We start from the raw sequence: 72,089 nt of genomic DNA, 5'->3' as shown, positions 1-72,089 counted from the left end.
TGGTCATGTGTTGTTCTGCCACAGCGATAACACTTCCCTGCTCCATATGACATTTCATTGGTGCCATATTCTTGCGGTCTCCGTTGTATCTCTGCAGCGCCCCGTGCAGCTGCTTCGTGTGATACTGCTATGTTGAAAGCCTTGTCCAGCGTAAGATCCTTTTCTGATAGAAGCCGTTTCTGGGTTCCTTCACTTTGAAGCCCACACACAAACTTGTCCCTTAATGTATCTGCTAGTCCCAATCCAAATTGGCAGTGTTTCGATAGCTTGCGCAGTTCCGTTAAGTACTCAGCATTACTTTCGTCTTTATGCTGGTTCCTTTTGTGGAACTTAAATCTTTCTGCTATCAGCAGCGGTGTGGGGTTTAAGTGGTCCTGTAGGATTTCCACTATGCTTTCGAAATCCTTATCCACTGGCTTCTCTGGGGTTACTAAGTTTCGCAGTAAGCCATACGTTTTTGCACCCATGGAATTCAACAAAACCAGTGCTTTCCTAGCATCTGGCACTTCATTCGCCTTGCAGTACACCTCAATGCGTTCCACATATGTCGCCCAATCTTCGACTTCATTGTCGAACGCAGTGATACTGCCACTCTTCGGCATCCCTGGGTGTGATTAAACTGTCTAAAATGGCGTCTCCCGCGCTCTCCCTTCTTCTTCGCTGGCACAAAATGGCGTCTCCCGCGCTTTCCTTTCTTCCCGCGCTCGCCCTTCTCTGCTGCGGCTTCTAAAATGGCGTCTCCCGCGCTCTCCCTTCTTCTCCGTGGCTCAATGGCGTCTCCCGCACTTCCTTTCTTTCCCCCGCGGACGCTGTTCAGCCCTTGAGCCCTGGCTGTGCTCTGCGCGTTCTCCTGTGCGCCTCTCTCGTTGCCGCCGCTCAGTCCTGAACCCGGCTGCTGCTTTACCCTCTCTTTTTGTTTTCCGTCGACGCCGCTCGGTTTTCAACCCCCGGCTGCGCCCTGTGCGCTTCACCCTCTCTCTTACCCCGTCGATGCTGCTCGGCCTTTTCTGTGCCGTCGGTCGCTCCAGCCACCGCTGTCCGGGAAGGGTCTGTGCTGTACCTGTTGCCAGTCTGTTGCTGGATCATCGTGGCTGGAGAACCAAGCCCAGCTCTCAACAGCCTCCCCTGCGATGTTCACTCTCTGCCGGATGACTGGGCGGTTGCTCGTGGTCGACGCCCGTGCTTCTGGCCTCGACTTTCTTCCACCGTCCTCCCAGAGCGAATCCTTGAAAGGAAATGCAGAGTTGCAGGCAGATTCGAATCGACCTCGTCGCCACTGTTGAATCCGTGATTCTTAGAGTATGATGTTTTCCAATAACTAGACGGAGGCTGTAAATTAACAATCAACAGGTGTTTACTGGAGGAGGGTAGTCTAAAGACTAACAGTACAGAGGCATGCTCAAGGCTTATATACAGGTGTGGTCACTGCCGGTACTACAGTATACAGGAGCTGTAAAAATAGTTCTCTCTTAAAGGTACATACACTACAACGTTAAATTGAAAAGTGTGTTGAAATATTGCTCTAATTGAGTGATTAACATATGGTAATTGACAACCCGCCTCTCCCGAGGGGGTTGCGCACATGCAGACTAATGCATTCGAGTGAAATGCAGAAGTTGAAGGGTTGGAGCCAGCCTCCCGCGCACTGTCAATTTTGTTGGTTTTAACCCCCCACCCGCACCCAAACCCATGCGATGTTCAAGATTATAATTCAGCCCAGTGTATCTCCTGATGACTTGTGGTGCATTATATACATTTTCATCGACCAAGGTTTTTCCACGATTCTTAATCCAAGATGGTTCCAAATTAATCTAAAGCTCTTGAAGATTTCAGGTTTGCGTTGTGTCCATCATACAACAGTTGCTCAGTTATTAACGATGTGCTTCCTGAGTTCCGTGCTTGGGTCTCGTTCAGACTATATACAGGAAGGAGTTGATTTGCCTTACACTAGACTATACTTTTCATGTTAACAAAATTATCTAAAATATATTAATTTATTTGATTGAATGAATTATCCGTAAGTACATTCAATTTTTTTTGTAAGAACCGTGGACAGCTGAGCTTACACTTGTTACCCTCGCACTGTGACACGGCTGAGATTGGAAACTCATCATGGATAGACGGTCATAGATAGGTGCCAGCATCCCATCATGCCATGGTGCTATGTGCTGGTGCTAGGCTGGCAGGAGAAGAGATCTTACTGTAAAATTAAAATAAAAAATTCTGGGCTGTAGCACTATGTAGATACTAAAATAAACAAATTAATTTTTTCTTCCATATCTTTTACTAATAAATTCATCATTTGCTGTTACGCATCAGAGAGCCATGTAAATTCAGACTCTTAGGCTGCAATTTTATCAATGGAGACGGGTTGGGTGCGGGTCAGGTGGTTTCCGGCTTCCAGTCCCACCCCCAGGTGCATCCGGCCCACAGATGTGATTTTGCCTTGATTGGCCTTGTTAAACCCGCCCTGTGGGCTTGCCGGCCAATTAAGAGGAAGCGGGTCAGATGACATCATTTGATGATGCGTCGTCTACCGGTTTCCTTAAAGGGACCACGCACAATTTTATTTTGACAGTTGATTTCTCAGTGTTTGACAGCATTGTGGTGCTGAAAACACTGACAATCACTGCACAAGGTGACCTCTTGCACCCAGGCTCTCCAATGGCTCCCTCCATAGACCGGAATAGATGGCAGCTGCAGGTGAGGTGGCAGAAGCGATCTGTCACTGGTGAGAGAGGTTCTCCCAGTGAGGTGGCACTGGACATGGATTTAAAAACTTGTAACCTAAAGAAAAGTGTAAATGTATTAATAATGCAGTTCCCAACATTTTCTTTCCTCTGAGACTCACTATGTGCACCATTGGCACCTTCACACCACTTCTGCAGCTGTCATCAATCCAGAAACATTACAGCAGACTCACAACACGCCACACTTAACTGGCGTGGTGTCCGGACATTGGGAAACCCGAGCCAGAAGCGGCAAAATTCAAAAATAGCCTGTCAACTACTGGCAACTACCTGTTAATAGGAAGGTAATTGTCTTTAATCCTTTTCCCGCCGCTATGTGTCGGGTCCATTCACAAATCGGGGACCGACACTTGCGAAAATTGTTTGGAGGTGGGTTGATGGCGGAATTGCAAACCGCCGTCAATCAAAACGATTTTAACCTACGACCCGCCTCCAAACCCGCCCTCTGAGCACCGGCAAAATCCAGTCCTTACTTTTTACTCTTTGGCTCTTTACGTCAATGAATTTGATTGTAACTAGACCCGTCAGTTTAAAATGCAGCAGCAGGGCAAGTGTCTCATTTTAAACCACTATGTACAATCTGCAATTTCCATCTTTTCGTAAAGTCAGCAGCACACTCTTAACTCCACAGTCCTTTAACCTTTCAAACAGTTAATCACTCCAAGCAATCACTATCAATCAACCTAGTGGCGAATATCAAAGATGAATAAGTCACAAATTTTCTAATATTGAATGTAGATTATTATGACATAGAACATATTAAACTTCAGGGCCATTACTTGCAAGAAGTCATGCAAACCATACACAAATCCTGTAAAGCTTGATGTTTAGTTGCCATTAATTTTACAAAGTCTTGATAAATTATGTAATGACTTCCATGTTTATTGTTCTGTTTATGTAAGCAAAATAAATTTACTTATGGAAAAAAACAAGCCCCAGCTTTAATAAGGAAATATTTCAAATTATTTAATAGGTTATTGTGAACCAGGGTTATTTAAGGATTGATGTAAGCTGTGCATAATTTTTGAACCGTATTTCTAATGAACTATAATCAATCTTGGAAGGAATTGTTTACTTTAGTAATAAGCTTTGTGCGATTTGGACTGAAGCTGTCTTAAAATATTTAACTATAATACAGATTTTGTATTTTTACTGTTTGTGTTACGACACAACTGGATGGTATTAATTCCCACCCCATTATGTTTTCTCCTTCATCCTTTTAGGTTTTTCTTATGATGGGCATTAGTTATGGTGTAATGTGTTAGAATGCAGTTCCCCTTTAAATTTACACTCCCCTGATGAAAACATTTCTGGCAAAATGCAACTTTGTTTGAGGATGAAGAGATGTGCATCATTTTAGTCACAATAATATCACAAGTATATCACACAGTTATCCTTTATATTAGTGAAAGAAGGTTTAAGATAAAGATTGAGAAGGATATAAGTAATACAAAGACCAAAGTAATAAATTGGAAAAAAGCTGATTTTAAGGGGATGAGAATGGAACTAGGGAAAATAAACTGGAAAAATTTACAATTAAACAAAGAAATAGAACAGCAACACATTTAAAATGGTGATCAATAGAGCCCAGGAGAAATCTATCCCACTAAAAAGCAAGAACAAACTAGCCAGTAATTGTTGAGGCAAATAGCATAGAAAGGAATAGAAAGATATGTTGACAGAGTTAGATGAAGTAGGGTGGGAGGAGGCTCATATGGAGCATAAACACCGGCAGGGATTTGCTGGGCTGAAATGGCCTTTTCCTGTGCTGTAAATACTATGTAAGAATGATTTATATTGCCAAATTGTGTGTTTGTAAACAAAACAAAACAAAACAATTTTCACGTGAAGACAGTGGCCCTTTAAGATAACTGCCATGCAAAATGGTATTGACATGAGGGGAAATTATTAACCCTGCCCACCTGGTGGAAACTGGGCAGACAGTTAAAATTATCCAGAAGATTTAACCGTTGGCGTCCTGCTCCCTTCCTGCAGTCTTCAATTTCAACTTGCTCTTCTGAGCAGGTGGGAAGCACACCAGTCGAAAGCTGCTAGGGTCCTACTTTAATTATGCAGATCTGGCTCCAATGATGTCATCAGGGCCCAACTGCTATTTTAACCAGCCGTTGTGGCTGTCCTGCCAGGTGATGCTCGCGAGAAGAAAATAAGGGCCAGAAGAGGCCCAAAGAGATAGGTTTATACCAAAAAATGTTTCTTACTTTCCTTGTGGGGCAAAGAGGAACGGAGCCTGCAATTGTTCCAAAATTCTACTCAATGGCCGCTAAATTTGGAGTTCTAGCGTCAGACATTAAGGCCGGTTTTGCTGAAAAAATGGCAGCCGCCTCGCTTCCGCCCACTTCCGGTGCGGAACATGGCGGCTGCCATTTTGGGGAGGTCATTAATGCTGCCGTTGCTTGTGCTTACCGCCGACGTGTAAATATCCAGATCGTGACGTCAATTGGTGTGCATTGATGCACGACTGTGATTTTGGACGTCACCACTCTGGATACCACCCTCTCCAAACCAGCAGCAGTACTACAGAGATGCTGCCAGCGCTTCTTAAAGGGACACACACAGCTTTCAGGTAAGTTTTGATTTTAGCATTTGGACTGTTATTTTTTTACATTTTATTGGAGTAGTGGCTTGGTGCAATACATTAAAAAAGTTGTTAAAGTGTGCAGGGAGTGCAAGGAGTGCTGCTGGATGCTTGCAAGACTTTGAATGTTAAAGGAAGGCCGCTGAGAACATCACTTGCTCACAGTCCTTGGGGTTCTAGTTGCAGTCCCCCTTGGGCTGCAACATCACATGGAGCTGAAGCAGAGGCAGCAAAGGGGACAAGCTGCTCACAGAGGGAAGAGGAAGAAGCAGAAGAGGAGGAAGCGGAAGGAAGGAGGCAACCCAGACAGCCCCTTTCTGGCCGGGATATCTGGGATTGAATCATTCACCTGTGGTACCAATTCCCCTTTCAACATTTGTCCCACACCTTACCTTCCCTCTGTTACTGACCATCACAGTGTCCTCTTGGCCACAATGCTGAAATAAAAGCCACCATAAAGCAAACTTTCCAATCCAACTTTATCCATATATGATTCTAATATTACATCAAAAGATCAACTTATCACCCTTGGGCATTCCCTTAGTGACTGTCTTGCATCTGCCTTTGCCTATCCTAGTGATGTTATGCAGTCTTCTTCTTCTTAGGCAGTCCCTCGGAACCGAGGATGACTTGCTTCCGCATTAAAAATGAGTTTGCAGGTGACTGATGAGTCCAATGTGGGACCTACAGTCTCTGTCACAGGTGGGGCAGATGGTGGTTGAAGGGGCGAGTGGGTGGGGTGCTTGGGTTGACGTGCGCTCCTTGCGCTGCCTGTGCTTGGCTTCCTCTTGCTCCCGGCGAAAAGACTCGAGGTGTTCGGCGCCTTCCCGGATGCTTCTCCTCCACTTTGTGCGGTTTTGGGCCAGGGATTCCCAGGTGTCGGTGGGGATGTTGCACTTTTTCAAGGAGGCTTTGAGGGTGTCCTTGAAGCGTTTCCTCAGCCCACCTGGGGCTCTCTTGCCATGCCGGAGCTCCGAGCAGAGCGCTTGTTTTGGGAGTCTCGTATCGGGCATGCGGACGATGTGACCCGTCCATTGGAGCTGATCGAGCAGGGTTAAAGCTTCAATGCTGGGGATGCTGGCCTGAGCGAGAACACTGACGTTGGTGCACCTATCCTGCCAATGGATTTGCAGGATCTTGCGGAGGCAGCGTTGGTGGTACCTCTCCAGTGCTTTGAGGTGTCTGCTGTACATGGTCCATGTCTCTGAGGCATACAGCAGGGCGGGTATTGTTAAGTCTGTGTGTTCCAGTTGTATTAAGATTAATTACTGACACAGACTACAAGAATAAAGTTCAACAGGCCTTTACTAGTTGGAGGTCAGGACTATACTAAATACAATATCACTACACAGTACTTATATACCGGTGGTCACCACCGGTATTACGTATACAGCAGCCAGAGAAAGTAGTACATCTCTTAAGGTGGAACAGGCTTAAGTTCTCTTAAGGTGGAACAGGTTGCATACACCACAATCCTCCCTTTTTAGCTTAACAGTCATATCCCCATTTAACATAACATCATAACATATATACATATATAACTTCAGGTATAAACAGTTCAAAGGTTCAGTCTCTCAGGAGGCCTTCTGATTCGGTTTGGATAACGCCTTTCAGTGGTCTCTGATTCTTGTTGCTGAGGTGACTCTTCTTGTTGGTTTCCTATGTATTGGACGTCATCATCAGGTACAGTCCCTGCCGAGGTAGATGCTTCAGGTTCATTAACGTCTTCCACAGTTGTCTCTGTCGCAACCATGGGTTCGACCCTTGCTCTTGATTCTACCAGTTGATCCGCATGACGCCTTATCACATTGTTACCAATATCTACTGTGTACATCAGAGGTCCTTGTCTGGCCCGAGTTGTTCCGGACTGCCATTTTTCGTTTCCATAGCCCCTTGCCAACACTGGTTGTCCTACGTCGAAACTTCGAGTGGACTTGTTATTAATATGCCGGAACTGTTTGTTTTCCACTTCCCTCCGCACATTTGGTTTTAACAAGTCCAACCTGGACCGCAACCTCCTGTTATAAAACATCATGGCAGGACTTTGGTTAGTCACTGCATGAGTGGCGTTTCGATATGCCATTAGGAAATTGTCCACCTTGTGTTGTAATGGAATCTGATCATCGTTCATGGCCTTTATTGCCTTTTTGAATGTTTGGACAAATCTCTCGGCCAACCCGTTTGTCGCCGGATGATATGGTGCAGAGGTATAATGTTTCACCCCATTCTTCTTTAAGAATTTTTGGAATTCTTCCGACACGAACTGTGGTCCGTTGTCCGAACATATCTGTTCTGGCAATCCGTTCCTTGCGAATATTGTTCTTAACACCGCAATTGTCTTTTCTGAAGTAGTGGTATTCATCTTGATCACTTCTGGCCATTTGGAATGTGCGTCCACCGCAATTAGGAACATGGAGTCCATGAATGGACCAGCAAAGTCAATATGTACGCGTTGCCATGGGGCTGAAGGCCATTCCCATGGGTGTAGCGGTGCGATCGGAGGTGCATTTTGCACTTTTTGGCACCCAGCGCAGCTTTTTGTCAACTCCTCTATCTGTTGGTCAATGCCCGGCCACCATACATAAGCCCTAGCAAGACTTTTCATCTTAACTCCCCCCAGATGACCTTCATGCAGTTCCTTTAGAACTCTTTCCCGTAACTTGGGAGGAATAATCACTCTTGTCCCGTACATCAAAGTACCATGGCAGACGGACAGCTGGTCTCGCCTTGCCGAGAATGCCAGTAACAGAGGATCACCATGTGTTGGCCATCCCTTCACTGTCACCTCGTAAACTCGGGACAGTGTCGGGTCCTTCCTGGTTTCTCTTTCAATACTTGCATTGGTGACTGGTAAACACTCGATGATGGTCGAATGAAATAACTCAACAGGGTCAACTTTCATCGTCTCTTCTGCTTCAGGTAGTGGCAGGCACGACAGCCCATCAGCATTGCCATGCTGCTTTGTACCTTTGAATTCTATTTGATATTGATGTGCCCCTAGGAAAAGGGACCATCTCTGGAGTCGCTGTGCTGTCATCACCGAAACACCCTTCTTAGGGTTAAAAATGGATACCAACGGCTGATGGTCTGTCAGAAGTGTGAATTTTTGGCCCTGCAGGTAATGATTAAACTTCTTCACTCCCCATACAAGGCTGAGAGCCTCCCTATCGATCTGCGCATAGTTGCGCTCAGCGGAGGTCAATGATCTGGATGCAAACGCGACTGGCCTTTCCGTGCCATTTGGCAACTTGTGTGAGAGTACTGCCCCAATACCATATGGAGAAGCATCACAAGCCAACCGAATAGGCAGTGTCGGGTTGAAGTGAGCCAACACTTCCTCTGAGGTGATCAATTCTTTGCTTTTGCGAAATGCCTTCTTACAGTTTTCGCTCCATTCCCATGGTACCCCCTTCTGTAAAAGAGCGTTCAGCGGGTGCAGTACTGTGGATAGATTCGGTAGAAACTTATGGTAATAGTTAATCAATCCCAGAAACGACCTCAACTGAGAGACATTATCCGGAGCGGGAGCCTTTACAACTGCCTCTATCTTGTCAGGAGACTTATGAAGCCCCTCCCGGTCAATGGCATGACCACAGTACGAGATCCGCTTCTGAAAGAACTCACATTTCTGCCGATTAACTCTAATCCATACTCTTTCAGTCTGTTGAACACCAGTTCCAAGTTTGCGAGGTGTTCTTCATCACCATCACCTGTAATCAGAATATCGTCCAGGTAACATTGTGTGCCTGGAACTCCCTGTAATACCTGCGCCATGGCCCTCTGCCAAATTGCCGGAGCCGATGCCACTCCAAAAACCAGCCTATTATACTGGTACAAACCTCTATGCGTGTTGATCGTGAGGTACTGGCGTGACTCTTCTTCAACCTCCATCTGCAAGTACGCCTGCGCCAGGTTTATTTTGGTGAAGTGTTTCCCGCCAGACAACGAAGCAAAAATATCCTCAATCCGCGGAAGCGGATACTGCACCGTGTGAAGCACCGGATTAACGGTGATCTTAAAATCTCCACAGATGCGAACCTTCCCTGGTTCTCCTGGCTTGTTGCTCAAAGGACGTTTCATAACGGGAACAATGGGCGTAGCCCACTCACTCCAATCTACCTTAGACAGTACACCTGAACGTTCTAGCGCTTCCAGTTCCGCTTCTACAGTAGGTCGTATTGCATAGGGTACCGGTCTGGCTTTGAAAAATTTTGGTTGTGCATGTTCATCAATCTTGATGTTTGCCGTAATTCCTTTCAATGTTCCCAGTCCTTGCTGGAACACCTCTTTAGCATCATCCAATATTTTGGACAATCGTTTAGGTTTGACATCTGTTTCCCCGGAATCTACCGTTAGTGCTTTTAAGGAGTGCCAGTCCATATTCATTTTCCTAATCCACTCCCGTCCCAGTAGTGGTGGACCTCCTTCAGGTAGCACATATAAGTCCATTACTTGGCTTTCTTCGCCCTTGTGGACCACTTTTACCTCTATCTTTCTGATGGGGTACACTCTTTGCCCCGTGTATGTTTTCAATATAATCTCCGTATCCCGTAGGGGAATATGTTGGAATAACCTTTTGTAATCTTTCTTATTCATGACCGTCAATGCCGATCCAGTGTCCAATTCCATCTTTACTTGGACTCCTGCTATCTGAAGAGTGACCCAAATTGTCTGGAGATCTGCATCCTTACCAACGTTGTGTACTCTTAAGCTACCCAGTTCATTACTGCTAGCGTCTGAATCTGACTTCTGTTCGTTCAAACTGGTCTTTGTCACCTTGTGCACCTTTATGTATTTTCCTTGCGGTGACTTTTTGTTGCTGGTCTTCTTTCCTGACCGGCATACTTTAGCTATGTGGCCAAGCCTGCCACACGTTCTGCATTCTTGGTTTTTAAACCAACACTGGTTCTGATCGTGTGTTGTCTTTCCACAACGATAACATTTTACAGTACTCAAACCCAATTTATTTGTACTGTGTTCCGGTGACCGTAGCTGCATTACTGCCGTGCCTCTCGCTGCGGCTTCGTGTGCTGCTGCCATAGTGACCGCTTTCTCAAGCGTCAGCTCATTCTCCTCGAGCAGTCACTTTTGTGTATCTTCTTTTAATAATCCACACACAAATTTATCTCTTAGCGCGTCTGTCAGTCCCGTTCCAAACTGACAGTCCTTTGCTAGCTTACGCAATTCCATTAAATATTCAGCATTGCTTTCATCCTTCAGCTGCCTTCTGCTGTAAAATTTAAATCGTTCCGCTAGCATCAGCGGCGTGGGGTTTAGATGATTTTTCAGGACAGTAACAATCTCCTCGAACGTCTTATCCGCCGGTTCATCTGGTGATAAAAGGTGTTTCAATTGCCCGTATGTCTTTGCACCCATTAAGTTCAATAAAGTTAGTGCTTTCTCTGCATCTGGGATTTTATTTGCTTTACAATAATTTTGTATGCGTTCTACATACATGGCCCAATCTTCGATGTCGCCATCAAAGGTATCAATGTTCCTATGTTTAGGCATCGTTGCAATTTATTTTATCCCAAGATGGTGGCTTCCCGCTCTTGTCTTCGTCCTCCGCCTACAAAATGGCGGTTTTCCCGCGCTTGGCGGTCTTCACCCACTGGCTGCAATGGCATTTGGCGTGCTGTTGCTGCTCCCCTTTCCCAGCGGTTAGTAACTCCCCCGACGCTGTCTCCGCTTCACCGCGGCTCCCTCGGGCATTCGTGCTTCCCCGATGTCGCGCCTCGCAGCCCTTCTTGCAGCCCGGTTATTAGCACCGGCTGCGTTCGCCTTCACCGCGGCTCTCGCGCCTTCAGTCGCCCCAGACGCTGCGCCTTTTTGGCCCGAAAGCGGCCCGGCCCTTATCACCAGCTGCGATCGATGTCCCCGCGCTGTGCCTTTCGGCCCAAATGCGGCCCGGCCCTTATCTCCGGTCGCGATCGATCTCACCGCCCTTATTCCTCCGTCTTCCTCCCCCCGTCTGTACAGCCAACGCGGCCGACTTTCTGCTCGCGTCGCTGACCGGCTTACCCACCACCAAGGTAGAAAGAAGATAGCTGACTGCCGCTGATGGAGGCTTCGAGTTCAGGATGTCTTCTGCACTCCGGGTTCTCGATGCCTGCCGCGCGACGTGTCTTCCAGCAGGGTGATGAGGGTGGATGCCTCTCTTCGACGCCCATTCTGTGGACGAAGCCGCCGTGGATATAAACTGCCGCAGGGTAAGAATCGGACTCGTCGCCACTGTTAAGTCTGTGTGTTCCAGTTGTATTAAGATTAATTACTGACACAGACTACAAGAATAAAGTTCAACAGGTCTTTACTAGTTGGAGGTCAGGACTATACTAAATACAATATCACTACACAGTACTTATATACCGGTGGTCACCACCGGTATTACGTATACAGCAGCCAGAGAAAGTAGTACATCTCTTAAGGTGGAACAGGCTTAAGTTCTCTTAAGGTGGAACAGGTTACATACACCACAGGTATCACTGCTGCTCTGTAGACCATGAGCACCAACGTGTTATGCAGCACTACCCCAGTGGCTGCACCATGGCTGGTGGAAGGCTGCTGACTTTCAGTGGGGGGCACTGCAGATGCCATTGTAGGACAACCTCGAGGAGCCGATGGCTGGGAGTGTGAACTCGAGTGACTTCTTCTTCTTCTCCTCCTCCTCCTCCTTAGCAGGCAGGACCAAGTTAACGTACTGCCTGGGCTTTTTGAGTGGGCACGGGCATACCTCGCATCACGGTGCCCACACCCGTTTTCTTGCATTATCGAATTTCCTGGCCAATGGGTTTGTAAAGTCAGCAGCATCTGTGACAAAAGAAGAAACTATTCACTGAAAAGCAGATAAGATTATCCCTTTTTCAATCTGATAAATCAATAGTTTTCTGCTGTTCTTCTATACCCCTGCCAAACAACCTGTATAGATTCTGCAATTAATGTTTTCATCTGTGAGGGAAGTTTATAACAACTACTGACTGATACCAAAAAAAGCCATTAATGGGTCCATTTTAATCAGAACCATAACTCACACTTAGAGTTATGGTGCAAATGACTCTCGCTGACTGAAATTGGCATGAAATGGATGCTAATTTGCCAGAAACTAAATAGAACATGTTGGGGTAGATCTACAGCTTTGTGCTATAGTGTAAAACAAGTGATAGCGAGTCGACGGCCCATTTTATATCTCTCCCGATTGTTTAATTACCATTGAAGTCACTCACTGTCACACGTTTTACACTTTTGCACAAAGCTAAAATCTACCCCGTTGTATCACTCATTAGGATAGATTCATAAGAGATGAAAGGGGAAAAATTGGGTCATGCCCCCTTTGGGGCGCTAACTTCGAAAGTAGTGCCCCGAGAAAATTACCATCCCTGCGCCCGAAATTCACTGGGAGCGCCCCAAGAGGGAGGCGGGGCGCTACTGGAAGTGCCCCGGCTCCCTCTCGGAGTGCTGCGATTGAATATCATGGCGATACATGCTGCAGCGCCACGCTCAATGGCATTTCGCGCTGCAGCACTGCAGGCCTTCCTCCCCTTATTAAAGGGGAGGGGCTTAGTGCAGCACGACCCGGGGCCCAGCTGGGCCACCAGGGATCGGCATGCCAGCAGAGGCCGGCACGCAAGAGGAATGCTGGGCTCATGGAGCGCAGCTGGCACGGGGGGGCTGCACAGAAGGCCAGGGACAGCAACGGGGGCAGGTGCTGGTAGGCGGCCAGCAACAAAAATGGCTGCCCGGCACCTCCCCTTTAATTTGCGCAGGTAGGCCTCTCTGACCCTGTTGGGCATAGCATCCAGTGGTAAGTCAGGGGGTGATACCGAAGATCACAGCCGGGGCTAACCTCCCGCTGAATTTCGCGGGAGGCGTTGGCAGCGCCGCGCCCAGGCGCTAGTTGCTTTGCGCCCCGTTAGCGCCCTCTTAGGCCGTTAATGGAAGGCTCAAATCAACCGAATTTTTCCCCTGAAGTATGTCTCATTTCTTCTGAGAGTTGGGGAGTTATGGCACATTTTTGATGCAGAATAGAGTCGAGCCCTCCTGTGCTATATTTGATATTGGAAAGTTGCGCCAGCATTGGTCAGATCATTGGAAAAGAAAACACTGATAACCTCAGAAATATGTGTGAGCTGACCCATCCCATAGCCAAAGAGGATGATTTGCATTTGGAAGGGAGAGAAAATTGAAGAAACTGTCTCATAGAAACATAGAAGATAGGAGCAGGAGTAGGCCATTCGGCCCCTCGAGCCTGCTCCGCCATTCAGTGAGATCATGGCTGATCATCCAAACTCAGTACCCTGTCCCTGCCTTCTCCCCATGGGTCCTTCAGATGAGACGTTAAACCGAGACTCCATCTGCTCTCTCAGGTGAATGTAAAAGATCCCATGGCACTATTTCAAAGAAGAGCAGGGGAGTTATCCCCGATGTCATGGACAATATTTATCCCTCAACCAACATCACTTTAAAAAAAAAAAAACAGAGAATCTGGTCATTATCATATTGCTGTTTGTGGGAGCTTGCTGTCTTACATTACAACAGTGACTACAATTCAAAAATACTTCATTGGCTGTAAAATGCTTTGGGACGTTTTGAGGTTGTGAAAGGTTCTATATAAATGTAAGTTCTTTCTTCTTTCATGGAAACAGAGAGCTTAAGGACTTTAATTCTTCTAAGAGTAGCTTGAAACCTCAACAGCTTTCTGTAATTCTTTCTCAAACCCTCGATGCTTTGTAACCTCAGTAAATCATTAAACAGTTTCGATAAAGGCGAGATTTATATTTCCTGGAAGTGTAGCGCGCAACACATTATTATTGAAAGTATGTGACATCATTTGCAGAGAATGGTTGGAGTGTTGCCTTTTTTATTTAGACTGGGATCAGGAACTATGTGTCTTCATATTTCAATTTATTTATTCTGCCATCTGTTAAATTTATATTTGATGATATATTTTGTTTTTAATATTTCCATTTTTGTTTTTGTTTTTAATTTTGGGTAACTAAATCACTGGAGCAAATCCTCTAAAGGTAGTGTAAATAGCCTTGCACACAGAGAGTGTGCTCAGTATCTTTATGTATTGTAAATACAAAGTGGGACACTGCAAAAAGATCGATACCCAACAGTGTATCGATGTAAAAGCATTAGCTGCATGTCTGACTCTATTTATTATCTCTATAAATCTAAGCAAAGATGAGAGCTCAATCCATACAGTAATTTCTCCAGTGGAATCTACAGGCATTCATTTTTTTAAAAAGTTGTACCTGTAACGATATAAAAAAATGTCCTTTGAAATATAATTTAGCAGGCACTGAGCATAAATAAATTGGAGTATATTAGAAAACCTGAAACTGTCTCCATGGAGTCACACCCCACTGTAGTTGGATCTGGGTGGGGGGGGGGGGGCGGAAATGGCTTGTTTTAAGTCAGAATTCTACAGAAAAGCAGTGCTGGTAGGCCTGTTAGTATCTATTCAGGAAGAATCTGTGTCATGGTCCATGATTCTGTGGCCATTTTTTTTATCATGACTATTGAAGTCATTCTTATCTTTTGTTACTCGATTTTAGAAATAAAAATGGCTCTTTTGTGGTTCTACCCTGATCTATATTATAATGGAGGAGAAGGAACAGGAGGGGGAGAACCTGGGACAGGAGGCCCAGAGAGTGAGGCACCACCAGTGGAGACAGTATCCCACACACAAGTACCCAGTCCAGAAAGTGTGTTAGCCTCGACTGACCTTCCAGGAGGTGCCTGAGGAGTTGACTGTGCTTTACAAAGGAGGCCATTGGCCAATTGGGCAACTTGCTCCGAGATGACTTAAGGCCTCGGTTCACATGCAGCAGAGCCTCAACTATAGAAATTATGAATGTGACCACAGCCCTCAGCTTTTATGGGCCTGCTTTGTCTTGCTATAGAATAAGGGGGGGATGGACGTTAGACGCCGTAAACTTACGCTTTCATAATCTGTACAAGGGCTGGATTTTGCCTTTGCTGAGGAAAAAAATTACTTGCTGTTATGAGATGTACTTCTTCTGACATTTTGTAACATGAATGCAAAGGGTCTTGCCTGATTAGCACTTTATTGATTTGCTTGAATAACAGCTTGTGAACTGTTTTCAGACTTGTAGCACTGCACTGGACTGTTCAAGAGTTCCCTATACTGCTTGCTTATGTAAATAATTCTATTTATCAGTCAACCTATTTAATAGCTTAGCTTACTACAAAAAGACTTTCGTGTGACTGATATTATCCATCTTCTAAAGTGATGTGAAATGTAGTGGAATCCCACATATTATTCAATAGAAATTTTACAATGAAAGGGAGGATTGTTTGCCCTGCATCACTATTTCCCATATACTAAATGTATAAGGTTAAGTTGCAGATCACAGAGCGTGCAAGTTTGCCAATGGAAGTTGCCTTTACTGGTGAGATTGAATAAATGATATTGGAAGTAAGCCTGAACTGTAATAGCAGCACATGATATTCAATGGGTCACCTGTGATTGATGTCACGTTAAAAACACACCAGAGCAACTTGACTTGTTGCATTTCATTGAGTCAGACTTTAAATAAACCTAACATTGATCGGCATAAAGAGAACAAAAAAATCAGCTGATGAATGTATATTTTGGTTTGTGGGTGTCAGGTGGGATAGGATCAATTGTAATGCCTTCAAACAGCCTACTCACGCTCACCTTGTAGGCTCACGCATAGAAACATAGAAGATCGGAGCAGGAGTAGGCCATTCGGCCCCTCGAGCCTGCTCCGCCATTCAATGAGATCATGGCTGATCATCCAAATTCAGTACCCTGTCCCTGCCTTCTCCCCATATCCCTTGATCCCTTTAGCCTTAAGAAATATATCCAACTCCTTCTTGAATATATTTAATGAACTGGCCTCCACCGCCCTCTGTGGCAGAGAATTTCACAGGTTCACCACTCTCTGGGTGAAGAAATTCCTCCTCATCTCAGTCCTAAATGGTTTACCCCTTATCCTTAGATTATGACCCCTGGTTCTGGACTCCCCGGCCATCGGAAACATCGTTCCTGCATCTAGTCTGTCCAGGCCTGACAGAATTTTATAGGTTTTGATGAGATCCCCTCTCAATCTTCTAAACTCCAGTGAGTATAAGCCCAATCGACACAATCTCTCCTCATACATCATTCCTGCCATCCCAGGTATCAGCCTGGTGAATCTTCGCTGCACTCCTTCCATGGCAAGAACATCCTTCCTCGGATAAGGCTATCTGGATGAGGTGGTACTGGAGGGTTGCTGGTGCTTGTGGAACTGTAATCTAGTCTGAGTTGTGACCCTCAAGAAAGAAGGGGAGAAAATCAGTGGGGAGTGGGGTAGTAGAGTAGGGTAGTAAAGAGGAATGCAGAGGCAAATGGAAGGGCAGATCATAAGAACATAGAAACATAGAAGATAGGAGTAGGCCATTCGGCCCTTCGAGCCTGCTCCGCCATTCAACGAGATCATGGCTGATCATCCAAACCCTAGCACCCGGTCCCTACACCGACAGCCATCCCACCCAAGCACTAGCCCCGTAACCCTGTAACCCCACGTATTTAATCCCCCCTAACACTAAGGGCCAATTTTTATCATGGCCAATCAACCTAACCCGCACATCTTTGGACTGTGGGAGGAAACCGGAGCACCCGGAGGAAACCCACGCAGACACGGGGAGAATGTGCAAACTCCACACAGACAGTCACCCGAGGCCAGATTTGAACCCGGGTCCCTGGTGCTGTGAGGCAACAGTGCTAACCACTATGCCACCGTGCTGCTCCTATTTCTCCTATAAGAAATATGAGCAGGAGTAGGCCAATCGGCCCCTCGAGCCTGCTCCACCATTCAATAAGATCATGGCTGATCTGATCCTAAACTCAAATCTTCTATCACTGTGCATCCACCCGAACCCATGTGATCTCCCGGGAGAGGCGAAAAACCAGATAAAGACCCAATGGCCAATTTGGGAGAAAAAAATCTGGGAAATTCCTCTCCGACCCATCTAGGCGATCGAAATTCTTCCAGGAGATCACTCTGTCCCTATATTTTCTACAGTACTTACCTTCTGTAAAGGCGATCTCCACCCCAGCCAGGAACAGGAATAAAACCATCTCCTGAAATCTAACACAGAATTAGAACACAGTAGGAGCAGAACCAGGCTACACGGTCATAGGAAGTCAAAATGTAAATTGTATTTTTGCTACTTTGTAAATGTGATGTTATTAATCTCTATGTTATCATTGGTCTTTAAGTGTATTATTTATTTGATTGATTATCATGAAACTAAATTGAAAGTAATGAATTTCAATATTGTCTCTTCTTGTGGTCTGGACATTCCTGCTGTAGGATTTAGTATTGAGCAATGCGAGACTTTGACCTGAAATGAGATGGAATAACGCACAACTGTTTGCTTGTTTTAATCTCTGACTACTTCTCGTTACTGGCACGATACTGGGAAAAAACGAACAGTTAATATAATGGCCCAGATTTTGCGGTCAGCGGCAAAGGAACGGCGTGAAACTTGCTCAAATCTGGTGTCTGATATAGCGCAGTGCCATCTACAGGGCGTCTGTGAGACTCTTCAACCAATCAGATTGAAGAATCCTCACTGAGACACGTAGGGGGAATTTTAACCCCAAGAAACGGTTGGGTGGGAGGTTAAAGTGTTAAAAATCTAAATCCCGACCCCAACCCGCCTCCAACCCGCCCACTTTCAGTTTTAACAGAGGCGGGACCGGGGGCGGGCAACCAACCTGCTCTCAGGAGGTGGGTTGGCACTTTAAATACGATAATGAAGCAGGTTTAACTGTAGCTGGTCGAGGTCCCCAGGCCTCGGGAATCCTGCCAGCTGCAGCGAGGCAAGGACAGCCTCAGGGAACAATTCTTGTGGGCTAAGAGGAGCAAGAGTGCTTCTCCATAGCCCACCAAGCTCCCCCACCATCAGCCCCCCTCATACAAACTGCTCCCCGGGATCGGAGCCCCCCTGGGTCGGGTTCACCTCCCCATCATGTCCGGGCTTCCCACATGCTACCGGCCACCCCCCACCCCGCTCCCGGTGGGTCCAAAAGTTAAAATTTCCCCGTAAAGTTTAAACCAGGAAGTATAAAGCCGGAAGTATAAATTAGATTTAAAACAAGTACAGAAAGCAAAATAAAGATTGGGAAAGACAGATGGGATTAAGGAAGAGAGATAAAAAAGACAGAGAGAAAAAATCTCCAACAGCACTTAACTTCTGAAGGAATGAGACTCCACACTTGTAAAATGAAATTTTCAGGGCAGAGAGGTTGTTTGGCAGTAATTATCACTTATCACACCGTTAAAAATTCACTTACTCCTGAATGCACATGCCCTAACTTTTTATTGCGTCTTTGGTGCGGAGCTAGTGGGCAATGACTCCAACTTAATGCCATTGCATTGATTTCAGTGCTGAGTCTGTTACAGTGCAGCCTGTGGAGACCAAGGATAAAAGGAGGAGCGAGGCGAGGCCCGACCAGATCGGACCAGGAGAGCACCGAGGCCGGGTATAAAAGGAGGAGCGAGGCAAGGCCCGACCAGATTGGACCAGGAGAAGCACCGAGATCGAGGATAAAAGGAGGAGCGAGGCAAGGCCCGACCAGATCGGACCAGGAGAGCACCGAGATCGAGGATAAAAGGAGGAGCGAGGCGAGGCCCAACCAGATCGGACCAGGAGAGCACCGAGACCGAGGATAAAAGGAGGAGCGAGGCAAGGCCCGACCAGATCGGACCAGGAGAGCCCCGAGACCGGGTATAAAAGGAGGAGCGAGGCGAGGCCTGACCAGATCGGACCAGGAGAGCACCGAGGCGGCAGTACAAAAGGAGGAGCGAGGCAAGGCCCGACCAACTCAGCAGCGGGGAGAGAGGTAAAAAGTAATCAGAGTGTGACGTCACCAGGGAGCAGGTAAGTGATTGGTTGGTGAGGATTTCTCTATTTTTTAAACTTTAACTCTGTGGTTTATAGTTGCTAAGGTCTTTCTGGTGTAGCGGGGACTGTTGGTAAACCATACAAGCGCCCTAGATTATATCTTTAACTGGTGGTATTGAATTAATTAAAATTAATAAAAAGGGTAAGTCATGCCAGGGGAGCCCAGCCCCGTGTTATGCTCCTCTTGCTCTATGTGGGAATTCAGGGATGCTGCCAGTGTCCCTGACGACCACGTGTGCCAGAAATGCATCCAGCTGCAGCTACTAGCAGACCGCATGGAGGCGCTGGAGCTGTGGATGGATGGGCTTTGGAGCATTCACGATGCTGAGAGGGTCGTGGATTACACGTTTGATGAGTTGGTCACGTCGCAGGGTAGGGCTGCACAGGCAGAAGGGAAATGGGTGACCATCAGGCAGAGCAGTAGAGGCAGGCAGGTAGTGCAGTGGACCCCTGTGGCCATCCTCCTTTCAAACAGGTATACCAATTTGGATACTGTTGAGGGGGATGACTTACCAGGGGAAGGCAGCAGCAGCCAACTTCCTGGCACCAGGGGTGCTTCTGCTGCTCAGGAAGGGAGGAAAAAGAGTGTGAGAGCAATAGTGGTAGGGGACTCTATCGTAAGGGGAACAGATAGGGGTTTCTGTGGCCATAGACGTGACTCCAGGATGGTTTGTTGCCTCCCTGGTGCCAGGGTCAAGGATGTCACTGAATGGCTGCAGGGCATTCTGAAGGGGGAGGGTGAACAGGCAGAGGTCGTGGTTCACATTGGGACCAATGACATAGGTAGGAAGAGGGATGAGGTCCTGCAGCAAGAATTTAGGGATCTAGGTAGCAGATTAAAGAGTAGGACCTCAAAGGTTGTAATCTCTGGATTACTCCCGGTGCCACATGCTAGTGAATATAGGAATAGGAGGATAGAGCAGATGAATGCGTGGCTAAAGAGTTGGTGCAGGAGGGAGGGCTTTAGTTTCCTGGAGCACTGGGCCTGCTTCTGGGGAAGGTGGGACTTGTACAAGTCGGACGGGTTGCACCTGAACCAGAGCGGGACAAATATCCTTGCGGGGAGGTTTGCTAGCACTGTTCGGGGGGGTTTAAACTTAAATGGCAGGGGGTTGGGAACCTGAGCAAGGAGACAGAGGAAAGGAAAACAGGGATATAAGCAAAAGATAGGAAGCAGAAAAACAAAAGTGGCAGTCAGAGAAATCAACGGTTTAAATCAAACGTGGCCACAGTAAATAATAATTCGAATAGGTCTAAGAGCATTAAAAAAACAAGCCTGAAGGCTTTGTGTCTTAATGCGAGGAGCATTTGTAATAAGGTGGATGAATTGGCTGCGCAAATAGAGGTAAACGAATATGATTTGGTTGGGATTACGGAAAAATGGCTCAAGGATGGCCAAGACTGGGAACTCAACATCCAGGGGTATTCGATATTCAGGAAAGATAGGCAAAAAGGAAAGGGAGGTGGGGTAGCATTACTGGTTAAAGAAGGGATTAATACAATTGTAATGAAGGATATTAGCTCTGATGATGTGGAATCTGTATGGGTAGAATTGAGAAATACTAAGGGGAAAAAAACATTAGTGGGAGTGGTTTTATAGACCTCCAAACAGTAAGGCAGAGGTTGGGGATGGCATTAAAAGGGAAATTAAAGAAGCGTGCAATAAGGGCACAGCAGTCATCATGGGTGACTTTAATCTACATATAGATTGGGCCAACCAAATTAGTAACAATACTGTGGAGGAGGAATTCCTGGAGTGTTTACGGAATGGTTTCCTGGACCAATATGTCGAGGAACCAACCAGAGATCAGGCCATCTTAGACTGGGTATTATGTAACGAGAAAGGATTAATTAGCAATCTTGTTGTACGAGGCCCCTTGGGTTGGAGCGATCATAATATGATCGAATTCTTCATTAAGATGGAGAATGAAGTAATTGACTCAGAGACAAGGGTCCTCAATTTAAATAAAGGAAACTACGATGGTCTGAGGAGCGAGTTGGGTAGGATTGATTGGGGAATGGCACTCAAAGGGTTGACGGTGGATAGGCAATGGCAAACATTCAAAGACCGAATGGATGAGCCACAGAATTTGTTCATCCCAGTTTGGCATAAAAATAAAACAAAAAAGGTGACTCAACTGTGGCTAACAAGGGAAATTAGAGATAGCATAAGATCCAAGGGGAGGACATATAAATTGGCTAGAAAATGCAATAATCCTGAGGATTGGGAGCAGTTTAGGAGCCAACAAAGGAGGACAAAGGGATTAATTAAGAAAGGGAAAATAGAATATGAGAGTAAGCTTGCAGGGAACATAAAAACTGACTGTAAAAGCTTTTATAGATATGTGAAGAGAAAAAGATTGGTGAAGTCAAGCGTAGGTCCCTTACAGTCAGAATCAGGGGAATTTATAATGGGAAACAAGGAAATGGCAGACCAACTAAATACATACTTTGGTTCTGTCTTCACAAAGGAGGACACAAATAACCTCCCAGAGATGCCGGGGAACATAGGGTCTGATGAAAGGGAGGAACTGAAAGAAGTCAGTATTTGTAGGGAAATGGTGTTAGGAAAATTGATGGGACTGAAGGCCGATAAATCCCCAGGGCCTGATGGTCTACATCCCAGGGTACTTAAGGAAGTGGCCCGAGAGATAGTAGATGCATTGCTGGTCATCTTCCAGAACTCGATAGACTCTGGAATGGTACCCATGGATTGGAGGGTAGCTAATGTTACCCCACTGTTCAAAAAAGGTGGTAGAGAAAAAGCAGGGAATTATAGACCGGTAAGCCTGACATCGGTAGTGGGGAAAATGCTAGAGTCTATTATAAAAGATGTAATAGCAGAGCACTTGGAAAGCAGTGACAGGATCGGACAAAGTTAACACGGATTTACAAAAGGTAAATCATGCTTGACTAATCTACTGGAATTTTTTGAGGATATAATTGGTAAAATAGATAAGGGAGAACCAGTGGATGTGGTGTATTTGGACTTTCAGAAGGCGTTCGATAAGGTCCCACATAAGAGATTAGCGTGCAAAATTAAGGCACATGGGATTGGGGGCAAGGTATTGACTTGGATAGAGAACTGGTTGGCGGACAGGAAGCAAAGAGTTGGAATAAACGGGTCGTTTTCCGAGTGGCAGGCAGTGACTAGTGGGGTACCGCAAGGATCGATCCTAGGACCCCAGCTGTTCACAATATATATTAATGATCTGGACGAGTGAATTGGATGTAATATCTCCAAATTTGCAGACGACACAAAGCTGGGTGGGAGGGTAAGCTGTGAGGAGGATGTCGTGAAACTCCAGTACGATTTGGACAGGTTGGGTGATTGGGCAGAAACATGGCAAATGCACTTTAATGTGGATAAATGTGAGGTTATCCACTTTGGTGGCAAAAACAGGAAGGCAGATTATTATTTGAATGGCAATAGATTGAGAGAAGGGGAAGTGCAAAGTGACCTGGATGTTATTGTGCACCAGTCGCTGAAGGTAAGCATGCAGGTGCAGCAGGCGGTTAAGAAGGCAAATGGTATGTTGGCCTTCGTAGCAAGAGGGTTCAAGTACAGGAACAAGGATGTCTTGCTACAGTTGTACAGGGCCTTGGTGAGACCGCACCTTGAGTATGGTGTGCAGTTTTGGTCACCTTACCTGAGGAAGGACGTTCTTGCCATGGAGGGAGTGCAGCGAAGATTCACCAGGCTGATACCTGGGATGGCAGGAATGACGTATGAGGAGAGATTGTGTCGATTGGGCTTCTACTCACTGGAGTTTAGAAGATTGAGAGGGGATCTCATCGAAACCTATAAAATTCTGTCAGGTCTGGACAGACTAGATGCAGGAAGGATGTTTCTGATGGCCGGGGAGTCCAGAACCAGGGGTCATAGTCTAAGGATAAGGGGTAAGCCATTTAGGACTGAAATGAGGAGGAATTTCTTCACCCAGAGATTGGTGAACCTGTGGAATTCTCTGCCACAGAGGGCGGTGGAGGCCAGTTCATTAAATATATTCAAGAAAGGGTTGGATATATTTCTTGAGGCTAAAGGGATCAAGGGATATGGGGCGAAGGCAGGGACAGGGTACTGAAATTGAATGATCAGCCATGATCTCATTGAATGGCGGAGCAGGCTCGAAGGGCTGAATGGCCTACTCCTGCTCCTATCTTCTATGTTTCTATGTTTCTATGTCTGACTTAAATTTCTGAATTTCCCCATTTAACTGCGCGTGTGCAGACGCCGGAGGTTGCTGTGTTATAATGGTAAGTGCTGTTAGCCTCACCATTATTATCCACGCAAAATCTGGGCCATGATGAAAATAACAAGTCTTGTGGGAAGGCTGATTAGCTGAAAGTGTAGATAGCTGTAAATCAAGGGGGCCCTGATACTCTGCTGTTTACTTTTCAGTTTTTTGTGTGTTCAGAAGTAGAGCATCATCAGAAGACAGGCTCATGCTTAATCCTGACTTTGTTGTTTATGGTAGGGGCATGAGAGCTGCAGCAGCTGAACCTCCATATCGGGCCTCTATCCAAAAACACTGCACAGAATATGGTGGTATTTCAGAGGCTGCTTCTCTTGTCCTGGAACTCTCTCAAATGGTGTCTTTCCCTTTAACTCTGTCTCTTGTACGTAGAACTTCAAATGCAGGACTAGCAATTACTTGCTGAACCAGTGTAATAGCAACGTGCAGTAGACTAGTTCTGTCTTTTGGTATCTCAGTACATGTTCTCCAAGCCATTCTATGCTCTTAGCAACCACCAGGGTCAAATACATGAACCATCTGTGCTTGTTAGCGTTGCCTCTGGCTGCTCCCACTTATATCTCTGAAAGCAAATAAAATAGAGGCCTCTGGGGGATCCTGCTCTCTGGTTCTAGCATGTCTTGTCTATCAGAGTAAAAAACAGAGCTGAGACAGTCCCTTCAGATACTCCTGTTGTTTTATGTTTCATTTGCCAGAGTTAAGCCATTTAATGATGCTCTCCAAATGAACACAAATAAGAGTGCATCATAATGACAGTATGCAGTTTTAAAATACAGAAATACATATAGAGCTTAATGCACACAGTACATATTATGTAGTGATTAATACACACGGAATTCATATTATATAGACAATCTCATACACAATATATGGAGAATAATATACATGGTATCTATTGCAGCGATTAAATACAGTATATATTACAGAACAGCACATGAAATACAGAGATCAACAAACAGTTAAATGTCGAGAATAACTGCACAGTTTTGTGAATCTACACTGATCTACACTGTACTGTGCGTCGAAGATTGTACTGTTCATACCTCTCCCTCTCCCCTCCCCCTTATGAATTCTGTTATACTGATATACGATAGCCACAATTGACCTTATCTATATGCTATAATAATAATAACAAAGGAGTGGGTCAGAGTATTGCAGCATCAAGTAACACTGCTGTTACATGAGAGCGAGTGGGACACAAGCTTGTCATAACTTAAACTGCAGATAAACCCAAAATTGCATCACTTTTATTGCAGAGAAAGACAAACTAAAATACACAGAAGTGCAGTTTGCAGAAGTGGTGGATTTAGAACTGAAGAGAGATGTGATGGCTGAAGGCATGAGATTTATGTTCATGGGGACCTGTGTACATGCCTGGAAAATTTTGATTTTGACAGTTTAGACTTTATTTGGTGCATTTTCAGAAATTTAGGAGCCTTTCAAATTTAAAAAATAATTTCTCCTGAAAGGATCACAGATATTCTAAATATTAAAATAAAATTAGTTGTAAAAGCTTCAATACAACCCAAAGAGGAGGAGGGATTGCTGAAATGTGCACGAAAGAACTTTCTTGATCAGTATGTTTCCAGCCCAACAAGGAAGGAAGCTGTGCTGGATCTAGTTCTGGGAATGAAGTGGGGCATTTTCAGTGGGAGAGCATTTGTGGAACAGTGATGATAATATTACCATATTTAGAACAGTTATGGAAAAAGACAAGGTACAATCAAACGTAAAAATATTTAACTGAGGAGGGCTGTGGTAAACCACTTTTATCGTTCACTATCGTTACACTATAGTTATCACTGTTATATCGTTACTCTATGGTTATCACTGTTCACACTGTTGTATCACTATACGAGGTCGCCTCTTGTCACACTGCTATACCTGGGCTGACCACTGCTGACTCCGCCCATGACTCCACCTACCTGCCCAGGTATAAAGGTAGTCGACTGGCTGGCATTCCTCCTTGTTGTATCCGATCACCCACGAGGGTGGGCTCTGTTATTTAGCCAATAAAAACCTATAGTTACTTTCTTAACTCGTCGCTTTTCATTGGATGAATTGATAGGTATATCAATTTTATTGGCTAAATTTTAAAATGTCGACACCTGAGCAGTCAAACGACCAGCCAAGCGACCAGCCAGACGCCCAGCTACAACAGCCACAGCAGCCGGCCTGGCTGCGAGCCCTCAGACCACCGTACCTGGATCTAAACCCACAGGCAGCAAACTCAGCCCTCGACTTCGAACACTGGCTGAGCTGCTTCGAAGCCTACCTGGGAGAATCCGGCGTGCCTCAGAAATCCATGCTAAGAGTTCTGAACGCCCAAGTGAGCCCTAAAGTATTCGCACTCATCCGGGACCTTAAAACATACGAGGACGCCATCAACCGGCTGAAAAGACAGTACCAAACCCCGGTAAATTCCATGTATGCCAGACACCTCCTAAGATCCCGCCTCGACCTGGACAAAGCTGCAGCCCTCGCTCTCTCTCTAGAGGTGGCCCATCGGGACCTCGAGGCATACTCAAGGTACTGTAACTCGCGACCCTGGGACTTGGGACCGACCCCGACCGCGATACCCCCCGCAGCAACCCCCCTGGGACCTACCTCAGCGTCGGCGTCCCGGACCCGATCGAGACCGCCACCCCCGGTACCGGCTCCGACATCGGACCCCCGCGATCGGGCCGCCGGCTGCTTCTTCTGCGGCCAGGCGAAACACCCGAGGTCGCGCTGCCCAGCCAGGAACTCTACCTGCTCAAACTGCATGAAGAAAGGCCACTTCGCTAAGGCCTGCAGAGGTGGATCATCAGAGGCCAGCAGTGCCTCATGCGAGCTGTGGGGGCGGCCATCTTCCTTCAAGGCAACAGAGGCCAGCATCCCCACATGTGAGTCATGGGGGCGGCCATCTTTGATACAGGCAACCGACACCAGCAGTGCCTCATGTGAGTTATGGGGGCAGCCATCTTCTCCGCCATTTTGTCCAACCTCGTGGGAGACGCCATTTTACCCACCACGCCCGACCGCCACCGTGCCTCTAGACCCGACTACCGCCTCAACTGCAGACTACAACAACTCGCTCAGCTATACACTAGCCTCCGTCACACTGGACCAGGCCCGCCCGCATCACCTGTCCAAGTCGATGATGGACATCAAAGTAAACGGCCACGCCACAACCTGCCTGTTCGACAGCGGAAGCACGGAGAGCTTCATCCACCCAGACACGGTGAGCCACTACTCCCTCCCTGTCCTGCCAACGCGCAACCGGATCTCGATGGCATCGAGGTCACACGCCACAGACATCAGCGGCTACTGTGTTGTGACCCTGTCGGTTAAGGGTACGGAGTATAAAAATTTTAAACTCCTCGTCCTGCCCCAGCTATGCGCTGCCGTCCTACTAGGCCTAGACTTCCAATCCCACCTCCAAAGCATCACGCTAGCATACGGCGGACCCCTCCCCCCACTCACAGTCGACAACCAGCAGATTTTAAACCGCCCACTGCGTAACACCTGCGGCCTATCCACCCTCAAGGTCCCGCCACCTTCCCTGTTCGCTAACCTCACCCCCGACTGCAAACCCGTCGCTACCAAGAGCAGGCGGTACAGCGCCGGGGACAGAGCTTTCATTAGCTCTGAGGTGCAGCGTCTCCTGAAGGAGGGCATCATCGAGGGGAGCACCAGCCCCTGGCGTGCCCAGGTCGTGGTTGTTAAGACTGGCAATAAAAACCGCCTGGTCATCGACTACAGCCAGACCATAAACAGGTACACCCAGCTGGACGCATACCCCCTTCCCCGCATATCTGATATGGTCAATCAGATTGCGCAGTACCGGGTATTCTCCACCATCGACTTTAAGTCGGCCTATCACCAACTCCCTATCCGCCCTGAGGACCGCCAGTATACAGCCTTCGAGGCGAACGGCCGCCTCTACCACTTCCTTAGGGTTCCCTTCGGCGTCACCAACGGGGTTTCGGTCTTCCAAAGGGAGATGGACCGGATGGTTGACCAGAACGGGCTGCACGCCACGTTCCCCTATCTAGATAACGTCACCATCTGCGGCCGCGACCGGCAGGACCACGATGTTAATCTGGAGAGATTCCTCCGTACAGCCCAACGGCTGAACCTCGCCTACAATAAGGATAAATGTGTGTTTAACACCTCGCGCCTTGCCATCCTCGGCTGTGTAGTAGAGAACGGAGTCATCGGCCCCGACCCCGAAAGAATGCGCCCCCTCATGGAGCTACCCCTCCCCCACTGTCCAAAGGCACTGAAGAGAACCCTGGGGCTCTTCGCCTACTATGCCCAATGGGTGCCCAATTATGCGGACAAAGCCAGACCCCTCATGAAGTCCACATCCTTCCCCCTTATGGAGGAAGCGTGCGCAGCCTTCTCCCTCATTAAGGGAGACATTGCCAAGGCCACTATGCACGCAGTGGATGAGTCCATCCCCTTCCAAGTCGAGAGCGATGCATCCGACTTCGCCCTAGCCGCCACCCTTAACCAGGAGGGGAGACCGGTGGCCTTCTTCTCAAGGACCCTACAGGGCCCTGAGATCCGACACTCGTCGGTCGAGAAGGAGGCCCAGGCGATTGTGGAGGCGGTATGACGCTGGAGGCACTACCTGGCAGGCAAACGATTTACCCTCCTTACCGACCAACGTTCGGTCGCTTTTATGTTTAATAACAAGCTGAGGGGCAAAATCAAGAATGACAAGATCTTGAGGTGGAGAATCGAGCTCTCCACCTACGATTATGATATCTTATACCGGCCAGGTAAGCTGAACGAACCCCCCGATGCTCTGTCACGAATTACATGCGCCAGCGCGCAAAGTGATAGACTTCAGACCCTCCACAACGACCTCTGCCACCCCGGGGTCACCAGACTTTACCACTTCATTAAGGCCCGCAACCTGCCCTACTCCATCGAGGAGGTCAGGACCATGACCAGGAACTGCCAGACCTGTGCCGAGTGCAAACCGCACTTCTTTAGGCCGGACAGAGCAAGCCTGATCAAGGCCACCCGCCCCTTCGAGCGCCTGAGCATCGACTTTAAGGGGCCCCTCCCGTCCTCTGACCGTAATGTGTACTTCCTCAACATTGTTGATGAGTACTCCCGTTTCCCCTTTGCCTTCCCCTGCCCAGACATGACCAGTACCACGGTCATTAAATGCCTGAACGACCTCTTCGCCTTGTTCGGGTTCCCAAACTATATACATAGTGACCGGGGCTCCTCCTTCATGAGCGAGGAACTCCGTCAGTTCCTACTAGCGAGAGGTATTGCTGCAAGCAGGACCACCAGCTACAACCCCCGAGGGAACGGCCAGGTAGAAAGAGAGAACGCGACGGTATGGAAGGCCGTCCTCTTAGCCTTAAAGTCTAAGGGCCTCCCAACCTCCCGCTGGCAGGAAGTCCTCCCGGCAGCGCTGTATTCCACCCGGTCACTACTTTGCACTGCCATCAACGCCACCCCCCATGAACGAATGTTTGCTTTCCCCAGGAAGTCGACTACGGGAACCACGCTACCAACCTGGCTGACCTCCCCGGGGCCCGTCTTGCTGCGAAAGCACGTGAGGGCCCATAAAACGGACCCCCTGGTCGAGAGGGTGGACCTCCTGCACGCCAACCCCCAGTACGCCTATGTGGCATACCCAGACGGGCGGGAGGACACAGTCTCCTTACGAGACCTCGCACCCTCGGGCACTCCGGAGACACCACCTTCACCCCCCCCCACCACCCCCCCAATTCCAGACCAGGTAGACGGCATGCCGGAACCCCACGAGCCTTCGCCGACCACGCAGACACCAGCATTAACACCGGATAATGCAACACCGCCGCTGCGACGATCAGAAAGGCTTACGAGGCCTCCGGACAGACTGACATACCAGAACTGGTAGTACACTTCACCCCGCCGGACTCAAAATCTAAACAAGGGGTGAATGTGGTAAACCACTTTTATCGTTCACTATCGTTACACTATAGTTATCACTGTTATATCGTTACTCTATGGTTATCACTGTTCACACTGTTGTATCACTATACGAGGTCGCCTCTTGTCACACTGCTATACCTGGGCTGACCACTGCTGACTCCGCCCATGACTCCACCTACCTGCCCAGGTATAAAGGTAGTCGACTGGCTGGCATTCCTCCTTGTTGTATCCGATCACCCACGAGGGTGGGCTCTGTTATTTAGCCAATAAAAACCTATAGTTACTTTCTTAACTCGTCGCTTTTCATTGGATGAATTGATAGGTATATCAAGGGCTAACTTCAGTGAGTTGGAAAGGGATCTGGCCCAGGTGGATTGAAATCAAAAATTGGTAGGAAAAAAAATGTGAACAATGGAAGGCCTTCAAAAGGGAAATGATCAGGTACAGAGTAGACACAGTCCATGAGGGGGAAAGGAAAGGCAGCCAAAGCTAGAGCTCCCTGGGCGACTAATGATATAGAGGTTAAAATGAGACAGAAAAAGGGGGCTTATGACAATCATAAGGTTCATAATACAGCAGAGAATCAAGCTGAATATAGAAAATACAGAGGAGATCTAAAAATGGGAATAAGAGGGACAAAGGGAGAGTATGAGAATAGATTAGTGGCTAACATAAAAGGGAATCCAAAAGTCTTTTATAAACATGTAAATATTAAAAGGGTAGTCAAAGGAATGGTGGGGCTGATTAGGGACCAAAAAGGAGATCTTCTTGTGGAGGCAGAGAGCATGGCTGAGGTACTAAATGAGTGCTTTGCATCTGTCTTCACTAGAGAAGAGGATGCTGCCAATGTAACAGTAAAAGAGGAGGTCATGGCAATATTGGATAGGGAAAAAATACATAAGGTGGATGTACTTAAAAAGTTGACAGTCCTCAAAGTAGAAAAGTCACCCGGTCCAGGTGGGATGCATCCTAAGTTACTGAGGGAAGTAAGGGTGGAAATTGCAGAGGCTCTGACCACAATTTTCCAATCCTCCTTGGATATGGGGGTGGTGCCAGAGGACTGAAGGATTGCAAATGTTACGTCCCTGATTTTAAAAAAGTGTAGAGGAATAGACTTGGCAACTACAGACCAGTCAGCCTAATATCGGTTGTGGGAAACTTTTAGAGACAATAATCCGAGACAAAATTAATTGGCATTTGGAAAAGTATGAGCTAATAAATAAAAGTCAGCATGGATTTGTTAAAGGCAAATCATGTTTGACTAACAGGATTGAGATCTTTAATAAAGTAATGGAGAGGGTTGATATTGATGTTGTGTATATGGACTTTCAAAAGGCGTTTGATAAAGTACCACACAATAGACTTGTTAGTAAAATTAAAGCCCATGGGATTAAAGGGACAGTGGTAGCATAGATACAAAGTTGGCTAAGGGACAGAAGGCACAGAGTATTGGTGAATGGCTGTTCATCAGACTGGAGGGAAGTATACAGTGGTGTTCCCCGGGGGGTGGTATTAGGACCACTGCCTTTCTTCATATATATTAATGACCTTGATTTGGGTATACAGGGCATAATTTCAAAGTTTGCAGATGATACGAAACTCGTAAATGTAGTAACCAATGAGGAGGATAGTAACAGACTTCAGGAGGACATAGACAGACTGGTGAAACGGCCAGACATATGGCAGATGAAACTTACCGCAGAGAAGCATGAACTGATGCATTTTGGTAGGAAGAATGAGTAGAGCCAATATAATCTAAATGGTGCAATTTTAAAGGGAGTGCAGGAACAGAGAGACCTGGGGGTGTATGTACACAAATATTTGACAGTGGCACGAGAAGTTGAGAAGGCTGTTAAAAAAAAGTATATGGGAACCTTGGCTTTAGTATTAGAGGCATAGAGTACAAAAGCAAGGAAGCTATGCTAAACCTTTATAAAACACTAGTTAGGCCTCAGCTGGAGTCTTGTGTTCAATTCTGGGCACCACACTTTAGGAAGGATGTCAAGGCCTTGGAGAGGGTGCAGAAGAGATTTACTAGAATGGTACCAGGGATGAGGGACTTATAGAATCATAGAATATTACAGCACAGAAGGAGGCCATTCAGCTCATCGAGTCTGCCCTGGCTCTTTCAAAGGGCAATCTAGTTAGCATTCCAAATCCTAACCACTCGTTGCGTAAAAACTTTTTCCTCATATCGCCTCTGGTTCTTTTGCCAATCACCTCTTTCTGTGCTGTATTATTCTATGATAAGTTTTTAAAAGCTGCGGGGGAAAAATTCAGTTGGTTAGCACCCCCAGTTAGCACCTGGCGGGGGCGCTAGTGGGGTGCTGATGCAGTAGCGCCAGGGCGAGGTGAATTCAGCGACGCACACCAAATCAGCTTCCACCCCCCCTAGCTCTGCCGCTACGAGTTATTGCCGAGGACCTCGGCGGCAGGCAGATCGTGACATCAGTGAGCTGGCTTCCCGATATGTAAAATTCATTGTCGCCCCCTGCCTTAGCGCCTCGCCCCGACAGCGACAGGGAGAAGAGACGTCAAGCAGGTGGATGCTGGCTCCAGGGGCGCTACTTAAAGGGATCATGAGTAATGAGTCGCAGCTGTCATGTTAGTGCAGTTTCACTGCTTCCTTATCAGCTTGACATTGTGCAACAGTTTAATTCAGTCATTTAAAGGTTGTTTAGTATCAGGAGAGTTGTGGCTACTAACAATTACGTACATTTATTCTCACAACATATCAAAGTGCTACACTTGGGTACATTAATAGGGGCTGTACTGGCAGTCGGCCTGGCCCTCCAGGATCTATGGTGGAGGGAGCAGAGGCAGCGAGAAAGAGTGCAACATGTGGCCAGAGGGAGGAGGAGGGCCATCAGGGCTCTCAAAAGGAGGCCTTACCCTCCGAGGGTATTCCGAGATCACTTTTCCTGCCTCCAATTAAGCGAGGAGCAGTGTATTGGAAGACTCCGCTTCACCAAGGAGGTGGTCACAGAACTCTGCCACCTCCTGCAACCAGACCTCCAGCCTCAGATCAGGGTGACCAGAGCTCTCAGTGGCAGTCAGGGTCACAGTTGCCCTCAATTTCTTCGCCAGTGGATCCTTCCAGTCTGCAACAGTAGATATAGCTAATATGTTGCAGTTCGCCGTCCATCGCTGCATCCAGAAGGTCACAGAGGCTCTCTACAGTAGGAGAAGGGACTACATTTCCTTCCCCATCAGAGAGAAGCAGGATGAACGTGCATGTGGCTTTGCCAGGATAGCAGGCTTCCCCATGATGTAGGGCGCCATTGACAGCACCCACGTGGCTTTGCGGGCACCGCATAACAATCCTGAGATCTTCCGTAACTGCAAAGGCTACCAGTCACTTAATGTGCAGTTGGTGTGTGACCACAAACAGCGAATCCACAATGTGAATGCCCGCTATCCTGGCAGCAGCCATGATGCCTTCATCCTGCGCCAGACCGGTGTGCCAATACTCTTCCAGCCACCACGTCAAGCCCGCGGCTGGCTGGTCGGAGACAATGGTTATCCGCTCTCCACCTGGCTCATAACTCCCCTCCTGCCCAGCAGCCATATAATGAGAGTCATGCCGCCACCAAGAACATCATTGAGCAGACCATCGGCCTGCTGAAGAAAAGTTTCCGCTGCCTTGACCGCTAGGGAGTAGCGCTCCAGTAGCTGAGCGGGTGTCCCATTTCGTCGTCGTCTGCTGCAGGCTCCAAAGCTTGGCCATCATGAGGGCTCAGCCCTTGCCACCAGGGGTTGTGAGACCACCTCAGAAGGAGGAAGAAGGAGAAGAGGAGAAGGATGAGGAGGAAGAGGAAAACAAGGAGGAGCGAGGAGGAACAGGAGCGAGGGAGGAGGCAGCCACTCAATCGGCCTTCCGGAAGGGCGGTCTGTGACTGCCTTATCAGACTGCAGTTCCAATAAGTCCCCGTTGCTCACCACAGTCCCATCATTCCATCCCTGTCGCAGGCCATATCAGTGCAAAGCTGAAATGAGAGACACAACAAAATAATCCAAACTGAATTAATAAATTTATCAATAATCAGTGTGTGATGAAATATATGCCTTCATCAGCCCCTGTGTTTTACCTGCATTGTATTGTGTGTACCGCCCCCCCTTTCCCCTATTGTGTGTATTGGCTCCGCCCCTGTCTTTTGTCATATAAAGGTCTCAAGAGCTGTATGAGTCATTCTGCCAGACGAATCCGATGTGGAATGACGTGCAATGTTCTTAGCGATTAAAAGCCTTCAGTTGAATCCTTTAACTTCTCGTCTTTGAGTTATTAATGGCACATCACAGTGAACACATATTTACAGCAACCTTATTACCTATTCACCCTTGTGCAATCCCTTAGTGCCTCGTGTTACTGTGCCTTTGCCTACTCTAGTGCTTGGACCACAGTTACAGGTCAATTGAATCATGAATTGGGCTTGAACTTGGGGCAGCACGACTGGTGCTTTTGCTTTCCCAGATTAAATATATGGACAAGCATTGGGTCGTTGCCCTCCACCAACTCTGGGCCTGGAAGGCCTGGCTGTAGACTGCACCACCTCAGCATGGGCGGCAGCAGTCTGGGCTGGCTGGATGACAGGCAGTGACAAGGACAATGGCGGAGTGCCAGTGGTGGGAGCAGGAATGCTGTCATTCTGAGAGAGGACAGCAGCTTCCTGCTCCACTAACTTACTGCCACTCCCCTGGGGCAGAACCTCAACATCCCTAGCAATCTATTGGAGCACAGCTTGCTGGCCTGCTATGACACCGTGAAAGCCCCGGTCGATGGTGGTAGACCCAGCCACGATGGCAGCAGTCAGATCTTGCGTTTCATCAAGCTGAGACTGCATGAGAGCAGTCTGAGATTGAATGCCACCAAGCATAGAGTGCATTGCAGCGCTAAGACGTTGCGTTGCTTCCGCCTGTGCTGCAATGGAAGCTGCCAGATCATCCATCACACGCGGCATCAGGTCTGGGTCGCCACGGTCTCTCTGGGAGTCTATCATTTTTTGCAGACTGGAAATGATGGGCTCCATGGTGTACGCACAGCTCTGTGCAATGTAGGAGGCAGACTCCTCCACGCCCCTTACCATTGTCAACAGGCTCTCGGGCAACCTTGCCATTGCACCTATTGTCTCAGTGTGCATGCCCATCACCCTCCTTGTGAACACCGCCCCATCGAGGTCCTCATTTGAGTCCTGTGCAGCAGAACTCGCCCTCTGCGGAGCTGGCTCCCGAGCTACCCTTTCCTCCTGGCCTTACTGCAGCCTGCTCATCCCCGCTGCATCACCCTGTGCAGATCCCGGTACTATACTAGCCTCTAAAGAATGCGTACTGCCAGTCTCTGAGCTGGTGCCTGCGGGTGAGGCATACAGTGACGCGGTGTCTTCTTCTTCCTCCTCTTCTCCCGCCTTGTTCTCAACAGTACCCTCAGGGACAGGCTGCTCAGGGGCTTGCTCATTATCTGAAAGTGTAAAGGCACGAGATTTGGGTTAAGGTGAGGGGAGGGGGCAGGAAGGGAGAAATGCATGCATGCAGCGTGATTAGCTGGAAAGTGTGAAACGCTTGTGGGGTGAGGGGGAAGTGGGATATGAGAAGAAGGAGTCGGGATGAACATACCGTTGTTGTCCCCAAGGGCGTCAATGTCGCCAGTGTGTAGAGATTCACGTATCTCTGGTAAACAGGATCAAGTGCAAATCAATATGGTGGGTATATTGTGTTTAATCAGAGTTTAGGACAGAATATAACACACTAGTAATACAGCAAAAACATACGACCGTGACAAGCAGCTGATATCGGACCCGATCAGACAGACGGCTGGCATGTGTAAACAGTTCTCTGGCTTCTGGTCTCTCTCTCTTTCTCTCTCTCTCTCGGGTCTTCGATGGTGAGCATGGGATCACTCTTAAAAGAGCCTTCGACCAGCTGTTCAGCTCTCCCTTCCGCAGTCTGAGTGCAAGCCCTTGGGGTGTCACTTTTTATTCTCTTTTTCGGGGTGGGCCTGAGGCCAAGTTATTGACAAGACCATTCCACCTATAGAGGTTCCTCCAAAACTTCATCAACCAATGACAGCTTAAGTTCTTTGTCTTGGTGTTTGGATGAAAGCCCTCCCCAAAAGAAGGTCTCATTACTTCATCCTTGTTTTTACATTTTGAAGGTTCCTCCATTGGAATCCATCTTATCTCTTTTTACTCTCTCCCCCTTTTTCCCACAAGTACAAGGCCCGGCCCTGTCCCTCTTAATCACGACCCCAGTCGCTATCTCACCTTCATCTAGCAAATGGCCCATTCTAAGATGGATACCTTATCCTTCTCAAATTCCTTTCATTCTATGTCTTTTCCTAATTAACTTTTAATTATCTTCACAAGCAGTTCTGCTAAACAAACTCCAAATTCTATCTGTGGAGATTATAATATGGTTATTAGTGATAATGGAAGAAACATAGGCTGGGCCTTCACTGGCCAAATTAAAGATACATTAACAAAGTCCAAACCCTAACTTACAAACAACAGATAACTAGCCTGGCAGGACCATCCTATGGGCCCCCGTGTGGAATAAGAACATAAGAACATAAGAAATAGGAGCAGGAGTAGGCCAATCGGCCCCTCGAGCCTGCTCCACCATTCAATAAGATCATGGCTGATCTGATCCTAACCTCAAATCTTCTATCACTCTCCATCCCACCCGAACCCATGTGATCTCCCGGGAGAGGTGAAAAACCAGATAAAAAACCCAATGGCCAATTTGGGAGAAAAAATCTGGGAAATTCCTCTCCGACCCATCTAGGCGATCGAAATTCTTCCAGGAGATCACTCTGTCCCTATATTTTCTACAGTACTTACCTTCTGTAAAGGCGATGTCCACCCCAGCCAGGAACAGGAATAAAACCATCTCCTGAAATCTAACACAGAATTAGAACACAAGAAGTAGGAGCAGAACCAGGCTACACGGCCCCTGGGCCCGCTCCACTACCCACAGGGCCATGACCATTCCGAACCTGGACTCATGTCCAATTTCCTGCCCGCTCCCCATAACCCTTAATTCCCTTTACTTCTAGGAAACTATCTATTTCTGTTTTAAATTTATTTAATGATGTAGCTTCCACAGCTTTCTGGGGCAGCAAATTCCACAAACCTACCACCCTCTGAGTGAAGAAGTTTTGAAAGAGCAGCCCCTTATTTTAAGATTATGCCCCCTAGTTCTAGTTTCACCCATCATTGGGAACATCCTCACCGGATCCACCCGATCAAGCCCCTTCACAATCTTATATGTTTCAATAAGATCGCCCCTCATTCTTCTGAACTCCAATGAGTAGAGTCCCAATCTACTCAACCTCTCCTCATATGACCACCCCCTCATCCCCGGGATTAACTGAGTGAGCCTTCTTTGTACTGACTCGAGAGCAAGTATGTCTTTTCTTAAGTATGGACACCAAAACTGTATGCAGTATTCCAGGTGCGGTCTCACCAATACCTTGTACAACTGCAGCAATACCTCCCTGTTTTTATATTCTATCCCCCTAGCAATAAAAGCCAACATTCCATTGGCCTTCTTGATCACTTGCTGCACCTGCATACTAACTTTTTGAGTTTCGTGCACCAGGACCCCCAGATCCCTTTGTACTTCAGTACTTTCCAGTTTCTTGCCATTAAGATAATAAGTTGCTTTATGATTTTTCCTGCCAAAGTGCATAACCTCACACTTTCCAGTATTGTATTCCATCTGCCAAATCTCTGCCCACTTACTTAGCCTGTCTATGTCACTTTGCAGGTTTTTTATGTCCTCCTCACTCACTACTTTCCCTCCCATCTTAGTATCATCTGCAAACTTTGATATGTTACACTCGGTCCCCTCCTCCAAATCTTTAATATAGATTGTAAAGAGTTGGGGACCCAGCACTGACCCCTGCGGAACACCACTAGTTACTGATTGCCAGTCTGAGAATGAACCATTTATCCCAACTCTCTGCTTTCTGTTAGAGAGCCAATTCTCCACCCATGCCAGAATATTACCCCCAATCCCGTGATTTTTTATCTTGAGCAATAATCTTTTGTGTGGCACCTTGTCAAATGCCTTTTGGAAGTCTAAATACACTACGTCCACTGGTTCTCCTTTATCCACCCTGTATGTTACTTCCTCAAAGAACGCAAGCAAATTTGTCAAACATGACTTCCCCTTCATGAAACCATGCTGAGTTTGTCCTATTAAATTATGTTTATCCAAATGTCCCGTTACTGTCTCCTTAATAATGGACTCTAACATTTTACCAACCACAGATGTTAGGCTAACAGGTCTATAGTTTCCAGCCTTCTGCCTACTACCCTTTTTAAATAAGGGTGTTACATTAGCAGTTTTCCAATCTGCCGGGAGCTTTGCTGAGTCCAGGGAGTTTTGGAAAATTATTACCAATGCATCCACAATCTCTACCGCCACTTCCCTCAAGACCCTAGGATGTAAGCCATCAGGTCCAGGGGATTTATCCGGCTTAAGTCCCATTATTTTACGAAGTACCACTTCCTTAGTGATTTTAATCGTATTTAGCTCCTCTCCCCCTAGAGCCCCCTGTTTGTCCAGTGTTGGGATATTCTTAGTGTCCTCTACCGTAAAGACTGATACAAAATATTTGTTCAGCGTTATTGCCATCTCCATGTTTCCCACCATTAATTTCCCAGTCTCATCCTCTAAGGGACCAACATTTACTTTAGCCACCCTTTTTCTTTTTATATAGCTATAGAAACTTTTGCTATCCGTTTTTATATTTTTTGCTAATTTACTTTCATAATCTATCTTCCCTTTCTTAATCAATCTTTTAGTTATTTTTTGCTGTCTTTTAAAGTCTTCCCAATCTTCTATCCTCCCACTAGATTTGGCTACCTTATATGCCCTTGTTTTTAGTCGGATACTATCCTTAATTACTTTACTTAGCCACGGATGGCTATCTTTTCTTTTACACCATTTTTTCCTCAGTGGAATATATATTTTTTGGAAGTTGTAAAATAACTCCTTAAATGTACACCACTGATCATGTACCGTCTTACCCTTTAATCTATTTTCCCAATCCACTCTAATCAATTCCGCTCTCATACCTTCATAGTCTCCTTTATTCAAGCTCAGCACGCTTGTTTGAGATCCAACCTTCTCACCCTCTACTTGAATATGGAATTCAACCATGTTATGGTCATTCATTCCAAGGGGATCCTTTACTAGGACATTTTGAATTAATCCTGTCTCTTTACACAGGACCAAATCTAAGGTTGCTTGCCCCCTGGTCGGTTCAGTTACATACTGCTCAAGAAACCCATCCCTAATACACTCAATGAACTCATCCTCAAGGCTGCTCTGCCCAATTTGATTTGTCCAGTTAATATGATAGTTAAAATCCCCCATAATTATAGCTGTTCCCTTATTACAAGCCTCAACTATTTCCTGATTAATACTCCGTCCAACAGAGTTGCAACTGTTCGGAGGCCTATAGACTACGCCCACTAGTGTTTTTTTCCCCTTATTATTCCTTATCTCTACCCAAACTGTTTCACTGTCCTGCTCCTTTGACCCAATATCATTTCTCTGTATTATAGTGATTCCTTCCTTTATTAACATAGCCACCCCACCTCCCCTCCCTTCCTGCCTGTCCTTCCTGATTGTTAAATAACCTGGTATGTTTAATTCCCAGTCATGGTCACCCTGCAGCCATGTTTCTGTAATGGCCACAAGATCATACCCATATGTTGTTATTTGTGCCGTTAACTCATTCATTTTGTTACGAATGCTACGTGCATTCAGATAAAGAACTTTCAAATATGTTTTGTGACACTTCGTTCCTGTTTTTTCCCGTTTTACTACTTTACCTTTTACTCCATACCTTCTGTCCCTTCCTGACACATTCTGTTTTTTAATTTCCCCACTGCTACCTAAGTCTATGGCCTTCTCCGTTGTCATTTCTGTTATTTGCTCTCTAGAAACCTCCCCCCCACTAATTAGTTTAAAGCCCTCTCTACAGCCCTAGTTATATGATTCGCCAGGACTCTAGTCCCAGCACTGGCCAAGTGGAGTCCGTCCCAATGGAACAGCTCCCTCCTGTCCCAGTACTGGTGCCAGTGTCCCAAGAAGCAAAACCCATTTCTCCCACACCAGTCTTTGAGCCACGTATTTAACGCTTTAATTTTATTTATCCTAGCCAAATTCGCTCGTGGCTCAGGTAATAACCCAGAGATTATTACCCTTGAGGTTCTGTTTTTTAATTTGACCCCTAGCTGCGCATATTCCTTTTATGTTTATGTTTCACCTAATCTAACTGATTAATAAGACTGTCTCAAATTCTAATGCAAGCTTCCCAGGAAAACAAAACTTATCATTTAAAAGCCATATACATTTTTAGGCACCCCTAGTTTCTAACAGTCCCCACCTTGAGAGGGAGAAAAACTCTATTTCGACCTCTCATTTACAAACCTCTACCAACCGTGCCAACTCTAAGTTATTGGTTCGACGGTTCAATTCACTATTCCGGTGTTCCAGTTGTGCCCTGCCTGGGATATCCTCTGTTTCTCCTATCTTTCCTGATCTTACTCCGCCTGGGATCTCCTCTACATTGCTTCGGATCTTCTCTTTCGGTGTGCTCAATTAATTTGTTAGTGCTGGTTGGTCATAGGCATGAGTATACAATTGGCTTATGTATCAAAGTCTTACTACATAGTGTATACATATATCAAATACACTATCATTACAAGTTCGAGAACTACCAGAGCATGTGAAATGATATGAATCTACGGGTGAGCTGATATATAAACCCCAATATCCCACCAGTGTGAATCATCCCCGATGCTGTCAATTTCAATATCTATTCTTGCTATGTCTTGCTCCAAAACATAAAATTGCTTTAGGGGGGCGTTCCGTCACATCACGAGCTCACTGAATCCCTCAGACAACAGGAGAATGTCGTACCTGAATTGTACCACATAACTATGCAGCTCATACTGGATCGTATTGGCTTTTCCCACGCTCTGTTACCTACAAAACACAATTATTACAGTCACAGTTATAACTCAGTCTTACAATCATTAGCACGTCGACTAAGTACATACATATCAAGCGACAATGATACAAAACAAAGAATACAGAAATTGTGAAGAAAGCTACCGTTTATCATCTAACCAGGAATACTTATTCTTTCACAGTTTTCAACTGATTGATATGGTACCATTTAGCTATCTTGGCTCTCCCCTTTTTCCCAGGGAATTGCACCAGATAAACTGAAGGACTGGCCCTGTCAATAATCGGGAAGGGGCCATTCCACTTTGGTTTGAAGCAGTGTTGCTTCTTCCCATAGTTTAGTACCATTACAACATCTCCCACTTGATACTCAAATGGTCGGACCTTCTTGTTGAATTATTTCTTTGCCTGGTTTTTTGATTTGCCTGTTTGTGTAGCTACAAACGTGTTAGTTTGTTCTATGTTCTCTACCACCATTTCAAGCCATTTTTGGTTGGCAATTCCCTGTACTAAGGGTGTGGCTGAAGGGGTTAACAGATGGGCTGGCATTCGCATTAGTTGCCTGGTAGGGTGAGATACCCGTTGTGCTATGCGGGGTGGATCTAATAGCCATTAGGCACATTGGCAACATACTGGACCATTTGGTGGGGTGATCTGCACAAAATTTGTTTAACATAGTTTTCAGAGTTCGGTTTCCTCTTTCCACTACACCAGATGATTGTGGGTGATGGGAGATGTGAAGTTTATGCGAGATACCCATTATCCGTTGCAATTCGTTAAAAATCTGGGCAGTAAAGTGTGATCCCTGATCACTATCAACTTGAATTGGCACTCCCCACCTGCAGATCACCTCACCCAATAAAAGGCGAGCTGCTGTCAATGCAGTGTTTGTTTTACATGGAAAAGCCTCCATCCATTTAGTAAATTTATCAACTATAACCAGACAATATCGCAAGCCCGAAGGTCCTGTATGTAAGGGCCCTATAAAATCAATTTGAAGGTGGGTCCACGGCCTACAGTGCCTGATTAGTGTGGGTACTTGGATTGTGCTGTAAACAGGGCAGACAATGATTCACCCTATGAGTGACATCTATGATGCAATCAGGATACCATGCAAATTTGCGTAGTTTCTGAACAGTTGCATCAGCTGAATAGTGCCCTCCTACCGGATGCGAGTGCAAGAGATCAAAAATTTCGGGTGCCATGAATGGGGGAACACAGACAACCGGGAGATCAGATGATAGCCACCGCATGCGGGGGTTGAACATTAACAGGGGAGCAGATTCCCCAGACTGATCTGGAGCCAATTGTGTGTCCGCAGCCCATGGAGTGGGCTGAGGTAACGGACATCCATTCTGATGCCATGCAATAACAACTGCATAGGGGGAATAACTGGACTGGAGGGAAGGGAGGTCGATGTCCCCACCTTGGATACTGGAGGCTGATCTTAAGGGAGGGGTAGGGGCGTTCCAGAGGGTCACCATTAACGGCGGCGTCCTTGGCAGCATGATCTGCCTGTGAGGTACCCTGGGTATGTACATCTGAAGAACGTGAATGTGTAAGGGGTTTTCCTGAGAGATACCTCTGAGGTTTCTCTCTCTAGAGGCCTCTCTCTCTTGCACAGTAAAACCTTGAGTGGTTCGACCCACTCGCCCCTTAGATTCTATACTCTGGACTTTGGGGCAGGAACTACAATGTAGAGAAAACTCTTGTAGACCAAGTTTGATGAAACAAAATGAAACTTTATTGCATAAGGAAAAATGATCAAATCAAATGCAAGCAGATAAGAGAGTACATGGGAGGGAAAAACACAAACAAACCATAACGACACAGTACTAACTAAGGCAAATACAGGCATCTTATACTCTACAAAGATCATCATGAAATAAGGAAACACACGGAATATCGAGGGACAACAACTCATGTTAATTGTACCCTTAAATCCACCCCCTTATTAAACCTATCTAGATCTGATTGTGAAGGGCCAGAAACATGCTCACCAATCCCACTAGGAAGTGCAAGGTTTTGAAATCAAGTCTGTGTTTTGATCCCTTCAGGCGCTCCGTCTCCTCGTGGATCGTGGAACCCTGCGAGCTGCACCACACCTCTCTCCTGAGGTGGGGGTCGGGGCGGCTGGACACCAGCGGGCCTGGATGTCGGCGGGGTCGAGGATCGTCGGCTCGACCCTGGTCAGAGGAGCCTTGGGCTGGCTCCCATAGATTTCCTTGGTTCGTGTCTCTTCCTGAGCCGGAGTAGCTGGAAGGTTTCTTCTCTTGGGGTTTTATTTTTTTGTTTCTTCTCCCAAGTTGGGTCGATGGCCTCTCGTTTCGGCAATGGCCCGGGGATGGTCGATGATCTCCCGATGTGTTTCCCTGGGGCGGGACGCCGGCTTCGATACGGCCTTCTTGATGTTGGCTTGATTCTTCTTCCTCCTCCGATGGTGGAAAGGAGTTTGCTGATCTTCTCCCGAAGCGACTCCTCTTCACCACTGCTGTCTCCAACTACAACTCCGGTGTCTCCTTCAGTGTGCTTCCCGAGTGTCTGCGTGAGCTCTGCGTCCTCTGAGTGAGTGCGTTTTCCTGAGTGTGTCGTACAACTCCAACTCCTTCAGTTATACTTTTCCCCCAGAAGCTTCCACTTCCCGCCCAAAATCAGGTTAGTCTTTGTTTAACTTTTAGCGGGCTGGGAGCACAGCGGGGTAGTTATTATATTTTTTAATGTTTTAGATGGCCGGTAAAGGCCCATCTCTGGTCTGGAATGACCTTCATTGTTTTTAATGTCCTGCTGATCTCGTTATCTAGTCCTGGGTGCTGTTCTAATGAATATGAAATTGTCCCCTTTTGTCTGGGTCAACATTTAGATGGCCTCTGTCTCCAGGCCGATCTTGACTGGATCTGCATCTAATCCATATGTATATGTGTGGGTCTGGTTTCGTTCTCTCAGAAACAGCTTCCAGAACTTGCTGTGGGTTGAATCCACAAAGCTGTCTGAGGATTCGCAGGAACCATTTGAAAGTGTCCCAATAAGCTGGTCACATGGTATGGCAGCCATTTTGTATACCCCTTTTTCTGGGCTTCTTTTAAAACAGTCTTTAAAATCACGACCTCTTCTGCCATTTGACCCTTATTAATATAATGTCCAATTTTGCGAATCCTACACTCCCCCCTGATGATACTGTAACTTGCTTGAAGTATCATAATTCTGGGTGAGCAAAATTTTCTGACTTTCCACAATCTAACCATCCCCAGTATTTACCTATCTATGACCCCACGACACATGCATTTCCCATTTCAGAGAAATCTTATGTACATTAAGCATCTATAGATGGCAATACCCTGGAGTTAAAAATCTAACAACTTACTTCCAGGCGTGGAGGGGGGCCTTATATCCCTACATCACCTAGTGCATACACATTACCTTCTAATAATAACATCACATCTAATAAAACTTCAATAATAAAATAAAGTACACACACGAAAAATTCAAAATGCACATGAATACATATCAAAAATAATACAGAGGAGGGAGCGAACATTTTAACTTTATACAAAACAGCAAAAATCTAAACGGATGTCTCTTCTTCTACCTGCACATAATGCTCCCTCCATTCCCCTCTATTCTCATACTTTTGCGAATGTTTGACCTTTTTACAGTGTACAAACAGTAAATAAACTACAATGACAACCTGGCACACTACAAGAATGTGGGAGGCTATCCTAATCCAGGAAGGGACTTCTATATTAGTGAACAGGTCCCACCACGGTGGGGTCACTATGTCTAATATGTCTGCCCCTATCTCTAAAGTCTTCTGCTCCAGTGTGTAGAAGTGTTTCTGTGGAACAACAATGGCTTTTAATATCTTGGTGCGGTGTTCAGGGAGAGGGGGAATGATATATCCAAAATGTGCAATGAATTGCTGCAGATCAGTGAAATTCTCTTTCACAGTGATGTGAACAGTGGAAGGTTCAGGAATGGGGACAATTCACTCTTGGGCCACTTGAACTTCTGCCCTGGGCTTGAAACAGAAACTGCTGTCACTAACCGGACACCAACCGTGCTGTCCATGCTGGTAGTGGGGCACTGCAGTGGTGACACAGTATGTCCCACCTCCTATATATGCCACCTGCGGGGGCACATGGCCTTGTGCCATTGCCTCCGTGGTGCAATTTATAGGCTTCGCGCCAGCAGTTCTGAACCCGCACTGTGGTTTTGAATGGGCATTCAAGTGCTGGGGACACAGGATGATGTGTGCTCCCCGGCTCCGGCACCCTGAGAGGTCGGTACCTATCATTGCATGCTCCCATCGAATGACGTAAGGTGGGACCCCTGTGTAGCGAATGTGCGCACCCCCCTGAATGACTCCAATGTTCTCCACCCTGTATACCGGGGCGGGTTTTGCTGTCTTTCCCATCACCAGCATTCTTACCACTATACCCATAATGGTGTGATTAGACCGTCCACCGTCCACAGTCCACTGGGACTGGGTAGGCCTCTGAAGCTAGTCTGAGCTGGCATGGACTCAATGCATTCTCAAAAGGGTGGAGGGCTGCGAGGTGCTTGTTGTTGATCCAGGAGGGGACTAAACCTTGCTTTAAATCCTCCAGATTACTGCGGCCCTCGCCCAGTAACCACGCCCCATATAGCACACAAGCTTCGTTCTGCGCAGCCTGATCGGATGCGTTCCGATCCTCCCTGATGAGAGCATTTACCATTTTGGCGTGTTTCTCCAGCTCAGCTATTATCTCTTTTAAGTGTAGTGTCATGGCCTGGTCCTCATGTAACTCAGAACCCACCACCTTATTCTCATCAGTCAGTATCTTTCTTAACTGTGTTTTCAAACCATTGATATGGGTTTGCAGCTCCACGTCTTCCAGTGTGTTGATGACGGAAGTTCCTGTATTAAAAGCTGTGAAAATATCATTTACTGCACCCCTTCTTTGCCTCCCTACTCTGTCCAAGACCTCACGTGGTGTGGTGTACAATTCGGCTCTGTCGACATCGGCAATGTAGGATTCGTAAAACTGTTTAAACATGTTTGTTAACAGGACCTGGTATAATTGCTCTGTTTCCCTGGGGCACCACGCTGGCAATCGTACCTCGGTGAGGTTTAAAATCACCGAAGCCACCGCGTAGTGGACCCCTTGGTACAGTACCTGACCTGTGGGTACCAATACCAATCCGTTCCCGGGTCCCTTTTTCATGGTGGGGCACCCTTCCTTGAGGGCTTTAGCTACCGGAACTGTGGGCAGGGGCTTGCGGGGTCGGGTGATGAGCTCCGTGGCGTTTACTGGGATCTGAGAGTATGGGACTCCGCACGCCCGTGTGCTGATGTCCCACCTCATTCCTTGTCCAGCATCCTGCCACAGTCTTTGGAAAAAGATGGAGACGCCTGTGGGGCAAGCGCGTTCTGAACCCCACATACAGATGTAGATCCCCTCATCTGGTTCCCACCATTTGTCCCAACAGACATTCAACCCCCCGTGAGTTCCCGTAATTGTCCGATGGGTGTTATTACCCAATCTCTCCTATTCCACAGTGGAATTCTTCATGGTGCTGCTCAACTTGCGCAGCCACCACCAACGATCCAAAGGTACATGTCCGTGGAAAACAAGGCAAATCTTCTTGCCCACGGTGACGCTGATCCTGGGTGCAATGATCCGCACCCTGGGGCACATCAGAGACGTTTCTCTGTACGCAAACCCCGTCTGGCTGGAGTATTCAGTAGAGTTCGACCCCAGCCAGCCTGGCCATCTTCCTTCATGGAAGTAGGCAGCAGTCTCTTCAGCGTCCCGTGAGCCAGTTCCATCAGTCGCGATGGGGCCTCTGTTGCCAGAGCACCCGTAGATGGTAGAGTCCTTAGTGCGGCCCCGATAGGCCCAGCTCCACCCGATCGTCACAAATGCGACGAGGATCCCTCTCATCTTTCTCCTGGTTTCTGTAATAAATCACACAATATAGCCAGACTCCCGAGAGAGTCTGGCTTAGGTGACGGCATGATCGGGTCTTTCGACCTCGATCCAAAAACACACACATACTGGGCAGATTTAAAACTACTTAAACTCTAATCCCCTTAATATTTACACACCTTAGACTTAAACCTAAACTTATGTACAGCGCCGCCCGTCCCCGGGCGGCTTGCCTAATCCCTGATTGGACTGCAGCTCGCTGCTCCCAGTGGCGGGGCTGCAGTGACCTGTGGCTTGGGTTCCCCGCAGCCTTTTGCTGTTAATCGGGGACTGTGTTTTTTCATGGATTTCTGAAGTCGGCGCTTACTGAGAACGGGGGACTTGGGCTAAGGTTTTACTGGCTGAGGCGTACGAGTCGACCTGCGAAAAGGTGCTTTGGGCATGGCTCCCTTAGTGAGTGGACCTTCGGGTGGGACCTTAGCTCTCACAGCCCGTGGCTCTTCCACGACTGTGGGCTTCGGCTCCCTTCCCTCAGGCTCCGCCCCTTCGGGATTTGGGTCTGTGGCAGACGGCTCCTCCTCACCTGTCCCTACAGGTGGAGAATCTCTGCCCCCAATTTCTACCTCCCCCACGCTTGAGTCGAGGGCGGGACCTCTGTCCTCCGACTCCACCTCCTCCAGAATCGTGTCGAGGGCGGGACCTTGTTGTTCGGGCCCCTCCTCATCCGAGTCCCAGGCCATCGGGGAAAGCTCCCCCCAGGTGGGCGGGACAGCTTCTCCTTCCAAGCAGGTTACAACGCCAGCTTGTGTGGTCTGTGACTCATCGCGCGCCTCAGGCTGAGGATCTTTACCCTCAGACCTGGCTTCGGTTGCTGATGCTCTTGCACCCGGTTTAATCAGTTTGCACTGGTTGATGTGAAACCATTTAGTGTGCCGGGGCAACTTCACTGCGTATACCATGGGGCTGGCCTTGTCTACAATGCTGTAGGGCCCCATGTACAGTGGTTCTAAACTTCCTACTCGGGCATAGTTTCTCACCATGACCTGATCTCCAACTTCCCACTCGATTGTCTTTCGGGGTTCAAGCAGCAATCGTTTGCCCTGATGCTGTCTTCCCATGTTCCCAGCCATTTGCCCATAGATCTGTTTCAGGCGCTCAAAAAGGTTCTGGGCAAACTTGTCCCGATTCACCTCTTGGAGCTGCCCCTCAGTGAGCACCGGGGCTAGTACATGGGTGGGGGTTCGCATGACTCTTCCAGTCATTAATTCATGGGGGGAGTACCCCGTACTTTTGGACTGGCTAGCCCGGATCCCCATGAGGACTAGAGGTAAGGCCTCCGCCCATTTCTGGGGCGAGTCCCTCGTCTCCTTCCTCAGCTTTTCCTTTAAGGTGCGGTTCATGCGTTCCACAATCCCAGATGACTGCGGGTTGTGGGCCACGTGCCACTTCCCTTCAATGCCTAAGAGCATGAGGGTGTCCTGCATCACTTGGCCAGTGAAATGAGCCCCTTGGTCAGACTCCACAAATCGTGGTAGTCCCCACTGCGAGAACACCTCCCAGACCAAGATCCTGGCAGTACTAAGTGCCGTGGCTGTTCGGCATAGGAAGGCTTCCACCCACTTGGTGAACACATCCACCAGGACAAGGCAGTACTTATAGCCTCCCTGGGCGGTGGGCAGGGGCCCGATGTAGTCGACCTGTATCGACTGCCATGGTCCCTCTACCCTCCTGATGTGCCCCATGGGCACCTTCCTTTTCTGGGGGTCTGGGTTGTTTGCAGCACACACTAGGCAATTGGCGCAGAACTCGCGGACGTCGTCCCGAAGTCCCGGCCACCACCCCGCCTGTTCCACCCGTTGCCAGGTGACCTCAGGCCCGGGGTGTCCTGCTCCTGGACCCTCGTGGGCCAGTTGAAGGAATTCCCTCCGGTGCTGCTGTGGCACAACCCACTGTTCCTCTCGGAACGGCATGCCTTCCTTGATGGAGAGGGCTGCTGTACCGTATGGACCCTCTACATCCTTGCCCTCAGTGATGGCCTTGAGGACTGTTTTTAGGGCGGGATCTACGGTTTGGACGGTCTTGAGATCTGGGGGCAGTGTTACCCCTGTGGTACCTGTAAAGTCCGCGCCTCAATAATACACGGGCTTCGGGAGAACAGTTTAACAGGTACTTTACTGAACAAGAGGCAGCTTGAAACTGAAACTACAGAAGCCTGCTAGGGCCTTTTATACAGGGGTGGTCACTGCCGGTACTGCAGTCTAAGACCAGTTATTCCCTTAAAGGTACATACAAAACAATTCCTCCCCTTTTAGATAAACAGTACATAACATTCATTTAACAACTAAATAATAACTAATTACAATTACAATTTTCGCCGTAATATATACATCAACTGAAATAGTCATTTAAAAGTTCAGTCTTTGAGGAGGCTTCCTGATCCGGACTGGATAGCGCCTTTCTCGAGTATCCTGTTCTGGTGGTGGAGTCAATTCTGGCTCATTGTCATTGGTTGGTTCGTCAGCTTCCAATACCCCTGCTTCTGAGGTAGACGCAATCTGTACTTTGGGCTCATTACCAGGTGCACATGCTTGTGGTACAGGTTTGGCTTGTTCCTGTGACTCTAGAATCTAGTCAGCATGGTGTCTCATGATGCTCTCTCCAACGTCCACTGTGTACATTAGTGGTCCCTGCTGTGTGCATATCGTGCCTGGCTGCCATTTTTCTGTTCGGTAGTCGCGGGCCAAGACTGGTTGCCCTATCTTGAAGCTCCTGGTTGGCTTCTCATTTATGTGCTGGAACTGCTTATCCTCAACATCTCGTCTTATGTTTGGTTTGAGCAAATCCAAGCGACATCTTAGTCTCCGGTTAAAAAACAGTACGGCTGGAGTTTGGTTGGTTACTGCATGTGTTGCATTCCGGTAAGCAAACAGGAAGTTATCCACCTTGTGTTGCAGTGGTATGTCGTCATTATACATTGCCTTTATGGCCTTTTTAAAGGTCTGAACAAACCTCTCAGCCAATCCATTTGTGGCTGGATGATATGGGGCAGATGTGTAATGTTTCACCCCATTATTCTTCAGGAACCTCCAGAGATCCTCAGACACAAACTGTGGGCCATTGTCGGAACAGATCTGTTCTGGCAACCCATTCCTGGCGAAGATGGTTCTTAGGACTGCAATAGTTTTCTCCGTGGTGGTGGAAGACATTTTAATGACCTCTGGCCATTTCGAATGGGCGTCCACAGCAATTAGAAACATTGAGTCCATAAATGGACCCGCGAAATCAATGTGTACCCGTTGCCATGGAGATGAGGGCCACTCCCATGGATGTAGTGGGGCCTGTGGTGGAGCGTTTTGGACCTTCTGGCATCCTGTGCATCTCTTGGTCATATCCTCGATTTCTTTATCGATTCCCGGCCACCACACAAACGCCCTGGCTAGGCTCTTCATTTTTACCCCTCCCAGATGACCCTCGTGAAGCTCATTGAGTACTCTATCTCTTAACTTGGGTGGAATTACCACTCGGGATCCACACATCAAGGTTCCCCGGCACACTGACAGCTGTTCCCTCCTTGGTGAGAATGCTGGCAACAGTGAGTCGCCATATGCTGGCCATCCCTTCACCATCAAATCATAGACCCGAGAGAGTGTCGGGTCATTTCGGGTTTCCTTCTCAATACTTGCGTTTGTAACAGGCAAACATTCGACTATGGTCGCATGGAATATCTCCACAGGGTCCACTGCAGGTGCTTCTTCCGCCGTAGGCAATGGTAGGCGTGACAGCCCATCAGCGTTTCCATGTTGTTTCGTACCTTTGTACTCTATGTCATACTGATGTGCCCCTAGAGAAAGTGACCATCTTTGCAGCCGTTGCGCCGTCACCACCGGAACGCCCTTCTTTGGGTTAAAAATTGAGACCAGGGGTTGATGATCAGTCAGTAGGGTGAATTTCTGCCTGTGCAGATAGTGATTGAACTTCTTCACCCCCCACACCAGGCTGAGGGCCTCCCTGTCAATCTGGGCGTAGTTACGCTCGGCTGAGGTTAGCGAGCGCGATGCAAAGGCTATTGGCCTCTCTGAACCGTCACGGAATTTGTGTGACAGCACCGCTCCAATGCCGTAAGGTGACGCATCACATGCCAACCGAATCGGTAGTGTTGGGTTGTAATGGGCCAATACTTCTTTTGAAGTGATTTGGCATTTACATTCCTGAAAGGCACGCTTACACTCATCACTCCATTTCCATGTTACACCAGTTTTGTAGATATTCAGCAAGAACTTATGGTAGTAGTTCACCAACCCGAGGAACGACCTCAGTTGCGACACATTTTCTGGTGCTGGAGCCTTGACTACAGCCTCAATCTTGTCCGGCGACTTATGCAACCCTTCCTCATCAATCATGTGGCCACAATACGAGATTTGTCTCCTGAAGAACTCGCATTTGGGATGGTTGGCTCGTAGCCCATATTCCTGCAATCTCGTGAGCACCTGTTCCAGGTTGGCAAGGTGTTCATTGTCATTTTCGCCCGTAACCAGGATGTCGTCCAAATAACACTGGGTCCCCGGGATCCCTTGCAGGACTTGTTCCATTGCCCTCTGCCACATAGCCGGGGCCGATGCTACCCCAAATACCAGTCGAATGTACTGGTAAAGGCCTTTGTGAGTGTTTATCGTGAGGTATTTCCTAGATGCTTCTTCCACCTCCATTTGTAGATACGCTTGAGCCAGGTCAATCTTTGTAAAACGTTTCCCTCCAGATAGCGAGGCGAAAATATCTTCTATCCACGGAAGTGGATACTGTACTGTGTGCAGGACTGGGTTCACAGTCACCTTGAAGTCCCCACAGATGCGAACCTTCCTTGGCTCCCCAGGCGTGCTGCTCAATGCTTTCTTTATTACAGGAATGATGGGTGTGGCCCACTCGCTCCAGTCCACCTTAGACAGCACCCCCGAACGCTCCAGACTCTCCAGTTCAGCTTCCACAGCTGGGCGTATCGCGTATGGCACCGGTCTGGCCTTGAAAAATTTTGGGGTTGCGTTATCCTCAATCTTTATGGTTGCCTTTACTCCTTTTAGATTCCCAAGTCCTTGTTGGAACACCTCTTCCGCGTCAGATAGAATTTGTGACAGACGTCCAGGTGCGACGTCATCATCTTTTTTGTCAGTCACAGTTAGTGCCAGAATGGAATGCCAATCCAATTGTAGTCTTCGGATCCATTCACGTCCCAATAATGGTGGTCCTCCATCTCGTAGTATATACATGTATAGTTTCTGTGTTTCCTTTCCGTTATATTCAACTGGCACCCTTATTTTTCCTCTGGGGTAGACCTTTTGCCCCGTGTATGTCTTCAATACAATGGACGTGTCCTTTAAGGGTTTGTGTGAAAATAGCCGCTCATAGTCTCGTCGATTCATGACAGTTAGGGCTGATCCTGTGTCCAATTCCATCTTCACTGGGGACCCTGCTATCATGAGGGTGACCCAAATGGTTCGGTGATCTTCTTTTGCGATCACGTTGTGTAACTTTAAACAACTTAGTCTCCTGCTCCCGGAGTCCTTATCACTCTCCTGATCTTCTGAACTATTATCTGTCGGTTTCTTTACTTTCCTGTACTGTTCCTTAGTAGTTCTTGTCGTGTTGGTCTTCTTTCCCGACCTGCAGATTCTTGCTATATGTCCCATTTTCCCGCATTGCCTGCATATTTTGTCTTTAAACCAGCAGTCCTTCTGCTCATGGGTTGTTCTGCCGCAGCGATAGCACTTTTCAGCTCCATACGCCATTTCGTTAGCGCTGTATTCTTGTGGTTTCTGTTGTATTTCCACAGCTCCCCGTGCTGCTGCTTCGTAGGATACTGCCACGCTGAAAGCCTGTTCTAGCGTCAGGTCCTTTTTTGAAAGTAGTCGTTTCTGGGTTCCTTCACTCTGGAGCCCGCAGACAAACTTATCCCGTAAGGTGTCTGCCAGTCCTGCTCCGAACTGGCAGTGCTTCGATAACTTGCATAGTTCCGTAAGATGGTCAGCATTGCTCTCATCTTTGTGCTGGTTTCTTTTATGGAACTTGAATCTTTCTGCTATCAGCAGTGGTGTAGGGCTTCGGTGTTCCTGTAAGATATGAACAATCTCCTCAAAACTTTTCTCCATTGGTTTAGCTGGGGTAATTAAATTCCGCAATAGGCCGTACGTACTCGCACCCATCAGATTTAATAATACCGATGCCCTCTTTCCATCAGCCACCTCATTTGCCTTGCAGTACGCTTCAATTCTTTCCACATGCGTGGTCCAGTCTTCTACCTCGTTGTAGAAAGCAGTGATACTGCCACTTTTTGGCATCTTGGGCGATTTAAAATGGCGCCTCCCGCGCTTTTGCTTCTTCCCCAATGGAATAAAATGGCGCCTCCCGCGCTTTTGCTTCTTCCCCAACGGGATAAAATGGCGCCTCCCGCGCTTTTGCTTCTTCCCCTTACTGCCACGCTGCTCCTAGCGTTCTACGGGGTAATGGCGGCGACCCGCAGCTTCGGCGCGTCTCGCTTTCCTTCCCCCCCCCCGTTTAGTTTCTCTCCGCTGTCCTGTTCTCGAGCACCGACCGCGCCCTGTGTGCTCCACCCTCTCTCTCGTTTTCTTTTCCCGGCGATGCTGCGCGGCCCGATTTGTAGAGCCGCTTGATCGAGCTTGAGCCCGCCGCAGTCTGGAAGGGTCAGCGCGCTACCTGCTACCAGCACGATTCGCTGGAACCACAGTCTCTCCCGCAATTCTCCAAACACCGATGGATTCTTTGGGCGGTTGCCCTCGGTCGACGCCCGTTGCTCAGACTACGGCCTTCCAGGACCTTCCTTTCAGGCGAGATCCCCGTGAGATGATGCCACACTGCAGGTGAGTTCGAACTTACTCGTCGCCACTGTAAAGTCCGCGCCTCAATAATACACGGACTTCGGGAGAACAGTTTAACAGGTACTTTACTGAACAAGAGGCAGCTTGAAACTGAAACTACAGAAGCCTGCTCGGGCCTTTTATACAGGGGTGGTCACTGCCGGTACTGCAGTCTAAGACCAGTTATTCCCTTAAAGGTACATACACAACAGTACCCTGAGTCCCATCCCTGCCTCGGAGTACTGCCACGGGTTTGGACCCATAGGGATCCCAAAAGGTACCGGTGCGGGCACCCTCCCTGGCTAGCGTATCCGCTTGCTGATTACCCTCGCCGCGGGGTTCCGTGGAGGAATGGGCCTTTACCTTGTGGATAAAGACTTCCCCTTTCTCTCCCACCGCAGCTAAGATCTTTTCTAACAGGGGCTTCACGGTTAAGGGTCGCCCGTCCGCAGAGGTGGGACCAGATGGCTAGGTACTCCATACACGAGTTGCATGTGAACATGCTGTCCGAGCAAATCGTGTATGGGGTGGGGAAGATCTCGGGGTGTGTAACGACGTACACTACCGCGGCCAGTTCAGCCTGCTGGGCGCTCATGGTGCTGAGGAGCTTAATTGCCAGGGCAATGTTTGCCGTGGGGTCATAAACTCCACACCCCGTGAGACGCTCGCCAGCGGATACCATGCTGGAACCGTCCACGTAGATCTCGCGGCCCGTGGGATGTATCCCGGCCCGTAAACCTACGTCCACCTCCCATACCCCTTCTACGGAACACCGATGGGCTGTTCCGGGATATACCATGTTGGCCGCGAGCTTGGGCTTGCAGAGACCCTTCACCTTCAGCTCCATCTGTGAAAGGAGGAGGGTCCAGCGCGCAATGCGTGCACTGCTTACTGTCCCATCCTTAATCCTTCCATCTAGAAGCATTCGGGTAGGTGTGTGATGGGTGAAGAGAGTGATGGGAGAGGTGCCTGTGAAGATCAGAGATCTTTTCACAGCCCAATGCATGGCCAGGAGATGCCGCTCGCAATTGGAAAAGCTCCTTTCCACATCAGTGAGCACCCTGGAGGAATAGACCACTGGCCTCAGCTTGCCGTGTCGCTCTTGAAGCAGTACAGCGCTCAAGCTATCCCTGCTAGCCGCTACCTCCAGGAAAAACTCCTCTCCCCCATCTATGGCCCCCAGGGCTGGCGCGGTCTGCAAGTCTCTCTTGAGTTTCTCAAATGCTGCCTGGCAACCCTCATCCCAGGACCACTCCACTCCCTTGTGTAGGAGTTGGAGCAGCGGGGCTGCTGTGGCTGCATAGTCCTCAATAAAGTCTCTGTAGTACCCGGTCAGTCCCAGAAAGGACCTCACACCCGTTACGGTGTTGGGTATCGGTAGATTTTGCACCGATTCCCGCCTGGCCTTATCTATGGCTCTCTCACCGGCACGGATGGTCAGACCCAGGAATTTCACTTCCTGCTGGCCAATCCGTGCCTTCTTTGGGTTTACTTTGAAACCCTTTCTTCCTAACAGCTCCAATAACTCGGCCAATAGTGGGCCATGCCCCTCTCTCTTGAGTCTGTGAACAGGAGCAGGTCATCCACATACTGCACTAGCTGATTGGGCTGGCTGAACTCTTTTAAACTCCCTGCCATGCATTGATGGAAAATGCTGGGGCTGTTGTGGAAACCGTGTGGCAAGCAGTTCCAGGTGTACTGTTGCCCTGTAAACGTAAAGGCAAACTTGTACTGATCCTCCCTCTGTAAAGGGATGGACCAAAACCCATTCGAAATATCCAGTACCGTGAACGTGGTCACGGAGGCTGGAATACTTCCTATCAGGTCGGCAACTGCTGCTACTGTCGGTGCGCAGGCTGGGATGTTGCTATTGAGGACTCTGTAGTCCACCGTGGCTCTCCAGGAATCGTCCGGCTTCCTCAGTCTCAACACGCCCTGCTGCACCAGTGAAGATATTGCTGTCTCCATGTCGAGCTCCGCTTCCCGGGGGAAGTTGTACTGTTTTTGGGGTCGGGCCATGGGGTCCCCGTCTACGCTGACCTCAAACCCGGTGACCCTCCCGCAATCGTGCTTGTGAGTGGCAAACGTCGTCAGGTGGTCGTACACGAATGCTTGCAAATCTTGTGGGACGCCTGTGACCATGAGCTTGAGGTCGTAGCCCTCTTTTGGCTTCACGGTACACAGGGTCCCTCTTTCTCCTTCCCCTGGGATGACGACAACCTTGCCCGGCTCACCCTTACCCGCTCCCCAAAGACAATGGTTTCTTAGGTCCACGCCCGTGTTCGACCAAGAAATCAGACCCGAGGATCCCTTTCCCATTCTCCACCTCCCACTTCATCAGTATACACCTCCACTTGGTGCGGAGTGGTCCTAAATGAATGGAGAGGGGAATGGAATGTGCGCCAGCCTGTTCCTTGCCTGTGAAACCCGACAGAATATATGGAACCCCGGTGGACAGAGGTGAGGCGGCGGGGTTATCTGTGTGGATCACGGTGCACAATGCCCCCGTATCCAACAAATAGGTCCCTTTTACCTCCTGCACCTCCATCTCCACGAGGGGTCGCCTCCATATATCATATCGCAGCGCACACAAGTAAACGGGCTGCGCCGGCTCTAGTCATTTGGGCACAGCGGTCGGGGTTTCGGGAGTGACAGACCGGTAGTGATGGCTATTTTCCCCTGCAAAATCATCAGAGACCGCATTGTCTCTAAAATTGATTCAATCGCAGCGGGATCCATAACTGCACCAGCTCCTTGTGCTGGGGCAGGAGCTATAGCTTGGGTTTGGGCTGGTGCTGGGGCGGCAGTCTGGGCTTGGGCTTGGGCTGCGGGAAATCTCCCTTTATTATCCTTCCACGGATTTCTACAGTCCTTGCGCCAATGTCCATCCTTCCCACACCCGTAGCAATTGAGCTTGGCTTGGACAGGGCGATTCCCCTCCTGACGCCACTCCTTCTTGCTTGGGGCTGCGGGTTTTGCCTCATGCACCTTTCCCTTCTGGGGAGGTGATATACCTATCAATTCGTCCAATAAAAAGCGACGAGTTAGGAACGTAACTAAAGGTTTTTATTGACTAAATAACAGAGCCCACCCTCGTGGGTGATCGGGTCCAACAAGGAGGAATACCAGCCAGTCGACTACCTTTATACCTGGGCAGGTAGGTGGAGCCATGGGCGGAGGTGGTCAGCCCAGGTATAACAGCGCGACAAGAGGCGACCTCGTATAGTGATACAACAGTGAGAACAGTGATAACAATACAACAGTGATAACTATAGTGTAACGATAGTGAACGATAAAAGTGGTTTACCACATTCACCCCTTGTTTAGATTTGAGTCCGGCGGGGTGAAGTGTACTACCAGTTCTGGTATGTCAGTCTGTCCGGAGGCCTCGTAAGCCTCTCCGATCGTCGCAGCGGCGGTGCTGCATTATCCGGTGTTAATGCTGGTGTCTGCGTGGTCGGCGAAGGCTCGTGGGGTTCCGGCATGCCGTCTACCTGGGCTGGAATTGGGGGGGTGGTGGGGGGGGGGTAAAGGTGGTGTCTCCGGAGTGCCCGAGGGTGCGAGGTCTCGTAAGGAGACAGTGTCCTCCCGCCCGTCTGGGTAAGCCACGTAGGCGTACTGGGGGTTGGCGTGCAGGAGGTTCACCCTCTCGACCAGGGGGTCCGTTTTATGGGCCCTCACGTGCTTTCGCAGCAAGACGGGCCCCGGAGAGGTCAGCCAGGTTGGTAGAGTGGTTCCCGTAGTCGACTTCCTGGGGAAAACAAACATTCGTTCATGGGGGGTGGCGTTAACGGCAGTGCAAAGTAGTGACCGGATGGAGTGCAGCGCTGTCGGGAGGACTTCCTGCCAGCGGGAGGTTGGGAGGCCCTTAGACTTTAAGGCTAAGAGGACGGCCTTCCATACCGTCGCGTTCTCTCTTTCCACCTGGCCGTTCCCTCGGGGGTTGTAGCTGGTGGTCCTACTTGCTGCAATACCTCTCGCTAGTAGGAACTGACGGAGTTCCTCGCTCATGAAGGAGGAGCCCCGTTCACTATGTATATAGTTCGGGAACCCGAACAAGGCGAAGAGGTCGTTCAGGCACTTGATGACCATGGTACTGGTCATGTCTGGGCAGGGGAAGGCAAAAGGGAAACGGGAGTACTCATCAACGATGTTGAGGAAGTACACATTGCGGTCAGATGACGGTAGAGGCCCCTTAAAGTCGATGCTCAGGCGCTCGAAGGGGCGGGTGGCCTTGATCAGGCTTGCTCTGTCCGGCCTATAGAAGTGCGGTTTGCACTCGGCGCAGGTCTGGCAGTTCCTGGTCATGGTCCTGACCTCCTCGATGGAGTAGGTCAGGTTGCGGGCCTTAATGAAATGGTAAAGTCTGGTGACCCCGGGGTGGCAGAGGTCGTTGTGGAGGGTCTGAAGTCTATCAATATGCGCGCTGGCGCATGTAATTCGTGAAAGAGCATCAGGGGGTTCGTTCAGCTTACCTGGCCGGTACAAGATATCATAATCGTAGGTGGATAGCTCGATTCTCCACCTCAAGATCTTGTCATTCTTGATTTTGCCCCTCAGCTTGTTATTAAACATGAAAGCAACCGAACGTTGGTCGGTGAGGAGGGTAAATCGTTTGCCTGCCAGGTAATGCCTCCAGCGCCGTACCGCCTCCACAATTGCCTGGGCTTCCTTCTCGACCGACGAGTGTCGGATCTCGGGGCCCTGTAGGGTCCTTGAGAAGAAGGCCACCGGCCCCCCCTCCTGGTTAAGGGTAGCGGCTAGGGCGAAGTCGGATGCATCGCTCTCCACTTGGAAGGGGATGGACTCATCCACTGCGTGCATTGTGGCCTTGGCTATGTCTCCCTTGATGAGGGAGAAGGCCGCGCACGCTTCCTCCGTGAGGGGGAAGGATGTGGACTTCATGAGGGGTCTGGCTTTGTCCGCATAATTGGGCACCCATTGGGCATAGTAGGCGAAGAGCCCCAGGGTTCTCTTAAGTGCCTTGGGCAGTGGGGGAGGGGTAGCTCCATGAGGGGGCACATTCTTTCGGGGTCACAGAATCACACAGAATCCCCACAGTGCAGATAGAGGCCATTTCAGCCCATCGAGCCTGCACCGATGGCCGATGAGTCCGTTCTCTACTACACAGCCAAGGATGGCAAGGCGCGAGGTGTTAAACACACATTTCTCCTTATTGTAGGTGAGGTTCAGCCGTTGGGCCGTACGGAGGAATTTCTCCAGATTCACGTCATGGTCCTGCCGGTCGCGGCCGCAGATGGTGACGTTATCTAGATAGGGGAATGTGGCCTGCAGTCCGTTCTGGTCAACCATCCGGTCCATCTCCCTTTGGAAGACCGAGACCCCGTTGGTGACACCGAAGGGGACCCTAAGGAAGTGGTATAGGCGCCCATTCGCCTCGAAGGCGGTGTACTGGCGGTCCTCGGGGTGGATAGGGAGTTGGTGGTAGGCCGACTTAAGGTCGATGGTCGAGAATACGCGGTATTGTGCAATCTGATTGACCATGTCAGATATGCGGGGAAGGGGGTATGCGTCCAGCTGGGTGTATCTGTTTATGGTCTGGCTGTAGTCGATGACCAGGCGATTTTTATCGCCGGTCTTAACGACCACGACCTGGGCACGCCAGGGGCTGTTGCTCCCCTCGATAATGCCCTCTTTCAGGAGGCGCCGCACCTCAGAGCTAATGAAGGCTCTGTCCCCAGCGCTGTACCGCCTGCTCTTGGTAGCGACGGGTTTGCAGTCGGGGGTGAGGTTAGCGAACAGGGAAGGTGGCGGCACCTTGAGGGTGGATAGGCTGCAGGTGTTACGCGGTGGGTGGTTTAACATTCGCTGGTTGTCGACTGTGAGTGGGGGGAGGGGTCCACCGTATGCTAGGGTTACACTTTGGAGGTGGGATTGGAAGTCCAGCCCTAGTAGGACGGCAGCGCAGAGCTGGGGGAGGACGAGGAGTTTAAAATTTTTATACTCCGTACCCTTAACCGACAAGGTCACAACACAGTAGCCGCTAATGTCCGTGGCGTGGGACCTCGATGCCATCGAGATTCGGTTGCGCGTTGGCAGGACAGGGAGGGAGTAGTGGCTCACCGTGTCTGGGTGGATGAAGCTCTCCGTGCTTCCGCTGTCGAACAGGCAGGTCGTGGCGTGGCCGTTTACTTTGATGTCCATCATCGACTTGGACAGGTGGTGTGGGCGGGCTTGATCCAGAGTGACGGAGGCTAGTGTGTAGGTAAGCGAGTCGTTGTCGTCTGCGGGCGAGGCGGTCGTCGGGTCCGGGGGCCCGGTGGCAGTCGGGCGTGGTGGGTAAAATGGCGTCTCCCACGAGGTAGGACAAAATGGCGGAGAAGATGGCTGCCCCCATAACTCACATGAGGCACTATTGGGGTCGGTTGCCTTGATCAAAGATGGCCGCCCCCATGACTCACGTGTGGGGATGCTGGCCTCAGTTGCCTTGAAAGAAGATGGCCGCCCCCACAGTTCGCATGAGGCACTGCTGGCCTCTGAAGATCCGCTCCTGCAGGCCTTAGAGAAGTGGCCTTTCTTCCTGCAGGTTGAGCAGGTAGAGTTCCTGGCTGGGCAGCGCGACCTCGGGTGCTTCTCCTGGCCGCAAAAGAAGCAGCCGGCGGCCCGATCGCGGGTGCCCGATGTCGGAGCCGGTACCGGGGGTGGCGGTCCCGGTCGGGTCCGGGACGCCGACGCTGAGGTAGGTCCCGGGGGCGGCGCTGCAAAGGGTATTGCGGTAGGGGTCGGGCCCGAGTCCCAGGGTCGCGAGCAGTACCTGGAAAACGCCTCCTGGTCCTGATGGGCCACCTCTAGGGAGAGAGCGAGGGCTTCAGCTTTGTCCAGGTCGAGGTCTTTAGCTTCAAGCAGTCTTTGCCGTGAGTAGTCGGACCGTAGGCCTTTCACAAAGGCATCGCGGATATTATCTTCCGTATTTTCAACAGCCGTCACCGCTTTAAAGTCACAGTTCCTGCCGAGTGCTCTTAGCGCCCGTAAAAATTCAGCTACAGACTCTCCTGGCTGTTGCGGGCGGGATCTTAGGAGGTGCCTGGTGTACATGTAATTTACCGGGCTCCGGTACTGCTGTTTCAGTAGGTTGATAGCGGCCTCGTATGTAGTCGTGTCCTGGATGAGTGCGTATACTCTCGGGCTCGCTTGGGCGTTCAGAACTCTTAGTTTGGATCTCTGAGGGATGCCGGATTCTTCCAGGTAGGATTCGAAGCAGTCCAGCCAATGTTTGAAGTTGAGGGCTGAGTTTGCTGCCTGTGGGTTTAGATCCAGGTACGGTGGTTTGAGGGCTTGCAGCCAAGCCGGCTGGTGTGGCTGGTGTAGCCCGGTGTCTGAAAGCTGCTGTGGCTGTGCTTCTGGGAGGGCTTCTGGCTGGCCAGTAGTAGACATCTTTAAAATTTAGTCAATAAAATTGATATACCTATCAATTCGTCCAATAAAAAGCGACGAGTTAGGAACGTAACTAAAGGTTTTTATTGACTAAATAACAGAGCCCACCCTCGTGGGTGATCGGGTCCAACAAGGAGGAATACCAGCCAGTCGACTACCTTTATACCTGGGCAGGTAGGTGGAGCCATGGGCGGAGTCGGAGGTGGTCAGCCCAGGTATAACAGCGCGACAAGAGGCGACCTCGTATAGTGATACAACAGTGAGAACAGTGATAACAATACAACAGTGATAACTATAGTGTAACGATAGTGAACGATAAAAGTGGTTTACCACAGGAGGTGTTTCCTGACCGCTACAATTCTTGTGCACCACATTTAGCTGACGGAGTACCGTCTCCTCCATGACGCCGGGACCTTGGGGATCAAACCATGACCTGGCTAGGGCCCGTATCTCTGGCAAACTGTTGGTAACCAAGCAACGGAGCCAATGAACCCGCTGTTCGTCGTTCATTGCAACCCGTTCAGGCATACCCGGACAGCTGCGTCGATACACTGGCCACAGCCTTTCTGCGAAAACCCGTGGAGGTTCTCCAGATAGCTGCACGGTCCCTTCCACACGGTCGAACGGACAACCGTCGTCCACTCCCATTACTTCTAAAACTTCCTCCCTGAGATCCGCATACCCTTTCCGTCCCCTCTTACTATCCTCTGAGAGGCACTGAAGGATTGTGCAATCCAGGGAGAAAAGCAACAGTTTCACCTGTTCCTGTTCATCACAGTCATTGATGGCTGCTGTTTCCTCTATCTCCCTGAAATGAATCGAGGGATCTCCCTTTACTGTGAGTCGTGCGAGGTGGCTCACCATGGACCTTAATTGCGGGCCAGCGTAGGGCACCATGAGCTGGTTCTGGTGGGGTCCGATACTGCCATTGGCAGCATTGGGACCGAACCTCTGGTGCCGAGCGGGACACATTGGTGCCGGTCCCGGCTTTGCTACCAGTGGTTCTTCCTCACACTCCACCTCGGCTGCCTCCTCTTTCACTACCCCCTCCTTTTCCGGCCAAGTCTCACTATAGCTCGGCTGTGCTGAGGGCTCAGTGGCTGGTACCACAATTACCTCAGCTGGAATCGACTGTTTTGATTCCTTTAAAAAGTCCATGTGACTAGCTTTCCGGCTGACGAGACACACCATGCCTTTTGCCTTAACCAGGGCCGTTCTTAGGTCCTCTATGGTCTTTTGGCAGGGGCCGTGGTCTGTGCTCTCAAACCCGTGCTCGAGGGCTAGCTTGTAAGCTGCCTTAACCTCCACTACTCTCTCCTCCTGTGCTCTTAGCTGTTGTGCGAGGCGGGCGTTTTTCTCCCATATCCTCGTTTCATTAATCTTTGCCTCAATAACCTGGCACTCCAGGTACTCTATCCTAGCCTGATGTTGACTAGCTACCACTTGGCGTTCCTGATTCAGCGCGTGAAGCGCTGTGATGAGTTTTTCCCTACCCATGGCCTTTTCCTCTATCTCTGCTGCCTGGGTTGTGATCCTGGCTGCTTGTGCTGCAGCGACCCGGTCCAAGATCTGGACCTGCTTCTTGTAACACGTCAGCCACACTGCCTTCTCGACTGACTTCTTATGCTCTTTGCTCTCTGTCCACCTGATGGCTGCGTCCACCGGACGCCCATCCAGCAAGAGATCGGAAATCCATTGTTTAGTGAGATTTACCTTGCCAAAGACATAATCCGCTATCCTTTCATCCATTGCATTTCGACCATTCAAACTTGGATCTACTACATTGCAATCCTGCTGCCAGAGTCCTGCCACGGTCGCCATTTTCTGTAAGGGGTTTTCCTGAGAGATGTCTCCGAGGTTTCTCTCTCTAGAGGCCTCTCTCTCTTGCACAGTAAAACCTTGAGTGGTTCGACCCACTCGCCCCTTAGATTCTATACTCTGGACTTTGGGGCAGGAACTACAATGTAGAGAAAACTCTTGTAGACCAAGTTTGATGAAACAAAATGAAACTTTATTGCATAAGAAAAAATGATCAAATCAAATGCAAGCAGATAAGAGAGTACATGGGAGGGAAAAACACAAACAAACCATAACGACACAGTACTAACTAAGGCAAATACAGGCATCTTATACTCTACAAAGATCATCATGAAATAAGGAAACACACGGAACATCGAGGGACAACAACTCATGTTAATTGTACCCTTAAATCCACCCCCTTATTAAACCTATCTAGATCTGATTGTGAAGGGCCAGAAACATGCTCACCAATCCCACTAGGAAGTGCAAGGTTTTGAAATCAAGTCTGTGTTTTGATCCCTTCAGGCGCTCCGTCTCCTCGTGGATCGTGGAACCTCTGCGAGCTGCGCCACACCTCTCTCCTGAGGTGGGGGTCGGGGTGGCTGGACACCGGCGGGCCTGGATGTCGGCGGGGTCGAGGATCGTCGGCTCGACCCTGGTCAGAGGAGCCTTGGGCTGGCTCCTATAGATTTCCTTGGTTCGTGTCTCTTTCCAAGCCGGAGTAGCTGGAAGGTTTCTTCTCTTGGGGTTTTATTTTTTTGTTTCTTCTCCCAAGTTGGGTCGATGGCCTCTCGTTTCGGCAATGGCCCGGGGATGGTCGATGATCTCCCGATGTGTTTCCCCGGGGCGGGACGCCGGCTTCGAAACGGCCTTCTTGATGTTGGCTTTATTCTTCTTCCTCCTCCGATGGTGGAGAGGAGTTTGCTGATCTTCTCCCGAAGCGACTCCTCTTCACCACTGCTGTCTCCAACTACAACTCCGGTGTCTCCTTCAGTGTGCTTCCCGAGTGTCTGCGTGAGCTCTGCGTCCTCTGAGTGAGTGCGTTTTCCTGAGTGTGTCGTACAACTCCAACTCCTTCAGTTATACTTTTCCCCCAGAAGCTTCCACTTCCCGCCCAAAATCAGGTTAGTCTTTGTTTAACTTTTGGCGGGCTGGGAGCACAGCGGGGTAGTTATTATATTTTAAAATGTTTTAGATGGCCGGTAAAGGCCCATCTCTGGTCTGGAATGACCTTCATTGTTTTTAATGTCCTGCTGATCTCATTATCTAGTCCTGGGTGCTGTTCTCATGAAAATGAAATTGTCCCCTTTTGTCTGGGTCAACATTTAGATGGCCTCTGTCTCCAGGCCGATCTTGACTGGATCTGCATCTAATCCATATGTATATGTGTGGGTCTGGTTTCGTTCTCTCAGAAACGGCTCCCAGAACTTGCTGTGGGTTGAATCCACAAAGCTGTCTGAGGATTCGCAGGAACCATTTTAAAGTGTCCCAATAAGCTGGTCACATGGTATGGCGGCCATTTTTTATGCCCCTTTTTCTAGGCTTCTTTTAAAACAGTCTTTAAAATCACGGCCTCTTCTGCCATTTGACCCTTATTAATATAAAGTCCAATTTTGCGAATCCTACAAATGGGACTTTACCTTACCAACATAGACAGGGGCTGATCGTGAATTGAAAGAGTCCCAAAGGGAAGCAAAGAGGTCTGCATGGAGCAGGGTCTTGCCATCAACAGTACAAAAATTATTCCTAGCATACATTGGTAAAGAGAACAAAGTGTTAATCGCATAGGCACTATCTGACCAGACATTATCAGGTATGTCATGAGTAATTTGGATTGCTGTCACCAGGGCTGCAACTTCAGCATATTGGGCAGAGTGGGGAATGCATTTATATTTAAGTTCTCGGTCAGGCATGATTACTGCAAATCCAGTAAGGGGCTTTCCATCCCTGTGATAGGATGACCCATCAATGTAGACGTTCTGGGCGTCACTTAGCGGAGTAGGAGAGACGGGGTGACGGTCGAACTCCAGCGGTGAAAGGGGGCACACATGGCTTCCCCCCTCATACAGTAGGAGCTGAGGTTGTAAAGTTGTCTGCCTTGGCATTATTTCCAAATCTCTCTGAGTTAACAGAAGTGTCCAGTGACTGAGTCGGGCAGAGGAGACCAAAGTGTCCCCTGGTTTAAGTAAAAGATTCAAAGGGGTGTGGGGGCTATGTATGATCATTTTGTTCAGCCCAGTAATAAACATGAAGTGTTTGACTGCCCAAAAAGTGGTTAGCTGATGTTGCTCACACACAGTGAAATTCTTTTTCACGCCATTCAAAATACGGGAGGCGAATGCGATTGGCATAAGTTTACCCTGTACCTCTTGGCACAGAACAGCAGCAAGACTCTGATCGGTGGATCCCACCTCCAGGTGGAAAGGTTTCTCTCGGTCAGGGCTTGTCAGGCATGTGGCTTGCATAACAGCAGTTTTAAGGAGGGACACAGCCGTTGTATGTTTGGTGGTCCAGTCACGGGCCACAGTGTCCTCTTCACCCTTTAACAGTTCATATAATGGTTTGGCTAGCTCCGCAAATCTGGGAATAAATGTGCGCTGGTATCCCACTAGGCCCAGGAAGGAACGAAGTGCGGTTTTGGATGCGGGCAATGGCAAACACTGAATCACCTCAATCTTATGCTGGTCAGGGCTGAGTCCCTTTTGTTCCACAGACACCCCTAAAAATGTCACTTCTGGCTGTAACAATTGTACCTTTTTGGGGTTAATTTTCAGCCCAGCTTTTAGAAGAAGGTCTAATAGCTCTTCCATTAATTTAATATGGGTTTTTTTGTCAGGCATTGCAAGCAAAAGGTCGTCAACATACTGCAGCAGGCAGTCGGGTTTCGAAAAAGGTTTCAGTGCCTGAGCCATCCGTTTGTGGAATATAGTTGGGGCGTTGTGAAAGCCTTGAGGTAAACATGTCCAAGTATAACTTTGATCTTCAGAAGTGAAGGCAAACTTGTACTGATCTTCTGACTTAACAGGAATACTCCAGAAGCCATTTGAAATGTCAAAGGTGGAGAAGCTACCTGGTGGAATCTGGGACAGGAGAGTGGGGGTCTCCCGTACAACAGGGGCGCAAGCTGGGGTTACCGAATTAAGCTGTTGATAATCAATTGTTAGACGCCAGCTATTGTCTGGCTTCTTAACTGGCCAGGTTGGAGAATTAGTGGTAAAAGTGCCAATGCGGATAACACCCTGCTTTAACAATGAATCGATAGTAGACTGAACATAAAGTTTACTCTCAGCTGGAGTGGAATACTGCTTAACAGGAGGGTGGGAGGGTCCATTAATCTCCTCATCTCCCGACATCCTACCACAATCATGTTTGGACTTAGCAAAAACCTCTGAAAATTTATGAATGAATGTATTAACCATGGGGTCTTCAGTCCCGGGAAGGGTGAAATCCTTGGGTTTTTTAATTGCATATATTGAATGGGCATCTGAAATAGGTGGCGGTGGTCCCTCAATAAAGTGCCACCAAAGACAATCATTAGCGTAGTCGAGGACAGCACAGTGTTTATGCAACGTGTCACTTCCGAGGATACCTTTCTGGTCATGGGTGGTCATATATACAGGAGAGGTGACATTGACGGAATTCCCATCAATGGACAAGGCTGTGGAGCTCAATCCCTGATTGGCTTTAATGCTTCTACTCAGTTAGCTAGAGAGGTTTAGGGTGGTGCCAGAATGGGAAAAGGGAGCGGGGTCATGTAAAATAGTCACGGCAGAACCGGAATCCACAAGCATAACATGGTGGTGGCCTCCATGATCAGTGGCCCGGACAAAAGATCGTCTGTCCTCCCCGTACCAGACAGGAGAAGATGTGGTCACTGTTGTAGTGTATGTACCCGTCTACCTTTAAGGAAACTATTGTATGTAACCGTTCACCTTTAAGAGAACTACTTTAGGTGTGGCACTACTTGTTTGGCTTCTGTATACTGTAATACCGACAGTGACCACACCAGTATATAAGTGTTGTGGCAGGATTGCTGGGGCAGATTCGCCCTGACCTTCGAATAGTAAAGACCTGTTTGTTTGTTACTCCTGAAGTCTGTGTCATTATTAACAGTACAACCCACAGACTTTACAGTGGCGACGAGTCCGATCGTACCCTGCGGCAAGACTACCAAAGCAACTAAAGAGCGTCGAAGAGAGGCAACCGCCCTCGTCGTTATGCTGGGAGAAAACACGAGGCTGCAGCAATAGAAAGGAAGAAGACTTAGCAACAAAAGCTTCCATTAGCAACAGGCACTGACTACCCTTCTACCACAGTGCGGAGTGAGCCGATCAGCAGGAAACAAGGCGGCCGCGGAGACTGTGAGCAGGGAAAGTGTAACGAAATCCGGAGGATAAGGGCTGTGCACTCGACCACGGTTGAGGGGGAGCAGAGCTGGTCAGGAAGTCGGGTCCAACGGTGTCGTGAGATAGCCAGACTGCAATCGGCGGGAAAAGCCGGGCAGCGACCGAAGCCACGAAGCGCTGAGACCGGGAGCAGGCGCGGGAAGAGAGAAACTCAGCCGCAGCCGGGGAGGGAAGCACCGGACTGCGTGAGGGCTGGGAGGCGAACGGGAGCCGAGCGTGTGGGAGAGGCAGAGCCGACCAAAGGAGGCTGCGCGAGAGCCAGTCCAGCGGCTGAACTGTTCTCCACCAACGGGGTACCCAGCACCGGTAGAGCCGAACGTGTGGGAGAGAGACGGAGCCGAGCAAGGGGAGAGGGACTGCGTGAGAGCCAGTCCAGCGGCTGAACTGTTCTCCGCCAACGGGGTACCCAGCGCCGGTAGAGCCGAACGTGTGGGAGAGAGAGACAGAGCCGAGCAAGGGGAGAGAGACTGCGCGAGAGCCAGTCCAGTGGCTGAACTGTTATCCGTGAACGGGGTGTACCCAGCGCCGGTAGAGCCGTGCGAGCGGGAGAGAGAGACAGAGCCGAGCAAGGGGAGAGAGACTGCGCGAGAGCCAGTCCAGCGGCTGAACTGTTATCCGTGAACGGGGTGTACCCAGCGCCGGTAGAGCCGTGCGAGCGGGAGAGAAAGACAGAGCCGAGTAAGGGGAGCTGTGCGGAAGCCAGCCAGCGGCTTAACCTGTCCACTGTGGGGAAAGCGTACCCCTTCCACCAGGGAAGAAACGCGGGAAGCCGCCATTAGGCGGAGAAGACGACAGAAGCGGGAAAACGCCATTGAAGTGGGCGGGGAGAGAAGGAAAGAGCGGGAAACCGCCATTTTTGCGGGAAAACCGCCATCTTAACTGCCATTGAAGTGGGCGGAGAGAGAAGGAAAGAGCGGGAAACCGCCATTTTCGCGGGAAAAACTGCCATCTTAGAAATAAACAAATAAATAAGAATACTTAAAGAAATACTTGTGCTGCTCCCAAGGAAAGAAAGATGCCTAAGCGAGGGAATATTAACGATTTTAATTCTGAGATAGAAGACTGGGCCACGTACGTGGAACGCATAGAGATTTATTGTGAAGCCAACAAAATAGAGGAAGACGACAAGGTGATAACATTGCTAAACTCGATGGGGGCAAAAACATACGGGCTCTTGAAGCATCTAATAGCACCAGATAAACCGGCGGATCAGACTTTCGAAGAGATTGTGGCTGTGCTGAAGGACCACTTGAACCCCACACCGTTGATGCTGGCTGAACATTTCAAATTCTATGCAAGAACGCAGAGGAAAGACGAAAGTAACGCGGAATACTTGGTTGAACTGCGTAGGCTGGCGAAATACTGCCAGTTCGGAGGGAATCTGACAGAGGCACTGCGAGACAAGTTCGTATGTGGATTGTCCAAAGGAGGGATGCAAAAGCGACTACTGGAAGAGAACGACCTCACACTAGACAGGGCTGTTCTTATAGCTGCATCGCACGAAGCCGCAGCGAAAGGAACGGCAGAAATGCAGCTGAAGGCAGCGGCACTCGGGGTGGACCAAATTACCTCGAATACAACAAAATGCTATCGTTGTGGGAAGACAACGCACGACCAGAATCAATGCTGGTTTAAGAACCAAGAATGTAGGGAATGTGGCAAACTGGGTCACATCGCAAAGGTATGCCGGTCAGGGAAGAAAACCAACAACCAAAGGAAGCCACCACAAGAAAAGTACAGCAAGGTACACAAGGTGGCTGAGAAGAGTTCAGACGAACAGAATTCAGACTCAGACCCAAACAACCAGGAGCTGGGTAGTCTGAGAATTCACAATGTGGGGAGGGAAGCTGATCTACAAACTACCTGGGTCATGCTAAGAATAGCTGGAGTCCAAGTAAGAATGGAGTTGGACACTGGATCAGCTCTATCAGTCATCAATCGAAGGGACTACCACCGGCTATTCTCTCACATACCCTTAAGGAATACCAAGTTCGTATTACAGACATACACGGGGCATAAAGTATACCCCATGGGGAAGATAAGAGTCAAGGTGAGAGAGAGGGGTAAAGAACACCCAAGAATGAACTTGTACGTATTACCTGAGGGAGGACCACCACTTCTAGGACGGGAGTGGATTAAGAAAATAGACATGGAATGGCACTATCTAAAAGCCATCACGAGTGAGGACTCGGTACGAGCAATCAGCTCAGATTCTGGAACGGATGACGATAAGACTAACTCAAATATGGAAGACAAGGCTGAAATGGACTTGCCGACTATGGTGGAGAAAACAAAGACAGGCATAAAGGCTTATGCTACCGAGAAGGATAAAGCTTCAGAGCAGAACTCCAGGTTGACAGAGAATTCTGAGCCTGTCCAAGTTAAGGACTTATCCACGACGGAAGAACACAGAGCCCGGACTCAAACGTATCGCAAAATACAACAACAATTAGAACAGTTGAGTTACCGTCTCGTACAAGAGATGAAAACAATGGAACAATTCTGGGACACCGAATGGGAGAACCTGGAAAGACAACAGAGGCAGCTAGCTCAAGCTGAGAGCGACCATAGGGCCATCATGGCTAAGTATCGATCACATCTCCCTGATGCTGTTCAAGAGTTAGAATATTTGCAGAACGAAACAAATGAAGAGGAATCTTCAGGCAGCCAGGATTTTATCCCAGTTCCTCTCTACGACTCCTTACAAGCAGAGTGTAAGAAGTTGAAAGAACAGTATGAACAGGCCCAGGCTACAATTCTGGAGGGGGTTAACTCGGCAACCTCCGAAAAGCTAGTTTTAGTGAAAGCATATGAGCAACTAAAGGTTGAACATGAGCAAGAAGTCCAAAGGATGCAGGAAATGTTTGAGGAGCTCCAGGCCAAGACAGACTCATCGGTAGAGATTCCATCCATCGATGAAAAATTGGAGGTGGAAGACATGGCAGAACATGGAATACAAGAGGTTCAAGAACTCATAAAAGTACTGAAGGAAACCCAAGACAAATATGAGGCGGAAATGACCAGGGTTCAACAACTTGAAGAACATAGTCAACTGGGAATCCGGGCAGTGGAAGGAAAGGCAATTGGAAGAGAAACAGAGACTGGAAGAATGGCCCCTGAACTGGAGCTAGAGAGCATCAAGGCGCAACTTCTTCGAGCGCTTAAAACCCAAGCACCAGAGGGAAAGGTGGATGAAATAGAGAAGAAGCTGATCCACAGTGTCCCCGGGGAAGAGTTAACGACCAGTCAACTCCTTCACAGGCGGAGTGACAAGACTCCACAAGGGGAACACGAGCTTCAGGCTTCAAAGGGAAGGAATTCGGAGCTTCCAAAAGGGATGGAGATAGCTGAGGTGGCAACACAGCTTTTACAAGGATGCCAAAAGGACGCTGAATTACGTGAAATTGAACAGAAGAATGGGGAAACAGCTACTCCAGTAGAAGGAGTAAATAGCCGGATAACGCAATCCCCGATGGAAGGGAAGGTATTGAACTCACAAATGAGGACAGTAGTGAAGGAATGGCAGACAACCCAGGAAGAGCGTGATGAATATGAATGTATGAGGAAGTCTTTTCAAGGAAGATGTCTAGGGAAGGAACCACAGTCGGCTAACGTCCAGATGGGTAAGGAGGAAGTAGAAGGCCCTCTCGCTGGCCTAACTCAGGACGACCCCGAATATTACCATGACCTGTTGAGTGACACTGAATATTACGAGGATCTGGTCTGCCCAGTTTGTGAGGAAAACTCCCAAAGTGCTGAAATCAGGATGAAACACTTAAGGTCTAAGGAACATAGAGAGTTGGTGGCGCTACAGCTGGCAGCCGAGAAAGGAGCCCCGAGAGTCTCAAAAAGGCAGAAAAGAAAAAGAAGAGGCAGAAGACAATAACTATCTAAAATATTATCACTTCTACCAGCTCAGGAGGGGACCTACGAAAGGAGCTAAATTAGTTGAAAAGTGGGAAATTATCAAGACAGCCAGTTGGTTATAAAAGTCGGCACTGCCGGTTCAACAGGATGAAAGTTCAAGCTGTTACGTCAAGGAAAAGGCATGGAGGAGTCACACTATCCATGTGAACCGGCTACACCAAAGAGATGTTGTTCGGACCAAGTCAAGATCGGAGACTGAATCTGTGAACTGTTCCCGCAGAGACTGACTTTGTGAACTGTTTCCCACCGAGATTATATCTGTAAAGTGTTTTATATGAAGTTGAAGATATGTATGTTAATGGGACTCTGTAAGTAATAAGCTAAAAAGGGAGGATTGTAGTGTATGTACCCGTCTACCTTTAAGGAAACTATTGTATGTAACCGTTCACCTTTAAGAGAACTACTTTAGGTGTGGCACTACTTGTTTGGCTTCTGTATACTGTAATACCGACAGTGACCACACCAGTATATAAGTGTTGTGGCAGGATTGCTGGGGCAGATTCGCCCTGACCTTCGAATAGTAAAGACCTGTTTGTTTGTTACTCCTGAAGTCTGTGTCGTTATTAACAGTACAACCCACAGACTTTACAACTGTGGAGGCCTCTGACCATCACTGGAGCCATGAGTCTGGGAGCGCATCTCCACTGCGAGAAACAGCCGAAACGTTTTGCACCCCCCGCCAGACTGTGCTTCATGGCCTCAACTACTGCCGAAAGGTGTTTGAGCTGCTGCTGCAGAGAGTTCAAATCAGACCCGTTACCTTCACGGGTTGGGGGTTGGAAGCATGGGCCATTATTTGGACATCGACTATTGCGGCGGTCGCGAGCATAGTGTCCGGGCTTATAACAGTTATAACAGATTACGTGGCATTTGTCTCCCCACTGGGGAGGGATATGTGGTGTCAGAGGACCCTCCACCGCCGACACTTTGGACTCAGTAGGGGTGAGGGATGATTTAACTCGGTCCCAAGCTCGAATGCAAGCATCCTTCAGATCAGCCTACGGGTTTCCCTGATGAACGGTAATACCAGGAGCGTCCCTTACAGGGTGTAAGAGAGCATCAATGAATGTCAGCTTAAATCTCTCCGTGTCTCAAAACTCTTGACCATTATAGTTTCTCTGGGACTGGTTGTACAAATCATACAATCGATTTGCAAAGGCTGCGGGATGCTCGTTAGCCTTTTGCCAGGCGTCCCCAGCTGCACGGGTGAAATTAACTGCGTCCATGCCCAAACAGGAACAAACTGAATCCATAACATCCCACCACCCCTTACTTTTATCATAGATTTCCCGTGAAAGTGATAACTTGAGTTCCCGTGAAATGCATGACAACAGAACTTGTTTT

Source organism: Somniosus microcephalus, chromosome 8, assembly GCF_052327205.1.
Source record: "Somniosus microcephalus isolate GS21.2 chromosome 8, FLI_Smic_1.0, whole genome shotgun sequence".
In the NCBI taxonomy this organism is placed as follows: domain Eukaryota; kingdom Metazoa; phylum Chordata; class Chondrichthyes; order Squaliformes; family Somniosidae; genus Somniosus; species Somniosus microcephalus.
Note: the sequence above shows the minus strand (reverse complement) of the source record.